This window comes from Pyrus communis, chromosome 1 (assembly GCF_041283825.1).
Source record: "Pyrus communis isolate YQ-2024b chromosome 1, ASM4128382v1, whole genome shotgun sequence".
In the NCBI taxonomy this organism is placed as follows: Eukaryota; Viridiplantae; Streptophyta; class Magnoliopsida; order Rosales; family Rosaceae; genus Pyrus; species Pyrus communis.
The window spans coordinates 24,139,566-24,211,009 of record NC_142565.1 but is presented as its reverse complement, the minus strand read 5'-3'; the positions used below and the strand labels follow the sequence as shown (position 1 = coordinate 24,211,009).

The 71,444-nt window shown below is 41.3% G+C and overlaps 3 protein-coding genes and 1 pseudogene across 9 annotated transcripts in view; 2 read left to right on the top strand and 2 right to left on the bottom strand.

Annotated features, from left to right (window-relative positions):
* Positions 1 to 11,704: 11,704 nt before the first annotated feature.
* Positions 11,705 to 13,069, bottom strand: LOC148699409 (protein DJ-1 homolog C-like). Its single transcript, XM_088699539.1, has one exon. The coding sequence runs from the start codon at positions 13,004 to 13,006 to the stop codon at positions 11,705 to 11,707; it is 1,302 nt and encodes a 433-aa protein (XP_088555665.1). The 5' UTR covers positions 13,007 to 13,069.
* A 7,612-nt stretch (positions 13,070 to 20,681) lies between these two features.
* LOC148699408 (uncharacterized) lies at positions 20,682 to 39,122 on the top strand (annotated as a pseudogene).
* Positions 39,123 to 48,256: 9,134 nt separating this feature from the next.
* LOC148699407 (protein TONSOKU-like) lies at positions 48,257 to 55,162 on the top strand. Of its 4 annotated transcripts, none has more exons than XM_088685448.1 (18): positions 48,257 to 48,546; positions 48,903 to 49,700; positions 50,253 to 50,429; positions 50,565 to 50,656; positions 50,768 to 50,866; positions 51,003 to 51,192; positions 51,405 to 51,459; positions 51,650 to 51,769; positions 52,641 to 52,741; positions 52,894 to 53,017; positions 53,119 to 53,225; positions 53,316 to 53,427; positions 53,563 to 53,667; positions 53,763 to 53,826; positions 53,937 to 54,057; positions 54,140 to 54,313; positions 54,390 to 54,507; positions 54,664 to 55,162. In XM_088685448.1, exons 1-18 carry the CDS (start codon positions 48,286 to 48,288, stop codon positions 54,972 to 54,974), a joined length of 3,129 nt encoding a protein of 1,042 aa, XP_088541574.1. In that variant the 5' UTR covers positions 48,257 to 48,285; the 3' UTR covers positions 54,975 to 55,162. The 4 variants fall into 4 exon arrangements, with proteins under 4 accessions (XP_088541574.1, XP_088541511.1, XP_088541480.1 ...); XM_088685385.1 differs by having other exon boundaries at positions 54,589 to 55,162; XM_088685354.1 differs by having other exon boundaries at positions 48,259 to 48,546; positions 51,312 to 51,459; positions 54,589 to 55,162.
* A 12,295-nt stretch (positions 55,163 to 67,457) lies between these two features.
* LOC148699406 (DNA glycosylase superfamily protein) overlaps positions 67,458 to 71,444 on the bottom strand; it is a 4,284-nt gene continuing 297 nt past the window's right edge. The window contains exons 1-4 of one of the 4 annotated variants that reach the window (XM_088699978.1): positions 70,998 to 71,444; positions 69,593 to 70,901; positions 68,250 to 68,446; positions 67,458 to 67,766 (exon numbers count right to left, since the gene is read on the bottom strand). The exon at positions 70,998 to 71,444 is cut by the window's right edge and continues 297 nt beyond it. In XM_088699978.1, coding sequence (XP_088556104.1) covers positions 67,646 to 67,766; positions 68,250 to 68,446; positions 69,593 to 70,901; positions 70,998 to 71,444 — 2,074 coding nt within the window. In that variant the 3' untranslated portion in view covers positions 67,458 to 67,645. Of the gene's footprint in view, positions 67,806 to 68,249; positions 68,447 to 69,592 lie in introns of all 4 variants that reach the window. The other 3 variants (XM_088699974.1, XM_088699971.1, XM_088699964.1) reach the window with 3 other exon arrangements.

Genomic DNA, 71,444 nt, shown 5'->3' with positions numbered 1-71,444 from the left:
AATTGACATGGGTATTTTGGTCATTCTTGATTTGGGATAGTAGGTGGGATTGAGGGAGTAGGTGAGGGATGTGTCAGTGTTGCAGGGAGTGAGGGAGGAAATTGAGGGAGGTTGTCACTGACCTGATTGAGTGAGGGATTTTGTGAGGATTCCACTAACTTGATTGACTGAGGGAGGGAGAGAGAGCGCAGAGAAGAGGACTGGATTTAAGGAGCATGGCAATGCCTATAGAGACTCAACCATAACTGTGGTCAACAAAAATCATTTCCAAATTGCAAGTGGTCATTTACGACAGTGGTAGAAAGGTGTTGAGTCATTGTATGATGACGTGGATTCAAACCTTGTCAGTGCCTAGTCTTACACTTAATTTAATAAAATTTATCGTTTGACAAAAAAAAAAAAATTCATTTCCAAATTGAAAGGTAATTTTACAGTGTCATTGGTTCATTACCGAGCAGCCACTGCAGAGATTATCACTTTCCTCCCTAACTTTTTACCGACCTCTGTGCACTCTGTGTAATTATTTGAATGCCTCTTTGCTTTTTCGTCCATCTTTGATTTTGAACACATTTCGTAATTGTGAAGCAGGTATTGGATTGATTTTAGCAGTCGGGATTTTTTTGTTAATGTTGATCAAACCTGGACCTTGTGTCGATCGAAGTCATTGCTCTTGGGTTAGCTGAGGTATGATTACTAGCTCTCTCTTGGAGCTTTAGTTTGTGCTGACCAATCTACCTAATTTCCTGTAACATTTTTTGTTTTGCTTTTTACCAAGGTGAATGCTGGATTTGAGCACTCAAAAAGTGAGAGAGGACTAAAACCAGTAGCTCGGTAAGTGTTCTTGTTATTCCTAGCTTTTTTTACTGAGTAGAGGCTTTCTTTTCCTGAGAAAAACCCTGAATTCGTTCAATTTCAAACCCTGAATATAAGAATTAGTCGTTCAAGTTTGTAGGGGTTGTAATGGGGCGATAGGATTATTTATCATGTTTCGCAATTAAAAGGAAAAAAAAGGCTGACTGAAATTAACTTCACAGCAATTTGTTTTGCCCTGATTGAAATTGAATTGGTTTAATTATGTGTAATTGGTTTGGCTGTATATTCGATTTATTAACGAAGCGTGTAGTTTATTCAAATTGCTTATTTGTAGAAGAATTTGACAAGTTCTGTGGAGTTGCGGGTTGTGTTATGCACCGTAATCCGTTAAAGGTGACTGAACATGATTAGAAGAATATTTTATGTAGTATTGTTTGAGAAAGGAATAATGGGTCATAGCTAGCTGAGAGTATTGTCGAATATAATTTTAGGTAAGTGCTCAAATTGTGAGAGAGATTAGTGTACATTGGTTTCTGTGGTTATGAAGTATTGAGGGGAGGGTTGATATTTTTGGAGCTTAGCATTCCTTAGTTAGCAAAGGAGACTTCTTTCTAGGAAATTTAAACCCCCGTGATCTCAGGTTTACATAAAATAGGACTTATGGAATAGACTTCATAGTTGTACATCAATGGTATCATGACACTATGAAATACGACTTTAAATTCACTGCTCTAAATTTGATGGTTGATCGGATTTTTACCATCTACACAGATAGGGTCAAAATCACGTAAAATATTTGCAAGAGTTCAAGGTTATTGTAGTATAGATGCTCGTGCAAGGTCGTTCTCCTTAAGGACTATTTTAATGTTTTATGTAAAAACCAATTCCTAGTTAACTACGTAGAATTAAAAATTGAGAAAAGGGATTTTGAAATTGGGTAATATTAAAAACGAATTTAAATTTAAAACAAATAATAAATATTCCCAAAACTAATATGATGAATAAAAAGAGTTTTAAATGCCAATTATAAAGCACCAGAGTTCCACCATCACCTAGCAATCCTATGAATTTCTACAAATTACTCATGATCTACACATGCCACTTTGAAGGTTAGATTTTCCTAATTTATATTCTACTTGGAACCTCCAACAAAGAATGCATATCTAATATGCAATTCGTCCGGATGTTCGGACTTTGGTGGACATGTTGAGAGTGTCTGTTCTCCAGTGGAAGGGTAGTTGGAATAGCTACTTGCCATTGGTCAAGTTTGCCTACAACAATAGCTAGCACTCCAGTATCGGCATGGCACTATTCTAGTCACTGTATAGGAAGGCGTGTCGAACACCGTTGTGTTGGATTGAGGTTGGTGAATGGGTGTTAGTGGGACTAAAAATTGCTGACACCATTAAGACTAACATCCAGTTGATAAAAAGGAATTTGAAGGTGGCGCAAGATCAACAGAAAAGCATTGCGGATCGACATTCCAGGGATCGTGAGTATGAGATTAGTGAATTTGTCTTCCTGAAGTTGTTGCCCTGGAAGGGTGTGGTTCAATTTGGTTTGGTAAGCGAGGGAAGTTGAGCCCTCGATATGTTGGTCCTTACCGGATCTCGAAGAGAATTGGTGCAGTTGCTTATAGGTTGGAGCTACCACTAGACTTGTCGCAAATTCACGACATATTTCATGTTTCCATGCTTCAGAAGTATGTATCGGATCCCTCTCACATTATTCAACCAGAACCATTAGAGGTGAGTTAAGACGCGAGTTATGCTGAAGAACTAGTGGCGATCATCGACCGACAGGATAAAACTCTGAGGAACAAAGTCATTCTGTTAGTAAAGGTGTTATGGAGGAACCATGCAGTCGAGGAAGCGTCGTTGGAAATAGAGGAACTGATGAAGAGTTAGTATCCATACTTATTTATTTGAGATCGTAATTTCGGGATGAAATTCTTTTAAAGGAGGTAGATTGTGAAACCCCGTCCCAAATTTAGTGTATTTTCATATTAACGGACTTATGAAATTACCATTTTACCCTTGAGTTGACCTTGTTTGACCTTCTCGTCTAAACACGTAGTTTTAATTTTATTAAATGATTCTTAACGTACTTATCACCACGAATGCATAGGCGCGAACAGATTCGAATTCGAATTTATAACGAAGATTCTACGTTCGAATGTCGAACGTTTTCAGATATTTTCTTGTTCTGTCTTTAGTGATGTTGTTTTGTGAGCCACTAGGGCCCACATGTCCCCTACTTTCTTTCCCATCTATGGCCCCCTCCCCTTCTTTTTATTTTTCTAATTTTTGCAAGGACTCTCTCTCTTTCTTCCTCACTTTCTCTGGGATCTCACTCTTCTCTCTCTGAACTCATTCTCACCACAACAACGATCCCAAGACTTGGACATTGAAGCTCGAAACCCAGGCCAAAAGCATGGCAGCTCAACCGTGACAGTCACGGTGCACCATCCCCTGACGAACTCAGGTGATTTTTGTGAATTTTTCGACGAAGGTAAGCTTCTATAAACTCTTGGCATGTGTTTTAAGAGTAGATCGAAGCTTTTTTTAAGTCGTACATACGTGTTAAATGCAGAAAATAGCTCGAAGTAGCTTTTCCTAGTTTTTCCACAAGCACCGCCACTTTCGAGGTGTTTTTTGGCCAAACCACGATGAGTTAGCCATTGTGCAAGGTACCATTCTCTTCATCTCATTAAGTACTACAACTTTGGTTTTTGAATCACTCAATTTGGTTGAATATCGAAGAAGTTATAGGCATTTGAAATGGTGCCTAGGAACCAGCCAAACCTTGACCTAAAAACGAGTTAAACCTAACCCACAACCTTAACCGACCCAAAGATTTGGGCCATGGAACCCAGCCCAATTGTCAAGCCTAAACCTAAAACCTTTGGCCTAGCCTTAAGCCCAAAACTCAAAGCCCAAGCCCAAGACCCTTTCTGAACCCATGAAACCTGAGACCCAAACCAGGCCTTTGAGCTGTGCAACTCGGGCCTTCGGCCTAATGAACCCCAGGCCCAAGCCCAAACCCAATCAGAGCCCAGGACCTAAGCCGCGCATGAAGGGTGCACGGGCCTATGCGTGGGCACGCATGAAGGGCCGCCTGTGCCAGCCCGTGGAGCACACGTGCCTCCACTGAAGGCACCGTGCTCCGCTCTCCACGGAAGCGCCGGAGACTTTTCCGATCAACTTTCCAGCTACCCATCTGGGTGCGTGGCCGTTGGGGCCGCCACCTTGCAGTGGCGCATGAGGGCGCGTGTGAGGTACTCAAGGTACCCCTTTATGTTTTTCGACGTCCTAAATCCGTTTATGATATTTGTTTTTTGAAATTCAATTGTTATGATAGAATTTTATTAATTGGACCCTTTATGTGCTTAGGTGCGATTTTTAGCAATGTTTCCGTCCCTCCTATTTCGCATGGCTCTTCAACAACAGAGTATATGTGGGTGGACCCCTTCTAAAATGCATATTTTAGTATTAGAAATGCATACATGAAAAGTATGATTTACTGGTTACATTTTATGAAACGTTTATGAGTAAATTAGATTTACACTTTATGAGAATATTTTGGAATACCGTACTTTATCGATTTTTACGTTCTTTGTAGTATATATGATAGATGACTATATACTATGAAGATGTTTTGAGATATGATATTTGAGCTACTGAGCTCCATTGAGATATATGTACTTATGTTTGGAAATATTATGTTCAATGATTTTTGTGCTTGTCTAGTTGTCACTATTCTGTCTACGGGTGAAGATACTTATATTGGCTTCAGCAGGGCGTTGGTAGATGGCTACGGCTGGAAAATATTTATATTGGCTTTGGCGAGGCGTTGGTAGATGGCTTCGGCTGGAAGATACTTACATATGACACCACTATTAAGCACACTATATGATATATGTTTTATGAAGGTTTTATGGCATGCTAGGGTTTTCGGAAAACCTATTACATATTATACTAAACTTTGCGGGTTAATATGTTGATGAATAACTGTTTCGATATTACTTATATATCAACTTGGTCCGCTCATATTTTGTTTTGCGCCCCCTCAGCACATAGGAACAAGGCTTACGATCTGGGCTACAAGGCATTCCCCTACTAGTGATATCGTGTCATCCTCTCTGCTTTTGACATCACTTGCAATAGCACTTTCTGTACACCTTCCACTTGTATTCTGAATTAGATGTATGCTCCGAATATGTCATGCATTATCACTATCATTTTACTGACGGTTGAATATTATTATATTATTTTGATAAGGTTGTACTGGAATATTTCTTTGCGTAGCTAAAGCAAAATTTATATGCATGTTTCACATGTTCTCAGCATATGCATTCATTAAATGGCTTGCATCACTCTTGGGGCGTGTCATTTTCACTATCTTTGTGAATTAAGACATTTCTCTAAGAAGCATCTCTTTCTCTGTGAAAGTCAATTCCAGAGGAAGAAATGTTCTGATGTTGACGACTTCAATTAACAAGCCTGTGCTGTTGAGATTTTCCTATGTCAAATATAGAAGTCATCAAAGGTTTCTCAGGATCAATGCCACTTGGTACGTGAGTTACAATTTATATTTCCATTGATATTGGGTTAGTTCATTTGCTTTCAGTTGTTTTCTTAAATTCTTATTGTACTGAATGCAGGAAGGTTTTTCTTTTTTTGTGTGCTGATGTCCTACATTGAAATTCTTTAGTTTTTTTATTTTTTATTTTTATCTCGCCAGTGTTAGTTTTGTTTCTTATGCAATACTCTTATTCAAGTAAAGGCCTCTCCTTATATTTAGTTGAAATTTAGTATATTAGCAGCGCTGCATATCTTTCATTATCTTATTTCATTACCAAATGAACAGGAAAAAGACTCGAAGTCCTCTCATCCAAGGAAGATGGAAGAACTGTCAGTAGAGCTCCAACACAGACTATTCCTCACTGTGAACTATCAAAGCATCCTGATCTGCAATTTCACCGGCTGCAACCATCAGATGAAGATTTAGATCGAGACAAAAAGTTGAAATTTGGACAATTTGTTGCACGAAGGGCCACACTGGATGAAGAATACGGGTAAGTATTGAGTAATCACTCTCTAGATGACCACATCTTTGTCTATGGATGACAAAACGTTATGGAGTCTTTTTATGTAAACTTTAAGAAGTGAAACTTTTGTGTGTAAACTTATGTGTTGTCCATTTAATTTGATTGAGTGTGAATTTATCTAGCTTTGTAGCTAATTTTATAGCAATATTGATTCACACGTTTAATTTCCTATGAGCTTATATGCGTTTTCCTTTTTATTATTAATTTACTGATCCTGTGAATAATTTTGGCTTTTAGATTTGTTTGAACATTTTTCTGATTCAACTTGCAGGTTTAGTATCATCTTACAGCTTTCTACAACTCTTTGTTCTGTCTTTCTCTCTTCCTTTATGTATTTTTTGTCAAATTGAACTGCTCTTTTTAACTAAAGATTTAACCAAAGTGTTTAGAACTTAATTAAGTGGAAATTTACTTTGGTTTAATGACATCTTTTAGATGTTTTAAACATAATAGGTCATAACAATTTAAATCCTGCAGCCACACGCGGGTTGCGATTTCTAGTTACTGCTAATTTGTGGATTCTCTTCTCCATGAACACAGCCAGCTGCTGAGCATTGTAATCTTGGCTTTCTTTGGTGGTAAACATTAATTTCTCTTTACCTGTGATATTGATTAATCAGATTTTTTTTTTTTTTTTTTTTTTTTTTTTTTTTTTTTTTTTTTTTTGAAAAACATTCGGTCTCTAGTTTTTTTCCCATCTTTTCTTTATGGTTCACTATATATGTGTTGATCCTAAAAACTACCAAGCCTACGTGGTGCGCAGGCTAAGTAACTAATGAGCTAACTACGTCATTCGGTTATGTGCGGGGCATGCCAACTCGTCGACCAAGTTCAGCTTGGGAGTAAAATATGTTGATGTGATGTTGGGCGAACTGTTGACTTCTTGATCTTGCGATTGCGGCTGAGAAAGGAACGCGTCTCGGCCTCCGGGTTCTAGAGCCTGAAGACAAGGCTGCTAGTTCTACAAAGTTCAATTTCAAATTCGGCTTTCGATGTGTTAAATGTAGTAACTTGGCAACAACTCACTTCGCTGAGAAGGCTGATGAGATGACCTCTGTCAACAAGGATTCGGAAATCCTTCTCGATCGAGACTTGGATAAATAACCAATCGGCCTCAAAGTAGTGCTATCTATCCAAACTGAAGGTGCTCATGGGTCAACTGATTCTACGGCTCCAGTGTTGTCTATCCAAACTGAAGGTGTTGCTGGTTGCCTTCACAGTGTTGTCTGTCCAAACTGAAGATGTGTCGGCAGGAAGAAAGGGGAAAAGGATAAAATCTCAAGGTTGTTGACAAGCTTTGCGCAGGGCAATTTGTGTGTTGAGTTGGAGGGGTCTTTTTCCGATTCACGAAGTCTTGTATTTATAGCAACAAACCCCCTCATGACCGAGCTAGAACCGTACTTGGATTAGAACTCCTCAACCCAACCTAATTAGGTCTCGGCCAATCCTAATTCCACTAAGACTCTGAACCAACCTCCTCTAACAAACCAAATTCATCTCCTGAGTCTCAGGATCCTTAGCCTATTAAGACTCCTTATTGCACTAGGTCTCGACTACTCCATCTTCACCTAAACCAATATGTCTTGCAATAGGACTCGGCCAACCCTAGCTAGATGGCCCACGATAACTGCACAGCCCATGATAAAAGATTACTAAGGCAAGAACAACTCCAATCCTGGCCCAAAATAATATTTTGGGCCTAAACATTGCTTTTGAGGTCCTTGGCCTACAATCCTTGGCCGAGTTTTGACCTTGAAGAAAAAAAATCAAACCCTTAGTATATCTTTGAAAGACAACAAAAAATCTCGAATATACCATCAACTCAGGTGCATTTATAAGGCACATGTAAACACGAAAAATTCCTGCAACAAGAAACAAGAATACGTGTACAAAATATATTTTTTGTGTTTAATGATTTTGGGGTTACAATCTCTTTGTAATTTGATCCTCTGATTCTATCTTCGTAGGGTGTAGGTTTGTGGATGAGCTGTTGATCCAAATGGCCGTCGGGGCTTGATCTAGGGATGAACAGTTGATGAATGGATCTTCAAGGGGCGTTGGGCTTGATCTTGAAGAATGGGTGTATAGGTTTGTTGAGATTGTTGATCCAAAGGGCCGTCGGGGCTTGATCTAGGGATGAACAGTTGATGAATGGATCTTCAAGGGGCGTTGGGCTTGATTTTGAAGAATAGTTGTGCGGATTTCTTCAAGGGCTTTTGGGCTTAATCTTGAAGGTTGATGGATGAGCGGATCTTCAAGGGCTTTTGGGCTTGATCTTGAAGAACGATTAGATGTGTGGATTTGTTGATGTGTTATTGATCCAAAGGGGCCGTTGGGGCTTGATCTTGGGATGAACGGATGATGAACGATGAACACTTTCTTCAAGGGGCCGTCGGGGCTTGATCTTGAGTTGGTGGAAGTTCTTCAAGGGCTGTTGGGGCTTGACCTTGAAGGAGGATTTGACGAAGAACGAAAAGTGTTTTCTTGATCCTTCGGGATTTTCTTGAGAGCTTTAGAGTTTCAAGGCTTCAAGGTTTTGGTGTGATGTAAATTCCCTTCTTTCTTTTCTTTCCCCAAAATGAATGCCTTGGCTTCCTATTTATAGAATTCCAAAACTTGATTTTTGGATTTAAATAATCAGATGAAATAAATCATTTCTGCCAGGTACTGACACGTGTCCTATTTGATGACTTTTCCAATTTATTTCGATTTTTCGTTGAGTCACACGCTACATGTAAAATTTATGTGACACGTGAGCGTTGAAATTTTAATTATTGGTCAACATTCATTTCACCGAAATTTTGATGTCTACAAATGCCCCCACTTCAAGGCGCGTCGTAGACATGTGCTTGTCACGTGTAGAAGATGCGTTTTGAAGTCCCTTAATGTAGATGTCAACCCAAGGGCCGTCGAGGCTTGATCTTGAGTTCGACTGGAAGATTTTCTGGTTTCCTCCAATCGCTGATTTTCCACAGGCTACTCTTGAACTGGGCTGGAGGATTCTTTTGGTTTCCTCCAATCGTTGATTTTCCTTTATGCTACTCTTGAACTGGGCAGCAGGATTCTTTTGGTCTTCCCTGAAGGTCTGAGCTTACTCCTTTTATCTGTTTCTTTGTTCAATCTCTCCAATTCGTATTGAAGAGGGTTAGAGGATAGCTCAGCATATGCAGTTGTTGCTTGTCTCCACATGCTTCAATGTATCATTTTCACTTGCCTTACTTGCTCCCCTTTGCAGAAGTGGTCCCTTCTCTGGAAGTGTATCAACCGTTGAAGATGACTACTCGAGAGCAACGCTAGGTAAGCAACCAGGGAATGGATTCCAGGCAGTCGGTTCCAGATCGGAAGACTGACTCCAAGTGCCGGCTGATTGCTTTCGTTTACTTTGCCATGCGAGTAATAACAAGGGCAAAGGAAAAGATAGGGAAAGAGCATGATATGAGATACTTTTGCTTTAGACCTTGATAATATGAGATACCTTTGCTTTTGAAGAGACGGCGAATGAATCAGCACATGTATTTGTTGTGGTTGTCTCCACATGCTTCGATCTACCGTTTCCTCCTGGGTCATCTGTACTCCAGGTATCTGGTATCTTCTTTGGGGGAGAAAAAAAAATTGAGTATTTCAAGAGGCTTTGCTGGGAGTGCGCCCTCAGAGGTGAGGAAGAGTTGGGCATTTTCTTCAGGTCTGCCTTGCCATAAAAGATGAAGGTCGACATATATAGGGATTTCCCAATAGCAAGTGGTGGTACTGTTCTTTTACCCTTGTCGACAAACGTCTCTTCGATTTTTGAACAAGCGTCTCTTCGATTTCTGAGCGAGCGCCTCTTCGAAAAAGTAGTCACGGGTGCGGCTCTGTCACCACGCTTGTTGGCAAAGGCGCGTAGTTGGGATGATAACCTTCACGTGTTTTCAACTTTGTCAGAGATCTTTTGACAAAGTTGAACGCGTTATCTGAAAAGCCGCGAAAGCGTCGCCGAACTTCACGCAGGAAAATCCGGTTTTTTGAATCGGTGGTCGTGTCGCCTTGGCTTTTTATAGAGGTATCGATCACCTCCAACATGCACACTTTGAAGATCGCCCGTTTGTGAAAATCGTCTTCAGCCCTTTCTGATTTTACTCCATCCACCTTTCTCTTTTAACCCTTTGACAATGGCTAACCCGTCTAACATTTGCTTAGATTTGAGTCTCAGCAGTGATCCGAGTGCGCCGCGTCAGGTAAATGTATGGTGCCCTTCTTTCTTATCTTCTAATGGCCCTTTGACAGGTGAAGATTCTGTGATGAAGGACGCAACAACAGCTACGATAGTAGCTAGGAACGTCCTCACTCCTAAGGATAGTAGGCTGCTTTCAGGACGGTCCGATGAGTTGGCCGTTCAAGAGTCCCTCGCTCTCAGTGTTCAGTGTGCAGGCTCTGTGTCCAACATGGGCCAACGCCTACTTGCTCGATCCCGTCAAGTGGAATCATTGATGGCGGAGGTGGAAACTCTTAAGAAAGAGATCAAACAGCTTAAGCACGAGAATAGAAGTTTGCATGTGCTTGCAAATAACTATTCGACGGGCATGAAGAGGAAGCTTGATGAGCTGCAAGAATCTGAAGGTCGAATCCAACGTGACCGTCAAAGGCTTTCGGCTTTCTTCCAGAGGCACATTTTTCCTGGGTCCTCTAGCGTTCCACCAAGTATTGAGGCCTCGAATGATCTATCTTCGATGCCTCCCGCTCCTGGAGTTTTGCCAAGTAGTGGGGCTTCACGTGAACAACCTTTGTGAAAGCTCCATCTTTTTTTTTTTTTTTTTTTTTTTTTTTTTGGACGCACTTGTAATTTCTCGGAGATCAATGGACATGTTTTATTTTATTCAGTGTATTGTGCTAAATACAGATAAAACATATATATCACCAAGATGTGTTATTTCCCTTTTTTTTTTTTTTTTTTTTTTTAAAACACACTTTTACAAGTGATGCCGTGCACCACCTTCTCCTTATTTTCTTCTTTGCAATAATTATGTCGCCCTCCTTTTTCCTTCTTGACTTGCTAACAGTAGCTTGCCATTGTGAGTGGTTTCAGCTTTTGGCATTGTGAGAGCCGAATGCCCTCCAATCTGCTAATTTAAATAGTTGGCAGCTGGTGCTGCCTTTTACAGTGCTTCCCAACATCATCATTACTTCCCAACATCATCATTACTGCCTTTTTATTTTTTTATTTTTTACCTTCATCATTGCTTCCCAACATCATCATTGCTTCCTCTTTTCCTTTTTCTTTTGACTTGCTAATAGTAGCATGCATCATCTTTTTTTTTCTTTCTGTATAATTGCTCTCGGTGCCAGGCCCTGGCACCATCAATACTTTTCTTCTTTATTATTATTTTGTTTATTTATTTATTTTATTTTATTATTTATTTATTTATTTATTTTATTTTATTTTTTATTTTTTATTTTTATTTTATTTTTATATTTTTTTATATATATATATATATATATGGTGCTCTGCAAGGCTAGATTTGTGGGTGAAAACCCAGGCCGAGTTCGAGAGAAGACGGAGGAGGAAGGGGTGTCCGTGCTGCTGAAGCTGATCTGTAGAAGGAGAGGGCTCGCAGAGGAGGACGAAGACGGACAGAGAGCTAGAGTCGAGCTTAGAGGTAGTGCAAAGCGTCGAGCTTCACGATCGGCTAGTCATTTGACAGCGGTCGTTGAAGTTCTTCTCCAATTCAAATGCAGCAGCAGAGGCAAGAAGATGGATGAGGTCTTTGGGTGTGAGTTGACAAACTTTGGTTTTGTTGATCACATTCAAAGGCAGCAGCCATGGCGGAGGTCGATGATCGAAGGGAGAAGGCCGCGCTGCTCAACCTTAGAGAGAGACAAACTGCCCATACAGCAGCATGAAGATCTTACTGGGGTAGATGGGCAGAATGGAGAGCATGGACGGACGAGCTTAGCCGAAGCACTATTCTCGTGATTTGCTTGTCGTAGAGCTAGATTTTCCGTAGGATTCTCAACGGGAACTGGCAAGACAGCTGGACCTACAGTCATTGGAAAATTTGGCACCATTGGAAATCCACTGGCGTTGCAAGGGTCGGATAGTGGCAGAGGAGGCAATGGATGCGACTGAGATGCGATATCTTGAAGATGTACTTGCTCTTCATCCATTGGAGTTGGAGAGACCGTATCGGTGGTGATGTCAAAGAGGCTAGATTTGCGGCGCCGGCGGTTGTGGTTGTTCCGGCGCAGAAAGTACTTCTGTGCGTGGCTGGCAACCTGAGTCGGGGTGCGAGTCTTCATGAAGTTTCTTGAGATCCCTCTCCAATCTCCTTTCCCTACTTTCTGCAATCCAAGCAAGAAAAGCTTGTGCTCTTCCTCCGTCAACGGCTGGGCGGTGAAATCACAGGGAGTGGAGAGGACTACCTCTTTATCAAACACCTTCTGTGCAACAGCTTTGGGTACAAGAATCTTAGGGGAATCACTGGCAGTCCACTCAACTGGGTTTAGCTCAGTTATGACATACTCATCCCCATGGTTGGACCGCATCACCAGTGGCCCAGAAACTTCATCAGCTTTTTCTTTCCCATACAATTGCTCGACCAGTGCAACAGCAAACTCCATGGTAGTACCAGGTCCACGACTTGTCACAACTTTGCCATCCACCTGCACTCTTGATTCAACAGTTATTGCACCAGATGCTAATTGCTCCATAAAAGGTGGATAACCAGTTGCTTTCAGTCCCTTCAACACGCCCCATGACGCAAGTGCCACTGCAGGTGAAGCACAGATTGCAGCGTAGGGCTTCCCATCTGCAGCCTGCTTCTTCACCAAGCTTTCCAGAACCTCACTATTCTTAAGATTAGTGGCACCAGGGATGCCTACGGGTAGAGCGATGAGATCGAAAACAGTTTGGCTACAATCCGAAATCAAAGCATCAGCGACGATCTTAACGCCGTGGTAACCATCAACCCGAAGCTGCTTCTCCACAGAAGCCACAGTAACATCGGCCCAAGCTCGCCGCAGAACATCGACGATGATCACCGCCTCAATCGCCTCCGTGCCGTTCGCAATCGGAATCAAAACCTTCTTAGCAGGAGAATCGGAAGCCATAGCTGTAGAGACGGAGGAAGAGGAGAAGAAGCACTTTCAGAGAAGAGGGACTGAGGGTTTGAGTTTTGGGCTGCTCCTTTTTGTGGACTTCAACTTCTGTTTCTTTGAGTTGGCATGGGTCTTAAGTGTGGGCAAACCCAGTTTAACATGTATAATTTTTTTTAATTTTTTTTTTTAATTTTTTTTTTTAAATTTTTTTTTAAATTCTTTTTTTTTTTTTTTTTGTAATAAAATTGACTTTCTTTAGTAAAACATTTATTTATTTATTTTGATGTGACTGTACTTGAAGTTTTGAAGTTTCAAGTTGCCTACGTACTCTTCCAAAGAAGGGATCAAGTCATAACGTAGTTCAAATGAGTGATGGTTTTTTATTTTATTTTTTTATTTTTTTTTTTTATGATTTTGCCGTACACAGTTTATGCTCTTGCGGGCCAGGAGCGTGGTGTGTTTGCTTTAGGGGTAGTAGCGCTTCAAAAATCTGCCGTTGATGGGGCCGATCTCCAACCCGTCTTCTGCCATGATTAAGTAGGCGCCATTGGTGTAGATCTCTTGTATTACGTAGGGTCCATCCCACTTTGATGTGAACTTGCTTTTTATCTTATGAGTTGTAATGATAGGCCTACGCAATGCCAGCACGAGATCTCCGGCTTGGAAAGACCTTGGGCGGACTTAATGCCTTGGATAACCGTGCTTGGTAGCATTCCAGGTGTTGTTGAGCTTCGAGCCTTCTCTCATCCAGAGCTTCCAACTCCTGAAGGCGCAACTTTGCATTTTCTTCATCAGTCAAGCCTTCTTGTATAGCCATCCTTATCGAGGGGATTTGACTTTCGAGCGGTAGAACAGCTTCTACGCCATAAACGAGAGAATAAGGTGTAGCTTGGGTAGGAGTCCTATGTGTAGTCCTATATGCCCAAAGTGCTTCACTTATTCTTTCATGCCAGTCTCTCTTTGTTCGGCCGATTACCTTTTTCAGGATGTTGCACAGCGTCTTGTTGAATGCTTCCGCGAGGCCGTTGGCCGGAGCATGATACATGGAAGACTTGTGCTGCTTGAACTTGTATTTGTCGCAAAGCTCGTCCACGAGTCGGTTGGAGAACTGCTTTCCGTTGTCAGTGATAATGTAGCGAGGCGCCCCATATCGGTGGATGATATGCTCCTTGATGAAACGAACAACAGTTTCCTTTTTTACTTCCCTTAAAGGTATGGCTTCAGCCCACTTGGAGAAGTAATCTGTTGCAGCTAGGATGTAAGCTTCCCCTGCAGATGACTTTGGCGTAATTGGTCCTACAATGTCCAATCCCCATGCGTCGAACGGCCATGAAGCAACTGTAGGGTGTAATGGTTCAGGCGGTTGATGTATGAAGTTGGCATGGAATTGGCAGGCTTGACACCTTTTGGCGTGTTCCAGGCAGTCCTTCACCATGCTCGGCCAGTAGTAACCCATTCTTTTAAGCTGGAAATGTAGCTTTGGTCCAGACTGATGTGCCCCACACACACCTGAATGTGCTTCTTCCATGGCTTGATTAACTTCTTCCTCACCTAGGCATCTCAGGAGCAGTCCTTCAAAAGAGCGTTGGTAGAGTGTTCCTTTGTAGTAAAGGAAGCGAGGTGCTCGTCGACGTATTTCAGAACGGTGTCTAAGATCATCTGGAAGCTTTCCGTGTTCTAAGTAGTCGATCAGCAGCTGTCTCCACTCTTCAGCATCGACTGGAAGTACTGAGATGACATTTGTATCATCTAGTGACATTTCATTAACGAGCGGAATCACCCATCTTTGGCAAACTGGCACGTTTGCAACTTCATCTTTTCCTAGTGTCATACTCGAGGCTAGATTGGCGTGAGCGTCTGCCATTTGATTTTCCTTTCTTGGCACATGTTCTAGTGTCACACCTTCGAACTTTTGTAGCAGTTGGGTCGCTAGCCGGAAGTATGGGACGAGATCATCTTTCCTCACCTCATATTCAGTTAAGAGTTGATTGATTATGAGCTTGGAATCGCCATATACCTCAAGAGCTGTGATTTCCATGTTGATCGCCATTTGGAGCCCGATGATCAATGCTTGGTACTCAACAATATTGTTGGAGCATAGCTCATTCAGTTGGAAGGAGTAAGGTAGTATTTGCCTTTGTGGTGACATGAATACTACTCCTGCCCCCGCTCCGTCTGCTCGTGCGGATCCGTCGAAGAACATCGCCCATGTCGGGAAGATGTCGATGTAGAACACCTCCTCGTCAGGCAAGTCGTCTGAGATTTTCCAATCAGCCGGGATTGGATGATCGGCAAGGAAGTCTGCTAGCGTTTGTCCCTTGACGGCTTTAGCTGGGACATAGATGATCTCATATTGATTAAGAAGCAAAGCCCATTTAACGAGTCGCCCTGTCAAGACTGGCTTAGTCATAACGTATTTGACAGGGTCAGCTTTAGCAACCAAGTGGATGGTGTAAGCATGCATGTAATGTCTGAGTTTCTGAATGGCAAACACCAAAGCGAGGCACATCTTTTCTATTGGGGAATAGTTCAACTCAGCGCCGGTGAGAGTTCGACTGAGGTAGTAAAGTGCTCCTTCTTTTTGGGATTCATTCTCTTGCGCCAAGAGTGCTCCGATTGAACTTTCCTGAGCAGCAATATACAATATGAGTGGTTTCCCGGGCACAGGTGCCCCCAGGACAGGTGGACTTGACAAATATTTCTTTATGCTTTCAAAAGCATTATGGCATGCTTTGTCCCATACGAATGGAACATCTTTCTTCATAAGGCGACTAAATGGTTGACAACGCCCTGCGAGGTTGGAGATGAAGCGTCTGATGAGGCTAGCCGTCCTTGTAGACTTTTCAGCTCGTGCAGGTTTCTTGGCTCGGGCATGCTTTGAATGGCCTTGATCTTTGATTGGTCTAGTTCAATACCACGGTGCTTGACGATGAAACCGAGGAATTTTCCAGAGGTGACGCCAAACGCACACTTTAACGGGTTCATCTTGAGGTTGTATTTTCGCAGCCTTTCGAACACTATTCGCAGATCCTTCAAGTGGTCTGATCTTTTCTTCGTCTTAACCACCACATCATCTACATAACATTCTACGTTTTTGTGTAGCATGTCATTGAAGATTTTCTGCATTGCGCGTTGATACGTAGCTCCAGCGTTCTTTAGACCAAAGGGCATCACCTTGTAGCAGTAGATACCTTTTGGAGTACGAAAGGCTGTTAGTTCCTCGTCTTTGAGGGCCATGCGAATTTGATTGTACCCAGAAGAGCCATCCATGAATGATAATGCCTCATGGCCAGTGGTTGCATCCACCATGATTTCAATGATTGGCAAGGGGAAGTCATCCTTTGGGCAAGCATCGTTGAGGTCCCGGAAGTCTACGCAAACACGTATTTGTCCTGATTTCTTAAGGACAATGACGATATTGGAGATCCACTTGGGGTATTGCACTTCTCGAATAAAGCCTGCTTCGATTAGCTTGTCGATCTCGACCTCGATTTGTGGGATAAGCTCAGATCGATAGCGTTTTTGAGTTTGCTTTATCGGTCGTGTTCCAGGCCTGACCGCAAGATGATGATGTAAACACGGAAAATTCCTGAAACAAGAAACAAGAATACGTGTACAAAATATATTTTTTGTGTTAATGATTTTGGGATTACAATCTCTTTGTAATTTGATCCTCTGATTCTATCTTCGTAGGGTGTAGGTTTGTGGATGAGCTGTTGATCCAAAGGGCCATCGGGGCTTGATCTAGGGATGAACAGTTGATGAACGGATCTCCAAGGGGTTTTGGGCTTGATCTTGAAGACTGGGTGTATGGATTTCTTCAAGGGGCTTTTGGGCTTGATCTTGAAGGTTGATGGATGAGCGGATCTTCAAGGGCTTTTGGGCTTAATCTTGAAGAACGATTGGATGTGTGGATTTGTTGAGGTTGTTGATCCAAATGGCCGTTGGGGCTTGATCTTAGGATGAACGGATGATGAATGATGAACACTTCTCTTCAAGGGCCGTCGGGGCTTGATTTTGAAGGAAGATTTGACGAAGAACGAAGATAGCTTTCTTGGTCCTTCGAGATTTGCTTGAGAGCTTTAGAGTTTCAAGGCTTCAAGGTTTTGGTGTGATGTGAATTCCCTTCTTTCTTTCTCTTCTTCTTTCTTCCTCCTCAAATGAATGCCTTGGCTTCCTATTTATAGAATTCCAAAACTTGATTTTTGGATTTAAATAATCAGATGAAATAAATCATTTCTGCCAGGTATTGACACGTGTCCTATTTGATGACTTTTCCAATTTATTTCGATTTTTCGTTGAGTCACACGCTACATGTAAAATTTATGTGACACGTGAGTGTTGAAATTTTAATTATTGGTCAACATTCATTTCACCGAAATTTTGATGTCTACAAATGCCCCCACTTCAAGGCGCGTCGTAGACATGTGCTTGTCACGTGTAGAAGATGCGTTTTGAAGTCCCTTAATGTAGATGTCAACCCAATGGCCGTCGAGGCTTGATCTTGAATTGAGCTGGAAATTTCTTCAAGGGCCATCGAGGCTTGATCTTGAGTTCGACTGGAAGATTTTCTGGTTTCCTTCAATCGTTGATTTTCCACAAGCTTAATCTTGAACTGGGCTGGAAGATTCTTTTGGTCTCCTCCGAAGGTCTGAACTTACTCCTTTTATCTGGAGTTGAATTTGATTCAAGGGTGGTGAACACTTGATTTTGAACCGGACTTGTGATTTCTTCAAGGGCCATTGAGGCTTGATCTTGAGTTCGACTGGAAGATTTTCTGGTTTCCTCCAATCGTTGATTTTCCTTTGTGCTACTCTTGAACTGGACTGGAGGATTCTTTTGGTTTCCTCCAATCGTTGATTTTCCTTTGTGCTACTCTTGAACTGGGCAGCAGGATTCTTTTGGTCTCCCCCGAAGGTCTGAGCTTACTCCTTTTATCTGTTTCTTTGTTCAATCTCTCCAATTCGTATTGAAGAGGGTTAGAGGATAGCTCAGCATATGCAGTTGTTGTTTGTCTCCACATGCTTCAATGTATCATTTTCACTTACTTGCTCCCCTTTGCAGAAGTGGTCCCTTCTCTGGAAGTGTATCAACCGTTGAAGATGACTACTCGAGAGCAACGCTAGGTAATCAACCAGGGAATAGATTCCAGGCAGTCGGTTCCAGATCGGAAGACTGACTCCAAGTGACGGCTGATTGCTTTCGTTTACTTTGCCATGCGAGTAATAACAAGGGCAAAGGAAAAGATAGGGAAAAAGCATGATATGAGATACTTTTGCTTTTGACCTTGATGATATGAGATACCTTTGCTTTTGAAGAAGCGGTGAATGAATCAGCACATGCTTCAATCTATCGTTTCCTCCTGGGTCATCTGTACTCCAGGCATCTGGTATCATCTTTGGGGAAGAAGAAAAAATTGAGTATTTCGAAAGGCTTTGCTGGGAGTGCACCCTCAGAGGTGAGGAAGAGTTGGGCATTTTCTTCAGGTCTGCCTTGCCATAAGAGATGAAGGTCGACACATATAGGGATTTCTTAATAGCAAGTGGTGGTCTTGTTCTTTTACCCTTGTCGACAAACGTCTCTTCGATATCTGAACGACGCCTCTTCGATTTCTGAACGAGCGCCACTTTTGACAAAGTTGCACGCGTTTTCTGAAAAGCAGAGAAAGCGTTGCCGAACTTTGCGCTTGTCGGCTAAAGACGTGTAGTTGCGATGATGGCCTCCACGTGTTTTCGACTTTGTCAGATATCTTTTGACAAAGTTGAACGCGTTTTCTGAGCGTCGCCGAACTTCACGCAGGAAAATCCGGATTTTTGAATCGATGGTCGTGTCGCTTGGCTCTTTGTAGAAGTATCGATCACTCCAACATACACACTCTGAAAATTGCCCATTCTTGAAAATCGTCTTTGGCCTTTTGAGAATTAACTCCATCCACCCCTTCTCTCTGAACACCTTTGAAAAATGACTAACTCATCGAACCTTTGCTTAGATTTGAGTCTCAACAGCGATCCGGTTGCACCCCGTCAAGGTAATGTATGGCGCCCTTCTTTTTTTTCTTCTAACGGTCCTCTTTCAGGTGAAGACTCCATGATGACGGATGCAACAACAGCTACGATAGTAGCTAGAAACCTCCTCACTCCTAAGGATAGTAGACTGCTTTCAGGACGGTCCGATGAGTTGGCCGTTCAAGAGTCCCTCGCTCTCAGCGTTCAGTGTGCAGGCTCTGTGTCCAACATGGGCCAACGCCTACTTGCTCGCTCCCGTCAGGTTGAATCGTTAATGGCAGAGGTGGAAAGTCTCAAGCAAGAGATCGAGCAGCTGAAGTATGAGAATAGAAGTTTGCACGTGCTTGCAAACAACTATTCGACGGGCATGAAGAGGAAGCTTGATGAGCTGCAAAAGTCTGAAGGTCGGATTCAAAGTGACCGTCAAAGGTTTTCGTCTTTCCTCCAGAGGCACCTTTTTCCTGGGTCATCTAGCGTTCCACCCAGTATTGAGGCCTGGAATGCTCTAGCTTCAATGCCTCCCGCTCCGATGCCTTCTGCTCCGATGCCTTCCGCTTCTAGAGTTTTGCCAAGTAATGGGGCTTCACGTGAACATCCTTTGTGAAAGCTCCATCTTTTTTTTTTTTTTTTTTTTTTTTTTTTTTTTTGTACACGCTTGTAATTTCTTGGAGATTAATGGACATGCTTTATTTTATTCAGTGTATTGTGCTAAATACAGATAAAACATATACATCACCGTCCATCATCATTCCTTTTTATTTTATTTTATTATTTTTTATTATTATTATTATTTTTTTTTTTTTTGCTTTTCTTTGCTTTCGGTGGCACTGATCCACCATTCATTTATATATATATATATATATATATATATATATATATATATATATTTCAGATGGTGCCAGAAGCACCATCATTGTTTTTTTTTTTCTTTCTTTTTATTTTATATATATATATATATATATATATATATTTTTTTTTTTCTTTTTGCACATGGTTCCAGAAGCACCATCATTGTTTTTATTATATATATATATATATATATATATATATATTTTGGATGGTGCTGTACCACCAAAGATTTTTTTTTTTTTTTTTTTTTTTTTTTTTTTTTTTTTTTTTTACTTTCATCATTACTTCCCAACATAATCATTTCCTTTTACTTTATTTTATTATTTTTTATTATTTTATTTTATTTTATTTTTGCTTTCGGTGGCGCTGATCCACCAAAATGTTTTTTTTTTATTTTTATTTTTTATTTTTTATTTTTTTATTTTTTTATTCTTTACTTTCATCATTACTTCCCAACATAATCATTTCCTTTTACTTTATTTTATTATTTTTTATTCTACATCGTCAGTTTTTTTTTCTTTATAAGAAGGTTGAGGCTGAAGGTTGAGGCTGCAAGGTTGAGGCTGCCAAACCGACGAAGAATCCAGAAACGCATCGAAAGTCTGCTTTGCTTGACTCAGTCTCCACAGGCCTCAAATTGTTACAAAAATTCCATTGATGGCACATGCGGAATTTTCCTCGGTGGTGACGTTGTTGTGCCTCTTGCTGCTGCTTGCTGCACCGTCATCGCTGCACTGTTCGCTGCACACTATTGCACTGTCTGTTGTCCTGCTGTTCAAGTTTTGTGACTTTTTTTTTTTTTTATTTTATTTTTTTTTTTTTTATTTGTGGTCATGGTATTTTTCAAATGTTTTAAGAGCAACACCATCACCATTCTCGCGAAGGAAGGTGATTCGCAAGATAGGGGAACAACGCTGAAGATTTACGCCCCACTGACTGGCCTTAAGGCGCTTGCTCTTCCTACAAAAGACAACTCCATGCATATTAAGTCGTGGTCTTCTGAAGTATCTTGGAAGGTGGCAGACTTCGTTCGATCAAATACGGAGAAGAAGGCGTGCACACTGGGGATTCTTATCTTGAACCCTTCGCACCATGCTCGTGACAATCATCCGGCTCCGTTTAAGCTTCTTGGAGATCACATCCGCAGCGGAGCTATGGCTTGGAATGATGTCTTGTCGACTACCGGAGAAGCTGTTTTTGCTGAGTCTTATTGGGAGTGGCTTGAAGATGTCTTGGGCCGATCTAAACATGTGCTTACTAGCATGGGCCTTTACCATGCCGTGTACGCATCCTTGTTTAGTTATGATCTCCATCATTCTGTCCTTCAGGCGTTCTTCGAGCATTGGTGTTCAGCGACTAACACGCTTCATACAGCTCAAGGAAAGATGTCAATTTCACTTTGGGATCTCCACAAGATAGGGGGATTGCCAATCCAAGGTAAGTTTTATGACGAGGTCGTTCCTAGTGCGAAGGAACTTTCTCTCTGCAATAACCAAGGATTGCCTGCGAGTTGTCGCTGCTTATTTTGGGCATATCACAAGCTTTCCCAAGATGCTCGAGGTAAATCAGGCGTGAAGATTTCTTCCTGGATCCGCTTCTGGTATTGGGAGGACACAAGGTACAAGAAGTCCTCGAAGAGAAGAAGTTGCAACAAAACCACTAAACCAAAGGGAGACCCATATCCGTCTGGTGCCATTGGTTCAGCTAGGCGTCGTTCCCCTGCCGAGTTGAGAGCGTTTGAGGACCTTGGCATAGCATCAGAGCATGTGGAAGAATCTTACCTAGCTGCTTTCTTAGCTTGTTGGCTTTGTAAGTTTGTTTTTCCAATCGGCGACGTCAACCTTGTTCGTCCTGGGGTTTTCAAAGTTGCTAGCAAGATGGCTGCAGGTGAATCTTTCAATCTTGCTATCCCGGTTTTGGCCAATATTTATAACGGCTTGAGTGTTGTTTCGAACTCGGCAAACACTGAAGATCGTGCTGCGGTTCTTCCCTACCACTATGTGTATGGTTGGTTGGGTGAGTACTTTGGCACTCATTTTTTTTCTTCAACTCTAAACAAGTCAGGGCCTTTGATGACGAAGTATTCTGGCGTGCTTTCTTCGAAGAGCTTCGATGATTCCCAGGCGCAAGCACTGTTTAGAAGCTGCGAAGGCTTGAAGATGGACTATCTGGCGCGAGTTGGCTCGGTGCGGCGAGGCATCATGGACGATTCGCATCTTCGCTTCTCAGACTTATCTTACCTTATAAGTCTTCGCTCAGGGTATGTTTCTTTGCGGCAAGAAGATCGATGCATTGTTCAGCCGTATAGTCCCCACCGTTTCAGCAGGCAATTTGGTTTTGTCCAACATATGCCAGGCAAGCTGAAGGAAAAAAAACCAATTAGACTCCTTGCAAGCCGTGTATATGCATTGGGAGTCTTGTACCCGTGCATGTACAAATGCTTCTATCACCCTGCTGGCAAAAGATGAGTTCAAGAGTAGTCCAGTAACCCGTGCTTACGTAAGTTGGTGGTCAAAGGTATATTATGAGAATTCGGGGATGGCAAGTGGTACCAATTCTTCTCATTCACACCTTAACGTATTGAAGGAGGGGTGTTCTGTGGTTCCTACACAACTGATATCTTTTGATTGCGCGAGTGCTACTACTTTGCAAGATAGACCAGTGGTTTTAGTCCCTCAATGCCCACGCTTGTCTTCTCAACATCTGGATGTATCTGAAGAGGCTGGTGATGAAGTTGATTCGCACGAAGATGGACTTGTTTTGCGGCAGGGTCAACAAGTTTTAAACAAGCGACGTCTTGAAGGCGCTCAGGCTGATAGCGATGTCAATTTTCGTCATAAGAAGAAAGAAGTGTTTAGGCTCCCTCAACTCGATGGTAGTGTGTCGTTTGAGAAAGACGTATGCATCTTCTTCTCTCTTATGACTTCTTCTGCTTTCATTGTTCTAGCTTTTGTTTCTAACAGCTTTCTTTGTTTTCTTTAGGTTGGGCCTTCTTGTTCTTTTGACTTGGCGACCACAGGTATTTATTCTTATACGGAGATGCTATTTGGAGGCGACCTACCCACAGGCGAGGAGATTGGGGATCCACCTGGTACAGAGCTTATCCCAAGTTCGTCAAGTTTCCCAAGTTTGCCGTGTGTAGGTGGAGGCATGCAAGATCCCGTCATGCCTTCTACACCTTTGCCAGCTAGCTCTGAGATCTCTCTGAGAGGGCCAAACCTTAGTGGTACTGAGCAGCTTATTCATCGCATCAATCTTCGTGCGGCAATGGATATCAAGAGCCATATTGAGGGGAGGATTTTGAAATGCCCGTCGGAGGACCTTGCGTTGCTTAAAGAGGACTTGTCGAAACTTATTTCTGCAATTGACAATCTTAACATTGATTCTTCATCCTTGAAGATCAAGATTGCCGAAATTATGGCCGCCTCAACTGAGTATTCTTCCTTGCGTGTTATTTCCTCGAAGAAGTTGAGTCCAGATGTTAGAGCTCACCAACTTGCTGCAATAGACTTGTCACTAACCCAAGCCCGGTCTTCTCAGCAAGCTGCTTCGGGAAATTATCAATCTACAGAGACTTCTTTAGCTTCCGTCCGGGTACGTCTAGATACGTTGATGCGAGAACAAGAACAGCTTGGCAACGAGGCATCAAAACTTGAAAGTGTTCTCGGGGAGCAGGGAGCTACACTTTCTCAATGCCAAGAGGAGATTTCACGCCTAGAACAAGAGAAAGACATGGCTATGGAGTTGCCCATCCTGTCTCTCACTGAGGTAGAGACTTTGAAGGCTTTGGAAGGCTTGCTTGAAGACCGCCTCCTTAGTTTTAGGGACATAGTTTTCGAGTAGTGTCTTCTGCCCTTTTTCTTTTGTAATCAGACTTTTTCCTTCAAAGAAATAAAATGTTTGCATTCTTGAATTTGCTCTTTATTCTTCAAAGCGTTTTTTTCTTTTCTTTTTTTTTTTTTTTTTTTTTTTTTTTTTTTTGAGATGTGACTGTACTTGAAGTTTTGAAGTTTCAAGTTGCCTACGTACCCTTGGTTGAGGAGGGATCAAGTCATGACGTAGTTCAAATGAGTGATGGTTTTTTTTTTTTTTTTTTTAATGATGATTTTGCCGTACACAGTTTATGCTCTTGCGGGCCAGGAGCGTGGTGCGTTTGCTTTAGGGGTAGTAGCGCTTCAAAAATCTGCCGTTGATGGGGCCGATCTTCAACCCGTCTTCTGCCATGATTAAGTAGGCGCCATTGGTGTAGATCTCTTGTATTACGTAGGGTCCATCCCACGCTTCGAGCCTTCTCTCATCCAGCGCTTCCAACTCCTGAAGGCGCAACTTTGCATTTTCTTCATCAGTCAAGCCTTCTTGTATAGCCATCCTTAGTGAGGGAATTTGACTTTCAAGCGGTAGAACAGCTTCTACGCCATATACGAGAGAATAAGGTGTAGCTTGGGTAGGAGTCCTATGTGTAGTCCTATATGCCCAAAGTGCTTCACTTATTCTTTCATGCCAGTCTCTCTTTGTTCGGCCGATTACCTTTTTCAGGAGGTTGCACAATGTCTTGTTGAATGCTTCCACGAGGCCGTTGGCCGGAGCATGATACATGGAAGACTTGTGCTGCTTAAACTTGTATTTGTCGCAAAGCTCGTCCACGAGTCGGTTGGAGAACTGCTTTCCGTTGTCAGTGATAATGTAACGAGGCACCCCATATCGGTGGATGATATGCTCCTTGATGAAACGAACAACAGTTTCCTTTTTTACTTCCCTTAAAGGTATGGCTTCAGCCCACTTGGAGAAGTAATCTGTTGCAGCTTGGATGTAAGCTTCCCCTGCAGATGACTTTGGCGTAATTGGTCCTACAACGTCCAATCCCCATGCGTCGAACGGCCATGAAGCAACTGTAGGGTGTAATGGTTCAGGCAGTTGATGTATGAAGTTGGCGTGGAATTGGCAGGCTTGGCACCTTTTGGCGTGTTCCAGGCAGTCCTTCACCATGCTCGGCCAGTAGTAACCCATCCTTTTAAGCTGGAAATGTAGCTTTGGTCCAGATTGATGTGCCCCACACACAGCTGAATGTGCTTCTTCCATGGCTTGATTAACTTCTTCCTCACCTAGGCATCTCAAGAGCAGTCCTTCAAAAGAGCGTCGGTAGAGTGTTCCTTTGTAGTACTGAGATGACATTTGTATCATCTAGTGACATTTCATTAACGAGCGGAATCACCCATCTTTGGCAAACTGGCACGTCTGCAACTTCATCTTTTCCTAGTGTCATACTCGAGGCTAGATTGGCGAGAGCGTCTGCCATTTGATTTTCCTTTCTTGGCACATGTTCTAGTGTCACAGCTTCGAACTTTTGTAGCAGTTGGGTCGCTAGCCGGAAGTATGGGACGAGATCATCTTTCCTCACCTCATACTCAGTTAAGAGTTGATTGATTATGAGTTTGGAATCGCCATATACCTCAAGAGCTGTGATTTCCATGTTGATCGCCATTTGGAGCCCGATGATCAATGCTTGGTACTCAGCAACATTGTTGGAGCATAGCTCATTCAGTTGGAAGGAGTAAGGTAGTATGTGCCTTTGTGGTGACATGAATACTACTCCTGCCCCCGCTCCGTCTGCTCGTGCGGATCCGTCGAAGAACATCGTCCATGTCGAGAAGATGTCGATGTAGAACACCTCCTCGTCAGGCAAGTCGTCTGAGATTTTCCAATCAGCCGGGATTGGATGATCGGCAGGGAAGTCTGCTAGCGCTTGTCCTTTGACGGCTTTCGCTGGGACGTAGATGATCTCATATTGATTAAGAAGCAAAGCCCATTTAGCGAGTCGCCCTGTCAAGACTGGCTTAGTCATAACGTATTTGACAGGGTCAGCTTTAGCAACCAAGTGGATGGTGTAAGCATGCATGTAATGTCTGAGTTTCTGAATGGCAAACACCAAAGCGAGGCACATCTTTTCTATTGGGGAGTAGTTCAACTCAGCGCCGGTGAGAGTTCGACTGAGGTAGTAAAGTGCTCCTTCTCTTTGGGATTCATTCTCTTGCACCAAGAGTGCTCCGATTGAACTTTCCTGAGCAGCAATATACAATATGAGTGGTTTCCCAGGCACAGGTGCCCCCAGGACAGGTGGACTTGACAAATATTTCTTTATGCTTTCAAAAGCATTATGGCATGCTTTGTCCCATACGAATGGAACATCTTTCTTCATAAGGCGACTAAACGGTTGACAACGCCCTGCGAGGTTGGAGATGAAGCGTCTGATGAAGGCTAGCCGTCCTTGTAGACTTTTCAGCTCGTGCAGGTTTCTTGGCTCGGGCATGCTTTGAATGGCCTTGATCTTTGATTGGTCTACTTCAATGCCACGGTGCTTGACGATGAAGCCGAGGAATTTTCCAGAGGTGACGCCAAACGCACACTTTAACGGGTTAATCTTGAGGTTGTATTTTCGCAGCCTTTCGAACACTATTCGCAGATCCTTCAAGTGGTCTGATCTTTTCTTCATCTTAACCACCACATCATCTACGTAACATTCTACGTTTTTGTGTAGCATGTCGTTGAAGATTTTCTGCATTGCGCGTTGATACGTAGCTCCAGCGTTCTTTAGACCAAAGGGCATCACCTTGTAGCAGTAGATACCTTTTGGAGTACGAAAGGCTGTTAGTTCCTCGTCCTCGAGGGCCATGCGAATTTGATTGTACCCAGAAGAGCCATCCATGAATGATAATGCCTCATGGCCAGTGGTTGCATCCACCATGATTTCAATGATTGGCAAGGGTAAGTCATCCTTTGGGCAAGCATCGTTGAGGTCCCGGAAGTCTACGCAAACACGTATTTGTCCTGATTTCTTAAGGACAATGACGATGTTGGAGATCCACTTGGGGTATTGCACTTCTCGAATAAAGCCTACTTCGATTAGCTTGTCGATCTCGACCTCGATTTGTGGGATAAGCTCAGATCGATAGCGTCTTTGAGTTTGCTTTATCGGTCGTGTTCCAAGCCTGACCGCAAGATGATGAACAGCGATGATAGGGTCTAGGCCGGGCATTTCTTTGTAGGTCCAGGCAAAGACGTCTTTGTACTCTAACAACAGCTGATAATACTCCTTTATCTCATCTGTACTTAATAATGCACTTACAAAGATAGGCTTTGGTTCCTTGCTTGTACCTAAGTTGAGTTCCTTGAGATCATCGACCGTGGCTTGCCCCCCATCTTCGAGCTGTGGCGGTGCAGCAGTGACATCTTCCTCGGGGATTTCGTCTTCTTTACCTTCTTGAACCATGATGTGGAAAACATCTTGGATCTCCTCTTCAGTGCTATCTTCTCGAGCTTGTCGGCATAAGGATTGTCTGGTGTTCTGGGAGAGGCGTTCCTCGTAATCTTCATAGGCAGGAGCCTTGACCGAGTAATTGAAGAAGTCTTCTGGGAAGAGGTCGCACATTGTGATGGGGATGGACGATCTTTGTGTCGAAATTTCATTATCTCCAACACTTTCACATTGTTCTGGAGGTTGACAGGAGCTGTTTTCCCTCCTTTCTGATTGATAAACTTGTGGACAAGATGGTTGCTGCTTGTCCAATTTCTTCGAAGCGATCTTCGAAATGCATTCCTCACAATCTTCATAGCAAGGAGCCTTGATCAAGTAATTGAAGACGTCTTCGAGGAAGAAAAGATCCCGCATGAACGATCTTTGTGTTGTAATTTCATCATCCTCAACATTTTCATGTAGCTTTGAAGGTTGACGGTAACTGCTTTGCCCCCTTTCCGATTGGTGAACTTGTGGACAAGACATATGTTTCTCGTGCAGTTTCTTCGGAGTGACATGAATCCATCCTTCATCTTCACTTGACTTGACTGACATGGTTTTGGAGCATGCCCCCAGCGGTTGAGGTGAAGACTTTGAGTCGAAAGAGCCAGAAGTGACATCTTTTTTAGGGATTTCATCTTCAGTGCCGTTCTCTTGGGTTTGTTGGCATGAAGATTTGCCAGTGTGGACGATGATGCGCCTTCTTACCTTCAGTGGTCCTTTTGTGTCAACCTCTAGGATTGCTTGGCGCTTCATCCTTGAAGGAATCAGGCTTCGAACGTCGTCCTTTTCTCCTAACCCATCGAGCTTTTCTCCCTTTGGGGTTGTCTTCCTCTTTCCAAAAGGCTTCTCATTATCTTCAAATCTTTCTGAAGCTGATCGTTGCAGAGGAGAGATAACTGTGTTGCTTTGTTTCTTAAGCTTTAACAACCTTTCAAAAATAGAGCTTTGGGATGTCGGCGCGTTAAGCCTCTTGAAGACAGAGGTTCGATCTTGACCACCAATGCGATTAAGCACTGAAGTTCTGGAGCTTGAATGGCTCATCCTATCGAAGACCGACGTCCGAGGGGAGGGTTTAGGCTCTTCTTGATCTTGTTCAATGCTCATGCTGACATATTGAGTGCTAGTGTTTTTCACTTGGTTTGAAATCATCACAGGTGCATTTGGTGTGAAACCAAGTCCGGCTTTGTTGTTGTTAACTCCGTAACCATGCTCCTTCAACTTCTTTTGAGTTTTGGTGAGGTTACGTTCTTCGTCATTGACAGTGTTTGAAACCTTCTTTCCAGCCACCGCAAAAGAAGCGAAGTCGTACCCGGCCTTTGACATGAGTTTGTAGGCGTTTGGGTCGAAACCTTCCTCGGTCCTCTTGGTTGGAAGAAAGCTTGATTCCACCTTCTTTGGTAGAGCTTTTATGAAGCCTTGTGGTAGTCTTGCGGCCTTAGCACCCCCTAGCTGTGTCAGAGGCAAAACTGCATTCGTCTTGAGCAACTTCACGTTATCCGTGTGCCACTGTGTGTCGGCTTTTCTAGTTTCGAATGGAGATTGACCATTCTTTCTTCTTGACATCGGGATATACCGGAATATGGGTGCGTTCGGTCCTTCTGACGGTATCCTACTCCCTTTGGTTGTTGCAGGTTTAGCAAACTCGTCATCATCTTTGCTTGAAGATGGCACGGCCTGCTCTTTTTGCTTTTTAGGCATGGCTTGCCACTCCTGCTTTTTAGGTGCTGCTTTGCCCGTGGATCTGATATCTTCCGGAAGGGCTTCGGGTACCATGTCTTCATCCATGTAGAACTTGGCGTCTGCAAAGTGTGATTCGGCTTCGGTGAATGGCTTGGTATCACCTTGGATCACCTTCACTCCTCGGTAAAATTTTAGGCATTGGTGAAGGGTGGACGGCACTACCCCATTTGCATGGATCCAAGGTCTTCCTAAGAGCAAGTTGTAGGAAGTTCTTGCATCAATCACGTGGAATATCGTGCTTGATTTGAGCTCACCCATGGTCATCTCTACTCGGATCATGCCCATCGCCCTTTGTCCTCCTTGGTTAAAACCCTGGATCAGCAGACGGCTCAGGGATAGTTCATTCACCTTGATGCCGATTATGGTCATTTTTGATTTTGGAATGATGTTTATGGCCGACCCACCATCCACAAGCATGCGGTTGACTTTGTATTCCCTTATGTACCCGGAGACGAAGAGAGGACGGTTGTGAGGCTTTGATCCCAACAGTAGGTCTTCGTCAGTGAAGTTAATTACGTCATGGGTGGCACAACATGTGGCACATTCATGTGGCTGAAGCTTCGAGCCTTCGTCGTTACTTTCTTGCACTTCGTGGTCGTCGGGACCTGCCAAGACTGCTGCTAGTGCTCTTCGCATCTTTTTTGGCAATGGTAGCGCTTCCTCGATGCTAAAGTGTGTTGGCAGACCTTCTCCAGGTGTAAGGGCCTTTTCTACCTCAGTGGCGATAGCTTTGCCTTTTGAGGGCTTTTCTATTTCTACTTCAACCATGTGACAGGCCACAGTAGTGCACTGTTGGAAAAAGTCATTCGGGAAGTATTCATGCAAGGAAACGGGAATGCGTGGCTCCTGCTCCATAGGTTTCCTAGCATATGTTGTTTTATTATGCTTTATGTTTCTTTTAGGCTTCGTATTGTTGCGGCCGTGGTGATTTCTTCTTTGTTCCACATTTGGCTGTATGACTCGTGGTCTTGGTTTCCTTGTCTTTTTGTAGGTTACCAATATCCATCTTTCTTCATCATTAGCATGTGCATCTTGGTCGCTTCTCTCCAGTGATGGTTGTGTAGGAGGTGCCGTGCAACTTGAGCATTCACGGGAATGGTCAGGTGTTGTTTGGAGAGGCACAGGATTAAACGATCCAAACGCAATTGTAGTGGTATGCGTTGCGGCCGTGTCCTCAAGATCGAGCTCAATTTTCCCTTGTTGTGCTAGCTTCATGATGAGTTCTTTAAGAACGAAGCACTTGCCAACAGGATGGCTCACAATACGATGGTACTTGCAGTACCTAGGATCGTTTGTGCGATTCATTTCTTCAGGACGCTTGCATTCGGGTAGCTCAATCACCTTTTTTTCCAGCAAGTCATCTAACATGGCAGCCATGTCAGAGTCAGGAAAAGGGTACGTTTTCTGTTCCAACTCTCTCAAGGTGCTCTTGTATCTGTCTTGGGTGCGAGAAGGCTCACTTGTCTTTATCTCTTTCGCTTTCTTCTTGGAGGAGATCTTGATGGGCGCTGAGGAGGTCTTGATGGGCGTTGAGGAGGTCTTGATGGGGGTAGTGTTGACGGTGAAAGCTTCCTTAACGGGCTTCTTCCCGGTCTTGTCTACATTTGGGGCGAATACTTTATCCTTATTGAAGTTAGTAATCGGCTCCTTTTTCCCGTGATTAGCGATACTCAGCTCCATGTCGTGGGAACGAGTTGCTAGCTCTTCGAATGTTCTTGGTTTTATGCCTTGGAGGATGTAATGTAACCCCCAGTGCATGCCTTGAACGCACATCTCAATGGCAGAGGTTTCAGAAAGCCGATCTTTGCAATCCAGACTTAAGGAGCGCCATCTATTTATGTAGTTGACGACAGGTTCATCTCTCCACTGTTTCGTACTGGTCAGCTCTAGCATGCTTACAGTACGACGAGTGCTGTAGAAACGGTTGAGGAATTCCCTTTCTAGCTGGTCCCAACTGTTGATAGACTCAGGTTCGAGGTCAGTGTACCAGTCAAAAGCGTTACTTTTCAGCGAACGCACGAACTGTTTGACGAGGTAGTCTCCCTCTATCCCAGCATTGTTGCAAGTTTCAATGAAATGGGCGACATGTTGCTTCGGGTTGCCTTTTCCATCGAACTGCATGAATTTTGGGGGCTGATAACCGTTTGGCATCTTCAAAGCATCAATCTTCTTGGAGTAAGGCTTTGAGTACAGTACGGAGTCATGGAGCTTCCTTCGTACTGTGTCTTGACAGTGCTTGCGATCATCTCCTGTAGCTGTTGGATAGAGAGAGATCCCATGAATGCCGTTGCTTGGTCTAGCTTCGGCTTCTCTTCAACTTTCTCCACTGGTGGCTCCTCTTCTTCGTCGTCTTCTTTCTTTAATAGGCCAATATTTGGGTCGACTTTCACGTCGGGCAGCGCATCTAGTTGGTTAACAAGTGCGGCAATCTGCAAGTCCTTCTCTTCCACAGTCCGTGTGAGCTTTGCAATTGCTTCATTCATCTGAGCTAGCTACTCCTCGATTGAAGTTGCTCCAGTGGTCATGACTTGCATGGTTGTACTGCCGCTCGAATCAGCGTCGGAGAGTAGGGACTCTGAGTATTTCCTCGGGCTTTCCCCCTTTGATATCCTTAGCGAGGCTAGGGTGATCACAGGCTCGTACCTCAGGTGCTCTTGTTCCTTTGACAGAGTCAATGCAGGGGCGGAAGCCGCGGCAAAAAGAGCTATTGCCTTACTTCGGGTTATGATGCCCGAAATATCACCACTTGCGGCGATGATGTTCTTGTTCTTTGCTTTGATTGCAGGAACAGCTTGATCCTTTCTTGATGCCATTTGCGTTTTTCGATGATTGGAGGATAGAGATGAGAGGTAGAGATAATCCCACCGGGCGTGCCAAGTTTGTAAACACGGAAAATTCCTGAAATAAGAAACAAGAATACGTGTACAAAATATATTTTTTGTGTTAATGATTTTGGGGTTACAATCTCTTTGTAATTTGATCCTCTGATTCTATCTTCGTAGGGTGTAGGTTTGTGGATGAGCTGTTGATCCAAAGGGCCGTCGGGGCTTGATCTAGGGATGAACAGTTGATGAACGGATCTCCAAGGGGTTTTGGGCTTGATCTTGAAGACTGGGTGTATGGATTTCTTCAAGGGGCTTTTGGGCTTGATCTTGAAGGTTGATGGATGAGCGGATCTTCAAGGGCTTTTGGGCTTAATCTTGAAGAACGATTGGATGTGTGGATTTGTTGAGGTTGTTGATCCAAATGGCCGTTGGGGCTTGATCTTAGGATGAACGGATGATGAATGATGAACACTTCTCTTCAAGGGCCGTCGGGGCTTGATTTTGAAGGAAGATTTGACGAAGAACGAAGATAGCTTTCTTGGTCCTTCGAGATTTGCTTGAGAGCTTTAGAGTTTCAAGGCTTCAAGGTTTTGGTGTGATGTGAATTCCCTTCTTTCTTTCTCTTCTTCCTTCTTCCTCCTCAAATGAATGCCTTGGCTTCCTATTTATAGAATTCCAAAACTTGATTTTTGGATTTAAATAATCAGATGAAATAAATCATTTCTGCCAGGTATTGACACGTGTCCTATTTGATGACTTTTCCAATTTATTTCGATTTTTCGTTGAGTCACACGCTACATGTAAAATTTATGTGACACGTGAGTGTTGAAATTTTAATTATTGGTCAACATTCATTTCACCGAAATTTTGATGTCTACAGATGAACAGCGATGATAGGGTCCAGGCCGGGCATTTCTTTGTAGGTCCAGGCAAAGACGTCTTTGTACTCTAACAACAGCTGATAATACTCATCTATCTCATTTGTACTTAATAATGCACTTACGAAGATAGGCTTTGGTTCCTTGCTTGTACCTTAGTTGAGTTCCTTGAGATCATCATTGTGGCTTGCCCCCCATCTTCGAGCTGTGGTGGTGCAGCAGTGACATCTTCCTCGGTGATTTCGTCTTCTTTACCTTCTTGAACCGTGATGTGGAAAACATCTTGGATCTCTTCTTCAGTGCCGTCTTCTTGAGCTTGTTGGCATAAGGATTGTCTGGTGTTCTGGGAGAGGCGTTCCTCGCAATCTGCATAGGAAGGAGCCTTGACCGAGTAATTGAAGAAGTCTTCTGGGAAGAGGTCGCACATTGTGATGGGGATGGACGATCTTTGTGTCGAAATTTCATTATCTCCAACACTTTCACATTGTTCTGGAGGTTGGCGAAAGCTGCTTTCCCTCTTTTCTGATTGGTGCACTTGTGGAGAAGACATATGTTTCTCGTGCAGTTTCTTCGGAATGACCTGAGTCCATCCTTCAATTTCACTTGACTTGGAGCATGCCCCCAACAGTCGAGGTGAAGACTTTGAGTTGAAAGAGCCAGAAGTGACATCTTTCTTAGGGATTTCATCTTCAGTGTCGTTCTCTTGGGTTTGTTGGCATGAAGATTTGCCAGTGTGGACGATGATGCGCCTCCTTACCTTCAGTGGTCCTTTTGTGTCGACCTTTAGGATTGCTTGGCGCTTCATCCTTGAAGGAATCAAGCTTCGAACGTCGTCTTTTTCTCCTAACCCATCGAGCTTTTCTTCCTTTGGTGTTGTCTTCCTCTTTCCAAAAGGCTTCTCATTATCTTCAAATCTTTCTGAAGCTGATCGTCGCAGAGGAGAGATAACTGTGTTGCTTTGTTTTTTAAGCTTTAACAACCTTTCAAAAAACAGAGCTTTGGGATGTCGGCGCGTTAAGCCTCTTGAAGACAGAGGTTCGGTCTTGACCACCAATGCGATTAAGCACTGAAGTTCTGGAGCTTGAATGGCTCATCCTATCGAAGACCGACGTCCGAGGGGAGGGTTTAGGCTCTTCTTGGTCTTGTTCAATACTCACGCTGACGTATTGAGTGCTAGTGTTTTTCGCTTTGTTTGAAATCATCACAGGTGCATTTGGTGTGAAACCAAGTCCGGCTTTGTTGTTGTCAACTCCGTAACCATGCTCCTTCAACTTCTTTTGAGTTTTGGTGAGGTTACGTTCTTCGTCATTGACAGTGTTTGAAACCTTTTTTCCAGCCACCGCAGAAGAAGCGAAGTCGTACCCGGCCTTTGACATGAGTTTGTAGGCGTTAGGGTCGAAACCTTCCTCGGTCCTCTTGGTTGGAAGAAAGCTTGATTCCACCTTCTTTGGTAGAGCTTTTATGAAGCCTTGTGGTAGTCTTGCGACCTTAGCACCCCCTAGCTGTGTCAGAGGCAAAACTGCATTTGTCTTGAGCAACTTCACATTATCCGTGTGCCACTGTGTGTCGGCTTTTCTAGTTTCGAATGGAGATTGACCATTCTTTCTTCTTGACATCGGGATATACCGGAATATGGGTGCATTTGGTCCTTCTGACGGCATCCTACTCCCTTTGGTTGTTGCAGTTTTAGCAAACTCGTCATCATCTTTGCTTGAAGATGGCACGGCCTGCTCTTTTTGCTTTTTAGGCATGGCTTGCCACTCCTGCTTTTTAGGTGCTGCTCTGCCCGTGGATTTGATATCTTCCGGAAGGGCTTCGGGTACCGTCTCTTCATCCATGTAGAACTTGGCATCTGCAAAGTGTGATTCGGTTTCGGTGAATGGCTTGGTTTCACCTTGAATCACCTTCACTCCTTCTCGGTAAAACTTTAGGCATTGGTGAAGGGTGGACGGCACTACCCCATTTGTGTGGATCCAAGGTCTTCCTAAGAGCAAGCTGTAGGAAGTTCTTGCATCAATCACGTGGAATATCGTGCTTGATTTGAGCTCACCCATGGTCATCTCTACTCAAATCATGCCCATCGCCATTTGTCCTCCTTGGTTAAAACCCTGGATCAGCAGACGGCTCAGGGATAGTTCATTCACCTTGATGCCGATTATGGTCATTGTTGATTTTGGCATGATGTTTATGGCCGACCCACCATCCACAAGCATGCGGTTGACTTTGTATTCCCTTATGTACCCGAAGACGAAGAGAAGACGGTTGTGAGGCTTTGATCCCAACAGTAGGTCTTCGTCAGTGAAGTTAATTACGTCATGGGTGGCACAACATGTGGCACATTCATGTGGCTGAAGCTTCGAGCCTTCGTCGTTACTTTCTTGCACTTCGTGGTCGTCGGGACCTGCCAAGACTGCTGCTAGTGCTCTTCGCATCTTTTTTGGCAATGGTAGCGCTTCCTTGATGCTAAAGTGTGTTGACAGACCTTCTCCAGGTGTAAGGGTCTTTTCTACCTCAGTGGCAATAGCTTTGCCTTTTGAGGGCTCTTCTATTTCTACTTCAGCCATGTGACAGGCCGCGGTAGTGCACTGTTGGAAAAAGTCATTCGGGAAGTACTCACGCAAGGAAACAGGAATGCGTGGCTCATGCTCCATAAGTTCCCTAGCATATGTTATTTTATTATGCTTTATGTTTCTTTTAGGCTTCGCATTGTTGCGGCCGCGGTGATTTCTTCTTTGTTCCACATTTGGCTGTATGACTTGTGGTCTTGGTTTCCTTGTCTTTTTGTAGGTTACCAATATCCATCATTCTTCATCATCAGCATGTGCATTTTGGTCGCTTCTCTCCAGTGATGGTTGTGTAGGAGGTGCCGTGCAACTTGAGCATTCACGGGAACGGTCAGGTGTCGTTTGGAGAGGCACAGGATTAAACGATCCAAACGCAATTGTAGTGGTATGCGTTGCGGCCGTGTCATCAAGGTCGAGCTCAATTTGCCCTTGTTGTGCTAGCTTCATGATGAGTTCTTTAAGAACGAAGCACTTGCCAACAGGATGGCTCACAATATGATGGTACTTGCAGTACCTAGGATCGTTTGTGCGATTCATTTCTTCAGGACGCTTGCATTCGGGTAGCTCAATCACCTTTTTTTCCAGCAAGTCATCTAACATGGCAGCCATGTCAGAGTCAGGAAAAGGGTACGTTTTCTGTTCCAACTCTCTCAAGGTGCTTTTGAGTCAAGTCAAGTCCTATTTTCGTCCAAAACACTTATTGAGTCTAAAATTGAGTCTTTTTGATTATTGGTTACTGTTTTAAGTGTCTAAAGTTAGTTTTGAGTCTATAGAGTCTAGTTTAGTGTTTTTGAGTCTTATTTGTGTAGATTAGCATCCCTATTAATCTCCGGTCTAGAACGATCCCTACTTACATATCTACTACAATTGTCACAAATAGGGTTTAATTTGTGTGTAAAGTTAATTTTTGCATGAAATTTTGGCTATGTAAGTAGGGATCGTTCTAGACCGGAGATTAATAGGGATGCTAATCTTCACAAATAAGACTCAAAAACACTAAACTAGACTCTATAGACTCAAAACTAACTTTAGACACTTAAAACAGTAACCAATAATCAAAAAGACTCAATTTTAGACTCAATAAGTGTTTTGGACGAAAATAGGACTTGACTTGACTCAAAAGACTCAAGGAAAACAAGTTTTGACTCAAATATGAAGACTAAGTGAAAGGGGGATTGTTTTTGACGAATTTTGAACTTAAAACAAAAACTTTATAGAAAACACTTGGGAAAAACGAATTTAAGTGAAATAAATGGGTGAAAGGCTGGTTAGAGGGTCCTTCTCCACACATGATATATGCATATGAACCAATTTCCAGTTATTATTCCTTTAGACTATGAATGACAACGCCCCAAATTAGTTGCATCGCACAACTAACCCTCAGATTTTCCTTTTTTCATTAAATTGAATGAAAACGCATTACAACCAAATTATCTTTTTCAAGTTCTTTATATGAAACGCATAACAAAGATACATATCAAGAGTCATTAAGTTTTGTGAAAACCATAAGCATTGACAAGGCATTCATCACTATGAAACGCATGAGACTCATAACAAGGATTTACTTAACGCGATTATGACTAGCAACCTCCACTATTTGTGAATATAAGTGAATAACTATTACGTGAAACCCCCTTATATTCTAGCATCAAATTCATGCATGCAAATTAAGTGTCAAACCCCAACCCATGTACATAAACCAGTTTTAATAACTTAGATAAGCAAATCAAATTCATGCCTTAAGAAATAATAACCGGATGTAATGAATTCATATAAAACATATAATCATGGCTTCGAATTCACCTCTAACTAAAAAGAAATTAGTTCCATATGTTCGCAAAACAAAGATAACTAAACTTAAACATTAAAAACAAAGATAGAATACACCTAGAAACACTCCAGGTGGCTCCTCCTTCGTTTCTTGCTGCCAACAATGGGGATTTGTGTGAATTTAGGCTCTTGAGGTATGGTGGATGGTGTGGTGTGAATTTGTGGTAGAGGGTGGTATTTATAGGCTAATTATGCACAATTAGTGAAGGAAAAGGATTGCACAATCCCATAGAAAAAGGGTTTAGTCTAAACAGAAACCAAATGGGAATAGGATAGGTAATGCATGGCTAGGTTTAAGGGTCTTCTAGAAGGGTAGGTGCGGCACATTTGTAGGGATAATATAATGTTTCTAGAAAGAATGTTTTAGAACAAATTTTTGGTCCTAAAGGGATAAGGACATATGATATAGGTGTAGAGGAAGGATTGCAACTCTTAAACCTACATGGAATGGTGTTTATGCGGCATACAAAGGAATGAGGTTCTAGAATCTGTTCTAAGTGTTTAAATATACATCTAATCCCTTCTAATTAGCTAGATTTAGGGCACAACCTGATTTGGATAGGATAAGATAGGATAATGTTAGAGTTAGGAAATGATAAGGTTGGTTAGGATAGGATAAGATAAGGTTGGATAAGGTTCCATATTTCTTGCTATTTCCTTATCTTCTTTGCATTTGGACTTCTTTCTCCAGATTTGTAGCCTTTCCTAGCCTCTCTTGACTTCAATTTTGTCCATCCACTTTGCTCCATGGTTAAGCTATCCAATCCATGGCCAAAACTGCTCCTTTTAGCTTCAAAATGCCCTTTCTTGCTACTTTTGCCATTAGGACCTAAAAACAAACGAAAATAGCTTAAAAGACTAAAATAAATAGTAATTAACTCACTAAATGTAAGGAAACAACATAACTAAGTAGCAAAATATGCTCCTATCAGGTATATATACTAGCAGGAGAATTATAGCTATACCAATGTTGGTCACGTGGCTCGGGTGGCTTGAAAGTTCTCTTGGTTGCAGATGAACTCGAGTTGCTAGAGTTGTGCATATAATAATCCTCATTATAAAACGACGCGTCAAAATCGAGTCACCGTCAGGTTGAAGGCGGCCTGTCATTCCGTGTTTGAAGGCTGAGCCTATTGAAAACTTTCTAGCGCTGGCCTATGTGGAGCATCTTTTAAGGTGTTGTTAGGACCGAGGATGGTTGTTGTGGTGTTGTAGCCCAAAGTGGCTTTTCCTTCGGCTCAGTTAAGATAATGTTTACTTTGCACCGACTACATAAAATCATCGGTCCGTCAACTTCCTGGGCACTGGAGTCTGAATGGACTCAACAATAACCAGTCCTGAAAAGTCTTTGGGCAGCTCATTTAAAAATAAATCAATCTTCAGCCGTGGCCGAGAGTTTTACTTTGGGATGAATTGCATCGGAACGAATTCGACCTTCTCTTTTCCTCTGTTTCTAGGCAGATGAGCATCTACCATGCTTATCGTCGCAGAAAGGAAAGCATCAACGTCAACTACCATTTGTTTTTCAAGGAATTTTAGCTTGCCATTATCAATCCAGCTTTGAATGGCATCACGAAATATGACACAGTTGTTTGTCGTATGTTTGTTTAAGTTATGATATTTGCAATAAGTTTTCCCTTTTAAGTTTTCAGCCTTGGGAATTATGCCCTGGCTGAAGCTTGATGATTTTGGCGAGTAGTAACTAGTCAAAGATGGCATCGACCTTGGTAATGTCAAAGGTGTAGGCCTTTGTTTTAACAACAGTTTCTACAAGGGCCGAGAGGGTTTTTACATCCTTAGAGCTAGCATGAGCCAACGCTTTGCATACATATAGTTTATCAATCACTATCTCAGCTACATCTGTGTTGGGGAATTGGGATTCTTCTCCGTCGGCCGATGCATAACTGACCGTAGGGTTCTTGTAGATCGTTCCTCGGGATGGGGATTTTGAGATCTTCTCTTCTCAGAGCAAATGATCATATTGCTCGACATGTTGAGCCAATTCGTACATATCTCAGAAGTTTGCCCCTAAGAATTTCTTTTTGTACTCTATATCCAGGTCGTTCAGAGCAAGTCTAACGAACTCAATTTCAGGGAGAGGTACGCGGCACCAGTTTCTAGCCAACTTAAACAAACCTCATAAGGTATTCCATTGATGACTCATCAAAGGCTTGACCTATCCTAGCTAAAAAGGTACATACACGTCTATCCCCGATCGATAGAATTGTTCATGAAACTTCTCGATTAATTCCTCCCAACTTTGGATGGAGTTAGGTAGGAGGTTGATATACCATGTGAATGCTGAGCCCGTTAACAAAAAGTTGAACAATCGCAGCTTTGGAAATCACTGTTAACGTCCCCGCATTGAGCAGTGAAACGAGCCATATGTTCTAATGATGATAGGGATGACTCTCCAGCAAAAAGGCTGAAGTCTGGGATCTTGAATCCATGGGTGTACTCAAACATTTCTACGAAGGCTAGATAGGGTGAATGAATTTTGGAAATTTCGGCCCCTTTTTTAGGGCCTAATCAATCATTCTCTGAACCTCAACCATATCAACATATGTTTCTTCTCTTTGATCGAATTCGTCTAATGTGCTGGTTAATCCTCTTTTTTCTCTAAGTCAATCGTCTTGAGCTGAGCAGATCCTGTCTCAACCTGTATTACTGGAAATGGATTATTCTTAGCTGGGGGTTGTCGGGAATGGCTGACGGGTCAACCTTCATGGGCTTTATTAACCAGTAGTTCGAACAACCTGGCAATAAGACCATTATCGCGTGTCTCTTCTAGTATGCTTTTTATCTCTCGGCTAAACATTTGTTCGAATTGCTGAGATTGCTCCTCAAATCATCGTCGAAAAAATGACTTGGTTGGTGGATCAGAGGCCTCATAGCCATCCTCGTCACAATCCTCGACTATTCATTCAACAAAAATTCCTTTTGTGGTTTTGGTGGGGATTTCTGCTTAAGGTTGACCGCCGAGACTAATTTCCTTTTCTCGGTGTGTTGCACTTGTGCGGGCGTGCCCACTCGTCGGTCAAGTTCAGCCGGAGAGTAAAATATGTTGATATGGCGTTGAGCGAGTTGTTGACTTCTTGATCTTGCAACTGCGGCTGAGAAAGGAACGCGTCTCGACCTCCGGGTTCTAGAGCCTGAAGACAAGGCTACTAGTTCTGCGAAGTTCAATATCAAATTCGGCTTTCGATGTGCCGAATGTAGTAACCTAGTAACGCCTCACTTCTCCGAGAAGGCTGATGAGATGACCTCTGTCAACAAGGATTCAGAAATCCTTCTTGACCGAGACTTGGATAAATAACCAATCAGCCTCAAAGCGGTGCTGTCTATCCAAACTAAAGGAGCTCATTGGTTTGCTGATTCTATGGTTCTAGTGCTGTCTATCCAAACTAAAGGTGTCGCCAGTTGCCTTCACAGTGCTGTCTATCCAAACTTAAGATGTGTCGGCGGGGAGAAAGGGGAAAAGGATAAAATTTCATGTTTGTTGAGAAGTTTTGCGTAGGGCAATTTGTATGTTGAGTTAGAGGGGACTTTTTCGATGCACAAAGTCTCGTATTTATAGCAACAAACCCCCTCATGACCGAGCTAGAACTATACTCGGATTAGAACTCCTCAACCCAACCTAATTAGGTCTCAGCCAATCTTAATTCCATTAGGACTCTGAACCAACCTCCTTTAACAAACCAAATTCATCTCCCGAGTCTCAGGATCCTTAGCCTATTAAGACTCCTTATTGCACTAGGTCTCGACTACTCCATCTTCACCTAAACCAATCCGTCTTGCAATAGGACTCGGCCGACCCTGGCTAGACAACCCACAATAATTGCACGGTCCATGATAAAAGATTACTAAGCCGAGAACAACTCCAATGTCGACCCAAACAATATGTAATCTTGTTAATGAGCTTGTTTAACTTTTGACAGGTTGAGCCTCAAAAGAAGGTCCAAATATTGCATGAGGATATAATGAAGCATGTAAGTATTCAATTATAGGTAAATTTATGTGTGTCACGGTGTCACCAAATGAATCTTAAACGCCCAACTCATTGTCTGAGTTGGACTTACTTTGCCCAATGAATGAATTTGTGTATGTAACCCCATGAATTATAGTTCATGTGCCACTTTGGCCCACGAATGAATTTGGACTCACTTTGCTCTTCAAATTTCACCCATGTTTTAAATTCCCTCTGTCGTAATATGTTGAAGTTTGCGACAGTTGTCATAAATACCCTAAATAAACGACAAATAATAAATACCCCAAAAAAACGATTAACAATAAATGAAACTCTCCTCTCCCTTGTCCTTCCCTCCTCTCTCTTATTTGGTCTCTCCTTTTCTGAACGACAAAAGGTATTTGGGGTCCAACCTCCGCTAGTAACACTTTTGGGCAACCGTTTGGAGGAAGAAAGCCTCTCATTCAATGCACAACTCTCGAAAAGTTTCCATTTTACACCTTGCAGCACCCTTTATTAGAAATGAACAAATGTGGACATCTGATTGTAAAATAAATGAAAACCCGGTTTTCATTTTTTTTTGGATGAGGTCCTAGGTTCAAATCTTATGGATGACAATTGTTAATAAATAAATAAAAAATGAAAGTTGTGAAACTTAAACACTGTTTAGATCGTTGGACAAAATTCGTGGGTGCTGACAATGTCTCTTGTTTTAGCCAAATGAAGGAATCCCTTAATAGAAGGATCCTATATAAGAATATATGTGTATACTATATTCACACACTAGGTTCTAGCATTAGGGCAGTAGGGGCAGTCACCGCCCATTGAAAAAAAATTTATCCCGACAGTTTCCCTTAATCACGAAATTGTAACATTTAACTATGTTATACCTAATATTTGTAATACTTTAAAAGACATAAACTTAGATGGATCGGTTCTCTTGGTGGACTGCTGACACTATGGTAATGTAAGATTCGTTGATAAGGTTGAGTTTTGTTTGAACATGTGACCTAAGCTCGCAACGTATGTGTGGGTCGCACTGTCAGAGCCATCTGAAGTCCAAATGTTCCAGACTGTCTAATGTTTATATCTTTATTTAAGAATTATCCTTGTAAAAGTTAGCATATTGGAGATTGTTTGATCATCTGATTGTCAACATAAACATTTGGAAAGATTGTGTTCGTCTATCTATTTGTTGATAATTAAATGATTTTGTATTATTTGGATCTTTGAACAGACATTTAACAAATGGATGGTTCATTTCATTGGACCGTTGTAACATCTTTTCAGATTTCTATGATCCTTCTTAAAAAGTGGATCTATATGAATATATAGCAGGTTGCTGGATATGAACGACCCAGGCTGCTTAACAGAAATTGTGCCAATTGACTGAATTTTGAATTGAAAATTATAGTGCTTTTTTCCATTCTTTCTTATTTTGCGTTTTGTTCAATTGTCCTATGCTAGACTTGTGAGATGACTATAATATTTGACACATTTGCACCATGTTAAGGAAATAGCAACTCAGATGAAAAATTTGACAGATTTGAAGTTTGTCTAATGGTGTGATCCAGTATTCTAAATTAAGTAATTTGGTTGTTATTTAGTTTGTAGAAACTGATTTTCCTTGATTATAACACCATCAATATACAGCATACATTTATACAAGTGAGTAAGTAATACTCTATGGTTACATCTTAAAGACCATAAATATAGATATAAATATGGAGTTACAACATAACGGACAATTGGCCAATATTCTATAATTAGTGTCATTAACTATTGTAACTCCCTAACATCCCCCCACAAACTTGAAACTGGTGAAGAGACAAGTTTGGAAATAAGACGCCCAAAACGATCAGCAAACAATCCCTTGGTAAAAACATTTCCTAGTTGATGAGTAGAAGGGATGAAGCGAACTTGGTGACTACCTGAAGTGACACATTGTCGGACCAAATGATAATCAATAGCAATGTGTTTGGTGCGAGCATGAAAAACGAGGTTGGCAGCGAGATACGTGGCAGCTAAATTGTCACAATTAAGAATAATTGGATGTGTGAGAGAAAGTCGAAGTTCATGGAGAAGACCTTGAATCCATATAGTATCTACACATGCATATGCTAAGGCTCGGTACTCAGCTTCGGCACTCGAACGTGAAACAGTACGTTGCTTCTTTGCACTCCAGGAAATTAAATTAGGTTCGAAAAAGACACAATACCCAGTAGTGGACCGGCGGGTATTAGGACAACCTGCCCAATCTGCATCCGAATAGGCAACAACAAATGAGGAATCCGTAAAACAGCGAATAGGGAAGCCATGTCCAAGTGTACCTTTGAGATAACGTAGGATGCGTTTGACTGCTTCATAGTGAACATCAGTAGGAGATCCAATGAACTGAGAAACATGTTGTACAACATACGAAATGTTGGGACGAGTCATGGTGAGAAATTGGAGAGCACCGACAATCTGTTGATATGGGGTGGGGTATGACAGGGGAGTACAATGAGTGCGGGAGAGATTGCCCTTAGACGACACGGGTGTAGAAACCGGTTTACATGCCAACATGTTACTGCGTTGAAGGACATCAAGAGCATATTTAGCCTGATTAAGATGAACAGAACCTTTCTCATATGTAACCTCAATACCAAGAAAGTAATGAAGTCGGCCAAGGTCCTTGATGTCAAATTCAGTGCCCAAGGTATTGATAAAAGCTTGTAAATAGGACTGACTGCTACCTCTGAGCACAATGTCGTCAACATAGAGAAGCAAAATCATCTTATGAAACTGATCCTGATATACAAACATGGAATCATCAGAGTGGCTTTGAGTAAAACCAACACAAATCTAGAATGAACTAAAACATTGAAACCAAGCACAAGGTGCTTGTTTAAGACCATATATAGCCTTGTGAAGTTTGCATACATGATTTGGTCTACTGGGATCAACAAACCCAGGAGGCTGTTTCATATAAACTTCCTCAGATAAGGCGCTATGGAGAAAAGCATTCTTGACATCGAGTTGTTGAATAGACCATCCAGAACTAACTGCAAGACTAAGCACGATTCAAATCATAGTTGGTTTAACAATTGGGCTGAATGTATCAAAATAATCAATCCTGTATTATTGGTGAAATCCCTTGGCCACAAGACGTGCTTTGTGATGCTCAACAGTGCCATTGGATCACTGTTTGACTTTGAAAACCCATTTACAGCCAATTAGGTTATGTGTGGAGAATGGAGGAACCAAGGACCAGGTACCTTGTTTGAGAAGAGCATTGAATTCATCATGCACGGCATGCTTCCATGCTAGAGATCGAGCAGCTTAAGTGTAGCATGTGGGTTCAACATCAAAGGTGAGTAGTGTGGTCAGGGCGTGAGAGAGAGGGTAACGGGTGGAGAAATTGGCATATTTAGGATTTGGTTTGAAGATTCCTAATTTAGAACGAGTTTGAATAGAAGATGGACGACTAAAGATTGGTGGGACCGGTGATGTATCAAGAATAGGGGTGCTAAAAGGCGGTAGATGCAAGATGGGTTCTGAAGAAGTTGCAGAGGGGAGAGATTGGGTGCTAGGCACGAGTTGAGGAGTCTGGTTAATGGGGTTGGGAGTTTGGTCTAATTGATGAATTGGAGTCGAGACAAAAATGGGACTTGAGTCTTGTGTTGTAGTGGTGGGCCTTGGAAAAGAATTTTTGTCGAAGCAAAACTCAAAAGGTAGAAAGACAAAGTCAGTGCTCACGACAGGTGTGGAACGGTCAGTAGCACCAAAATAAAATTTGGCTTCATGAAAATTCACATGACGAGAAGTGTGAAGTCGACTCGTAGGAGGATGTAGACAACGGCAGCCTTTATAACAATCGCTGTAACCTACAAAGACACACTCAAGAGAGCGGGGTTGTAATTTGTTAGAAACATAATCACCAAGAAATGGGTAACATACACACCCAAATGTTCGAAGGAATGAGTAATCTGGATTGTGAGAGAACAATTTTTTATATGGAGAAGCTCATTCAAGTACCGGAGTCGGAAGTCAATTGATCAAGTAAACGGTTGTACAAAGGGTTTCAGGCCACAAATGATGAGGCATTTGAGCAGTAAGAAGAAGAGTACAACTCATGTCAGCAATATAACGATGCTTTTGTTCAGCCAAACCATTTTGTTGAGGTGTGTGTGGACAAGAAAAACGATGCACAATTCCAGTAGTGGCACAAAATTGCTTAAATTGGAAGTTATCATATTCCTTACCCCCATCACTTTGGATTTGTTTAATGGACAAAGAGAATTGATTTTTGACATACATGACAAAGTTGGAAAAATGACCAAAGGCTTCAGATTTTAGACGCATTGGAAAAATCCAAGAGAAGTGAGTATAATCATCCATAAATAAAACATAATAACAGAACCCAAAAGTAGAAATAGCTGGAGACATCCAAACATCCGAATGTATTAATTCAAAAGGAGCAACAGAACTATGTTCATTAGAAGAAAAAAGAAGCCTAACAGATTTGGCCAAGGCACAATGGCTACAAAATTGACTTGCCAAACATTTAGAATCTAAAAAGGACTGAGAAACAAATGTTCAAAGCACTTTATTGGACAGATGGCCAAGACGATGATGCCAAACGGAAGACGACACGACTACAGAAGCAAGTGCAACCGATGAGGTAGACGAGAGCATTGGAAGAACAGGATAAAGACCATCTTTACATTGGCCCTAAAAAAGAAGAACTCTAGTGGTTAAATCATGAATTGTATAGCCCCATGGAAAGAATGTAATGCTAACATGAGAATCCTTAGTATATTAAGCACATATAACAAATTTTTATGTAAGGAAGGAACACGAAGAACATCGGAAAAACGAAAGACATAAGTACCAAAAGTGAAAGAGACATTACCAGAATGAGTGATGGGGAGGGAAGTGTCGTTACCAATAACAACTTGGTTAGAAGAAGACTGTGGAATTAAGGTAAAAGCCGAGCGTGCATCATGAGTCATATGATTGGTAGCTCCAGAATCAAAGTACCAATTAGGGTCGGTTGAAGAGGCAATATGCATACCAGCAAAAGCATGAGGATGAGGACACCAAGCAACAAGATAACCATACTGTCGGCAATTCCAGCATTGCCGAAGAGGAGGCAAAGGGCCTAAGAGGCCTTGAAAGGAGCTAGGTTAAGTGGCGGGCAGACAGGACCATATCTCTATGCCAATGCAACAGCAGGAAGCAAGTGGGTTAAACACGGGTGCGAGGGGTGCGGGGTCCGTGCGGATTACGAGCAGAGAGAAAAGCACTTGGTTGAACATTGGGAATTATCTGCACGGCCAACTCTTGTTGAGCCTCAAAGGATAAAAGACGCGCACAAAGATCAGAAAAACTAGGCAGTGGCGGGAAATGGAGAATAGCCGTAACAAGCATGCCATATTCGGGACCCTAACCACGAAGAACAAAAGTGACCAAATCAGAATTGGATACAAGGTCATTGATGGCAGTCAATTCCGCAAGATTCTTAGCATGAGCAAGGTAGTCGGAGATCGACTTGGTACCTTTTGTGATGGAGAAAAGATGAAGTTTCAGTTGAGCCCCATGAGCAAGAGATTGCTGCGAAAATTTCTATTGAAGACAATCCCAAATATCCTTGGAGGTAGAGAGACCAACCACTTTAGGAAGAATAGTTTCAGACAACGTGGCACGGAGAATGCTGATCAGACTTTGATAAGTTTGAAACCAAGAAAAGTAATCAGGATTAGGTTGGGAATCTTGGGATGCAGCTGGAGGGTCAGAGGACTTGTCAGAAGAGGAAGTGGGAGCAAGAGTGGCAGGTGGACATGGGAAAGAACCATCAACAAAACGCCAAAGATGCTTTCCCATATTAGATAATTGGTGTCAGTGAATTTCACAGAAACAAGATGAGAAATGTTGGGAATGGAGAGAGGAGGAAGCCATGAGAGAGAGAACACAAAGAATGAGGATTGAACGAGGCTTGTAATTAGAAACTTGATACCATGTAGAAACTGATTTTCCTTGATTATAACACCATCAATATACAGTATATATATATATACAGGTGAGTAGCTAATACTCTACGGTTACATCTTAAAGACCATAAATATAGACATAAATATGAAGTTACAACATAACGGACAACTGACTAATATTCTATAATTAGTGTCATTAACTATTGTAACTCCCTAACAGTTTCGGACTGTGATGAGACTTGTATTCCATATAATATATCCTTTGATCTAAGGGATATATCCGAGAATGTTTCTTAATTTGGATAAGATGTGTTCTGTATAAATTACTCAAAAACTTTTTTTCAGTTCTGCTCATTCTTTTTTTCAGTGACTAATTCGAAGAACACTTCGCAGTACTTAATTAACTTTGTGCCTCCATTGTTGGGCTACAAACTACTCACCTTGGACTTTCTTCCGATGCCTTTGATGTTAAGTGGAAGTTGATTGTGTGAAACTTTCTTCATCTTCTGGTGGATTTGTTTCAGTGGCTTGTGAGAGGACTTGCATTGCTACAAAACTGATACCTTTTATGCACTAGGAACTTGTTGAAATTTCAGATTTCAGATAATTTTATTTGTGCCCTCGTAAGCTTTTGATTATGCAATGCCAAGTCCTACTATGGAGTTTGACCACAGTACAAATACTGCATTTTATTTGCATAGTTTTTTTTTTTTTTTTTTTTTTTCCAGATTAATTTCGCAATTTTGGTTGCTAATTATTGTCGAGAAAGAAATAATTAAGCGTATATACTAACCGTAGTTATTTTGGTTAACACGTTGCGTGATTCTAAGAGGGGGTAATGGGTTGAGCAAAAACAAACTCTAATTGAAAAGGAACAAATTCCTAAAAGATGTGAAACAAAAAAAGAACAGGATTTGAAGAACGCTGGAGAGTACAAGAACAATAACTCACACACTTATGTAACGTTTGCTAATCCATAATTGGAATGGAAATAACGAGGAGACATAATCAAATTTACGTTCAAGTTGTTTAATGCATGCCATTTATATCATTGGAAGAGGAAGAGGAAGAGGCTTACTAATCCAATGTTAATTAGCCACTTGAGCGCATCCATCCACCAACAAAAATGCATGAACCATCTTCATTCCCCAACGCCCACAATTCTTAATGATGGAATTTTACACCAACTTATAATTTGAACTCTTCAGATGACAACAATAATAAACGGTTCATTAAAATTCTATTTATTGAATTTATTGGTGGTGGGAGTTGTTGATCCCTCAATCGTCACCCCATTTTATTATAAAGCGCCAAAATCCTTACCCTTCCCTCAGACACAGGAAGGAAGCAGAGACAAGAGAAGAGAAATGGCGACTCTGAGCTCTGCCAAGAAGTCGTACGAGGACGCCAAGGCAGAAGGGACCCGTCTTCAGGAGGCTCAGTGGGCTAACGTGATCGGAAACATGTTGAAGAAGAGTGGGAAGTACGCAGAGGCGCTCAAGTGGCTAAGCATCGACTACAATCTTTCCGTCAAGTACTTGTCCCAAAACCACTGCCTCCCCGCCTGTCAGTCACTCGGCGAGCTCTATCTTTGCCTTGAAGTTTTCCAACACGCTCTTCTTTTTCAGGTATACAATTTTGGCTTTTGGCTTTTCCATTTCATTCAATCTTCTTTATATATTTTCAGTTATAGAGTTGGGATTTTCCTAGTTGCTTGCGTGCTAAGAAATATGGGGAAAGAGAAATTAGAAAACCAGGAAAAGATAACTTGAGTGGATGGGTGTTAAAGATATGACGGGTCTATAAGTGCTTCTGATCATTTTGGCAATCGAGATTTAATTTTTTTCATCATTTTAGCCAATTGCCCTAATTTCTTTTCACAGTTTCTACAGAGCTTTATCAAGAAATTATTTAGCGCGGATGCTTGAATCGTGCTTTTTAGAAGAAAAGGTTGAGTTTTTTACTATTGTTATCTTTGTTCCAGAAAAAACATTTACAGCTTGCTGAGGATGCCAATGATCTTGTTGAGCAGCAAAGAGCAAATACCCAACTAGGCCGAACCTACCATGAAATGTTTTTAAGATCCGAGGATGACCACTTCTCTGTTCAGAATGCCAGAAAGTATTTCAAGGCTGCAATGAAGCTTGCACACATTATTAAGGAAAGCCCACCTACTAATAATTGTTCTTTCCTAAAAGAATACATTGACGCTCATAACAATATAGGAATGCTTGAGTTTGATCTTGATAATCTGGAAGAGGCTCGGAAAATATTGACTAAAGGATTGGAGATTTGCAATGAACGAGAGGTAGTGGAGGATGATGATGGGCGCAGCAGGCTCCATCACAATCTTGGAAATGTTTACATGAAGCTGAGGATGTGGGATAGTGCTAGAGAACACATTGATATGGACATTTTGATATGTCAAAGAATTCAACATTGTCAAGGGGAAGCAAAGGGGTACATCAATCTTGGTGAATTGCATTATCGTGTTCAGAACTATCAGGAGGCACTACGATGCTACCAAAAAGCTCTTGACCTGACAAATCTAATGGAAGGTGACGATGCTCTACTCAAGCAAATTCATCAAAATATTGAAACTGTTAAAAAAGCCACTGAAGTAATGAACGAGTTGCAAAAAGAAGAGCAGAATCTCAAAATGCTAACAGGAGACAAAGAAGATGCAAGAGGCAGACCATGTGAGAGGCATTGTCTGCTGCAGATAATTGCCTCTCTTGACTGTCTCATTGAGAAATCAAGGACGACCCTTGCCTGGGCGAAGGTACATATTTTGCAAATATTTTCTCCGCCTTCCTACAATTTTGAAATGCTTCATTGCTCTTATATGAAACAGTCCTGCATGGTGTTTGTACTTCTGATTTTCTATGCATAAAAGTTGCTAGAAAAGAGAAGACTATCAAAATTAGTTTGTGAAACATAGATTAGAGTGTCTTCTTTATTCCTAACCTTGTTTCCATTAGAGTAACTATGTTAGGACACAAGGTTCAAGAGTGTGATTCATCATGGTAAAATGTTACTTGAGTGATTTAAAAAAACAGAAGCGAGACAATTCAATGGGTAAACCTCGATGATCTGAGGGCTCTATTCATCTCTATTATATATGAGTACATTGCTTGATTTACAAGGATATGGAAGATGCACGAATATTACATTTAAGGCAAATAGAATCCCGAAGATATTCCTACAATTAATTAAATAGAAAAATCAAGTGATAACCAATTAGCTACAAACTTGGTTGGCCGATTTATTCTTCACAGTTATTCTTCACATAATTAAACTTTGTTCCTGCCTTTATTGTGAGTTCATTTTTCAGCTCTGTGAGTTTGCAAGCATGAAGAAGATAATAGCAAGTGAACTTGACAACAAGCAAATGCTCATTGATTCATTTTTGGTTATTGGAGAATCATACGAGAACTTAAGAGAATTCGACAAAGCCCTGGACTGGTATACGAGGAGTTGGAAAGAGTACCAATTCATTGGTGACTTTGAGGTGAGTTACATTTTCCTTAGGATCATACAACGTGCTTTGTGTTTTGTTGTATTAACAAAGAATAAGCATACATAGAATTAATAAAAATGCTTTTATAATTTCTTAGTGTGAATTAACATAATTGCTAATTCTCAGGGGCAAGCATTAGCGAATATTAATATAGGTAATGTTCTAGACCACACTGACAACTGGCAAGGAGCGTTAGACGCATTCAAAGAAAGCTACAAGTATGGTTTTTCTAGTCGACATTTTCACGAATATTGTAACTATTTAATTTGATAATTTTTGTTACTTGAAATAAGAGGGCCTTTTTTAACTCATTTTGTATTGAATTGCAGGCTTGCTGTAAGGGCTAACCTTCCTTTTGTACAGCTTACTGCTCTAGAGAATATTCACTACAGCTACATGATCAGATTTGACAAAGCTGAAGAGGCCAGGTAATCTGATTGATGCATGCCTTTTAACATATATACTAAAGTGGAATTCCATAGAAAACTAAATGCAAAATGGTTAATACTCATTTTCTATAATGTGTTAGTATGTATTACTATTAACGAAAGTACCTCTATGTAGGAGAGTGAAGCTTCTAGCTGAGGAATTGAAACAGCAAAGAAATAAAGAGCTTCATACAGAAAATGTGCCAGAAGATTTGTGTTCCAGTTCTAACAGTCCTTCTAAATGTGCTATCCTTGTCTCTGAAAATATAGTGCATAGGAATGCTGCTTCCCGTCCTATTTTTCTTTCTTCTGCTGATAAACACAATGTGAGTGCTACTCAATTTAGTTGAAAGCAAATGGTTCTATTTGATTATGCTTCCTTCGTCTTCTTGTCACTATTATAGTCGTATCATTTACTTGTGGTTTTTTTTTTTTGTGCTAATAGAGACTGTGTCAAGTTGTTTCATTTAAGATTGACAAAGATGTAATACATTACCCAATGAAGGCTACTGCTAAGTTAAGCATTGAATCTATGAAGGTTGAACTAGCATGCTTATATTACTTGGGACTTCCTGTGGAAAGAAGATCAGACGGTACGACATTTGTTGAATTTGGCATGTTCTAGTTTCTAGTAGTTATAGCCTAGATGTTGGTCTCTTTTTCACAGCCAGACATTACTATTCTAACTCAAGTAATATTTTTCTCCATTGCAATGTGAAAAACAGTAGATCCTTCAAAACAAGTGCTTAATCATACTGATACTTCTCTTGTGCATATTCTCAGGAATTCTTCCAATAATTAAGGACATAAAGCTTGGTGGACGAGTTATCGAATCCCTGGAAACACTTGAAGCAACGGTTTCAGAGCACATGGGACAAGTCTTGTTTGATGCTTGCATTGGGGGTATGCATTGGAATAGTTTCAAGTTTATTTCATTATATTGTGATACAATCATAGATTTGGTTCATGATTTTCCTTCATACATGCCATGCCGCCGTAAGACCTACCCAGTTTGCATTACCCAGGTAGTATATCCTGGCAGGTTTAAATGAACATGCAATCAGGTTAAATTCTAGACATCGAAGCGATTAGTTGAAATAAATTGTAGCTATGTTTTTCTGTAGACCACCAAGACACAGTCAGCATTACAAATTGGCCTAATAAGTAGGATTTAACTGAGCTAACCAATGAACAATATAGCTAAGCAACGAAGCCAATTATTCAATCAAATTCAATCCAACCTATTTATTAATTATATTGGATCCATTTCAAAAAAAGTACAATCTAGACCAAATGTCGTTTATAGGCCTCTTTGGGACGACGCGGTCACTGTCACTTTATGTTTTAGCTTCAGTCTTGTGCCTAAGGTCCCGTTCGACAACTATATCCTTTTTAAATTTTAGTATTCACTTTTTGTTTTTCAAGTATGGGGAAAGTATATGAAGGGAGGGGTGAAGAAGGGTGGTGAGAAGAATGGGAAGAAATAAAGATGAATGAATCAAATCAAAATCTAGAATGTGTAAACAACTTAACATAGCTTTGTTTTGGTTTTTAGTTTTCATGTATTTTTACCTTCCCTCATACATTTCTTCTACCCCTTTGTCACATCCCTCGCTCTTCTATGTCTCTCATTGTCTCATTTATTTCCCTTTTATTTTTAACAAAAAAAACTAAAAACAAAGGTTATTGGGTCCTAAGATTCTCAATAATATGAAAATCATCCAATTCTTTTTTTCTTTTGGTTATGTTCATGGTTTACATGTTACCATCACAGGATGGAATCAGAAGCGCTTGATAAAACTATACACCGATTGCTGCAACACGTTATGTGAGACGCCTAATATGAAAGTGCTTATGAAACTATATGATTGGGAGGTAAGTCCAGAGGCAAGTGTATTAAGGAAAAAAATTGACATCCTTGTTATGTCTTTCACAACCTACGATGTGATGCTTAGCAGATACATCGTATGGTAAGACGCTTGAAGGCGTTATTTATACTTGGCGGTTTTTTTTTTGTTGTCTACTAGATGACAGATGGTGACGTTGCTGCTTCTGGATGTGGTTTGCAAGATTTTTCAATAACTCCATTGTTGAATGCCTTAGATGCCTATAAAGAAATTGCAACGCTGGACCTTTCTCACAATTTGTTAGGTATTAGAAAATGAAAGCTCTTCTCTTTACTTCTTCATGCATTCATTACAACGTCGAATATTTGTTGAGTATTTGCAGCTTATTTGCTATTATCCCTTTAGGAAATAGTACGATGGAGAAGCTTCAGAAAGTAGTATCAGGCTATACAGCTTGTGGGTTAGGGTTGGATGTACACTGCAACCTATTTGGTCCAACTGCTTTGCTCAAGGTTTGCAAGCAACTTTGGATCAAATTTCATATTAAATTTGAAGAATTCAAACCACATGTTTCTCCTAATTATTGATACCACTTTATTCAGATTTGTGAATGCCCTGTGCTCGTTGCTCGATTGGAAGTGCTAAATATATCCGAGAACCCTCTCACTGATGCATGCGCATCTTATCTTTTAGATGTCTTGGAAAAGTGCAAGGGTGAAGTGCTTTTCTTGTAGCTCAGTTGATTTCAACTTTGGTTTCTGTTCCTTATCAATTGTTCTTAGTATTATGTTTTCATTTTGGAAATTTTCTTTTCATATTGCTACTGTTCCGGTGGTCTCTTCTTTGCAGTCCTTTACAGCTTGAGTATGGAGCGCTGCTGTATCACATCTAGAACAATTCTTATGGTTGCTGATGCATTGGACGCTGGATCTCCACTTGACCGACTTTGTATAGGTATATCGTTTGACTCATATGATATTTGTAAATCTAGATTATTCTTTGGACTCTTTATTTCATATTAGGTTGTCTCACTTCCTCTTCTTTCACAGGGTACAATGACATTGATGAAAATGCCCTTGCTAGCTTACTTGTCAAGCTTGGCTCTCTGAAAAGGTTTAGATTGACTCGAAACCATTTTATGTCCTTGTTTCTGCATGAATAGGTTACAGAAACATACTCAAATTGATGTAACTATATTATTTGCCTTTGCTATCTTATCGTAGATTTTCAAGTTTGAATCTGAACGGTTTGAAGCTAAACAAGCGTGCAGTTGATAGCCTTTGCGACCTTGCTTCGACCTTGCCCTTGTTCGGACTAATGCTTCGGGAAACTGGTATTGGAATGGTGAGTGGAACATTTGGAATTTGAAAGCCACGAGGCATATCTCCCCCGTTGCTATCCTCTCAGTTTCGTTTATTTATTGCAGGATGGAGCGTCATTAGTAACCAATTCATTGTTCATCAGGACTAACGAGATTTTCAAACTTGACTTATCGTATTGTGGACTGACGTCTAATTTTGCTCTGAAACTTAGCACTAATTCTTGTATGATTTGTGGCATTTACGAGCTGAACCTTTCAGGAAATCCTATTAAGGAAGAGGTATGTTGTATTCTGTTGCTAACATCCTACCTAGAACAATGATCAATTGTCGACTCAACTATGAACATGAACACAGGGTAGCAATGCGTTATCGTCGATGCTTTTGAATTCTAAATGTTGTCTGCGAGTTTTGGTCCTTGAGAAGTGCGAGCTTGGAGTTGCCGGGTTTCTTCAAATAATCCAGGCAGTGTCAGGTTCCCACACTAATCCTCTTCACTTTCAGTTGTCAATACCATTACTAGTCCAATGAAAATCAAGTTACGAATTGTTGTTAGGTTCCCTCACTAATTCTTATTTAGAGGAGCTCAATCTCGCTGATAATGTCAAATCTCTTCATGTTGCTGATCAAGTTGGGCTTGACGATGGCTGCAAAACCACATGCCAAGGAGAATTCTCGTTCATTCAAAAGGTTTCAACTGCCATTTGCAGGGCAACGGATTTGCGATTTCTGGACCTTAGCAAAAATGGTTTTTCCAAACAAAGTGCAGAGGTATTTTATTCCGCGTGGTCGAGATCAAGACCGAGTGACAGTTCCTTGTATGGTTCACGTGGTTGGCATATGGAGGAGGAGACCATCCATTTGTTTTTGGAGGGTATCAAGTGCTGTGTGAAACCTTGCTGCAAAACGAACAGCTTTTCTTGCTCTGCTTATCGCCAGTGAGGGAAAACATAAGCATTTTTGCTGAAGCAGGACTCGTTTTCTTTCACAGTTATATTCTGTTTTGTTGGTCTTTTGATTTTGGAGGAGAGGGAATCGAACTTGGAAACAACATTATACCCAGTATACCTTCTTGGTTATATATAAACAATTTAAGCACTTCAATCACCAAATTTATACGTATTTTGACAGAGTACTACTGTTTATGCTATGTTATGAGAATTAACCGCTCAATGTCCGAGTGTTTGATAAACTTTTGTATAAAATTGGTGTGACTATTTTCCATATGATTAAAAACACAAGTATTATTCAAGACAAATATGTGAGGGCCAAGTGCAAAGCTTTTGGGTAAGTGCCAAAAACAAAAGGAAAAGCAAATATTTTTAATTTCTACGGAATCAAAGAATTTACTGTATCATTAAAGACACAAGTATTTTTTAAGATAGACTTGTGAGGATTGCTATCTAAAGGTAGCCTTCAAGTTTTTTTCTCTCCTCCGTGAGAGTTGTCCTCTCCGTCTTTGTGAGAGCATTTACTTCCCATCCTACCTTATCTAACCACCACCTCTGATTTGGCTTTATTTCCTAGGAACATTCCCACAAAAGCCCCCGACTTGCGCAAAGCATCAAACAAAATTTTTTAGAGTTATTAGCCTATCTAGCTCAACAACCCTAATTAAATTCCATATTTACTCTAGTATAGTTCGAACTGGGTAGCTGTGGGCGGAGAACTTATGGAGATTACTCAATCTCAACCCCTTTGGCATTTATTATCTGGGATGGGACAACCAACCACCCAAATCCTAGAAGTTATGACAAGATCTGGAGCCAGAGGTATTACGGTACAAGAAAGCAACAATCACAAATTCCTATTGCTTTCCTGTGTATTATGATTTGGGCTTTTTGCAGGAGGAGTTTATCGGAGGAACAAGAATGAAATCCGGAACACGGATCTACTTTCGAAGTTAACACCCAAAGAGTGCTTCCAACCAGGAGATTATTCAGACCATGGCCCAGAAGGAGTATCATGGCTCAACAAAATGTGAATGAATCGGCGGTCCAACTAGAAAGGGCGATGGAACTCACAAGTATGGAGCATGGAATCAAAATGATCGGGACAGTGCTGATAGACCAACCACTCAATAAGTGAAGGGTTATCCTAAGGAGTGCTTGGAAGGATTTGGGAGAAATATAGGTCAACTGGGTAAAGGACAACACTTATATTATCATTGTCAAAGATGAAGAGGCTGCATCACAGATTCTAAGTCAGGTTCCTTGGGCAGTGATGAAGAAAAACCTCTCGGTAAAACCGTGGCCTTCAAACAGTTTCTTCGGCAACGGTTTTTTCCAAGCAAGATGCAAGAGGGGACGAGCGTGTCTCAGCACTTAGACAAGATGGAGAAGATTTAAAAAGAATTTGTAGTAGTGAAAGTCAAAATGACTGATCGTGATCAGTGATCGGGAAGTCTGCTGAAGTCATTTGAGTTTTTGACAACCACTCTCTCCTGCGAAACTCCTCCTTTAACTATGATTGATCTGACCATTTTCTTTAGGCAGAAGCTAAAAAGAGATTTGAACAGCAGTCTTAAAAGACTAATGCTGCACAAAAGAATATGTTTAAAAAGAAGAGAAAGCACAGAGTGCAGAAAGACCTAAAAAAAATTGTCTCTGCAGGAGGTCCAAACTCAACTAGTCCCATTCTGGGTGCAGATGAAAGGCATTCTGTTAAACCTGAGTACCGTAAACAATGTGAAAAAACTTGCAGCTGCAGCAGACGACTTTCTAGATCTGGAGGACATAGCTCTAGCCAGAGGTTTTCTTTTAGTACGAATTTTGGTCAACACCATCAAACCCTTAGCGACAGGATGTTGGCTTGCTAGGGTTGGTGACCGTGACTTGTGGGAGAATTGGTCATGGAGTCAATGAATGCACCTTTGAGCAAAGCCAGGGTGAAGCAGTAGGATATGGGGAATGGACAAGAACAAAATGGTGTGCGATGTGCCGGAACCCAACATTATGCCACCAATAAACCTGGCAGGACGATGGCAAGAGGGGATGTGCCGTGTCAAATGTCCGATAAGTACAGGAGGGTGTGAGCCCCACATGCGAGGAGGCGAGCATGGGGATGGGCCATATGGGGGTAGGGAACATCAAAGTGAATTGCTAAGTACGAGGAAGGTGTCAGAAGGATGCTTTAAGGGCATCAGTCATTATGAGGACAGACAGTCCCCACCAAGGAAAGATAGCTACTCAACACTGCCTGGTCAACATCAACTAATCATAGGGAATAGTTTATTTGGAGGACACGCTTGGCAATTTGTTGGGCTTTCAAATGGAACCCAGCATGGGCCCACGAATGGAACCCACAATCGAGGGATTCGGATTGAAGAGATAGCAGACAATGGGCCTCTGTGTAGGAAGGTTGGGATGGCTTTGAGAGTGAGCCCAAACTCTCAAAATCCTGGCACTATATGTAACTTTTTGCCTCCTTCGGCCCATGGCCAAACTAGTTTGGGAATTGAGCAACCACGTGAAGACCATAACATCACTGGACTCTTTGGGTCGATCGAGTTAAAAAGACTAGCTGAGATATCTAAATTAAGTGGAAGTTAACCAACCAGGAAATGTATAAGAAAGGGGAAGACTAGCATGTCCAGTGGAAGAGGAAGATGATGCAAAAATAGACCTGGGAACTTGGCCACTAGAGGACTCAATTTAGTTGGGGATACAAGACTCTTTACAAATGACAACTTACAAGATGTTCCAATAGTTCTGGAGAATAATTACTCCGCCCACTTGGATGATTTACATAACTCAGAAGGGGCATTATTCGGACGGAAAGGGAAGACTCAAAGCATGGCGGTGGCAGCTGGCTTGAAGCAGCCGCAGAGTCTTCATGATTTACCTAGTTTGGAACGGCCATTGGCTGGGGTCGGACACAGTGGTTCGAGCTCTTTATGGGCTCATAAGAAAGTACAGACCCTTTGTGATTTTTCTTTCTGAAACAAAAATGAAAGATCACATAATCAATGGTGTGAGAAGACGAATGGGATATGGAAGCGGTTTTAATGTCCCCCCGATTAGTGCTGGTGGCTTAAGCTTATGGTGGGATGATACGTGGGAAATTGGGATACTCCTTTCCTCCAAGAATTTCATTCATACGAAGATGCGGACAAATGGACTAAACGAGTGGTTTTTGGCGTTGTGGATTTATGGCCAAAAAAAGACTGGAGTAGCTGAGCGGAAAAGAAGAGTTTGAAAAAGTAGTGACTCTTTCAACACAAGAAGTTGTAAAGAGTATTAAATTTATTAGTCTTTGATTAACAAACTATGGAAAGGGAAAGTGACAGCATAGCCCTAACCTCTTGTTTAATAGCTTTTTTCAGTAGTGCTCAACACTAAAGGGTTTCTTTCGCTTCTTTTTTCAAAGTGCACTGAACTGGCAAAGAGAATAAATGTAGGCAGCGGGTGTACTCGAGCTCAGTAAGCCAATAAAGAAGGTAGGTGGGCTCAGAGCATAAGTCTATGTAACGCTAGGAGCATAACTCTAACCCGTATAGATCAGAAAATGATAGTTTATGGAGTTGGATAATGGGGACCCTCTAACCTTCGAACAGGCCGTGGTTTTGTGGTGGGACTCATAATGAATTCTTGTGAGACTTTGAAAAGGATGGAGGTAGTCAAGGATCTCAGCACCGCCCATGATACTTGCACGAGTTCATGGCATGAATGGAGCTGAATGATTTGGGCTTTTACGGCCATTGATTTACATGGCGGAGGACCTGCAATAATTGTCTTGTTCAGGAACGCCTCGATAGAGGCATGGTAAATGGTTCTTGGCAATCCAAATGACCTAATACATCTGTCACCCATGCCACCGTTAAAGCCTCTAATCATTGTCCATTCGTGATCAACACTGATATTGTGAGTGCTAAATGCAAAAGACCGTTCCATTTCAAGGCGTCTGGGTCAGAGAAGAAGGTTGTAGAGAGGTGGTGGAGAAAAGTTGGAATTCACAGTTTGTGGGGGATTGGGCAGTCAAATGGAGAAGAAAGCTGGATATGACAAGAAATAATTTAAAGCAATGGAGCAAGGAAAAGTTCCATGGGAGGAGGCCTTTGATCAATAATTTAACGGAGCAGCTCGAGTCTCTCCAAATGGATTGGAAGACTAACGTGGATCAAATCAAAGACATCATGACTCGGATTCATAGGCTTGAGGAACACGAGGAACTTTATTGGCATCAACGATCCTGTATCTGCTGGCTCCAGACTGGAGACTCAAATTAAGCATTTTTCCATCAGTCTACTATCCAACGGAGAAGAACTAACACCATTAGTAGAATCCGTAACAATCTTGGCACATGGGTAGAGGATCTTAGTGGTGTTCGTTGTACAATTAAGAGCCACTTCAAGGAACTTTTCACTACGGTGGGGAGTAGAGACTAGGGAAACCTGCTATAGTGCATTCAACCAGTGGTCATGGCTGAAATGAAGGAGGCTCTGCTTATGCCGATTCTTGATCATGAAATTAAAGCCGCTGTGTTTGAAATGGATGGATCAAAATCCCTAGGCCCGAACAACTTCCAAGGTACCTTCTACCAATCTTTTTGGGACATAACCTGTTCGGATGTAAATGAGCTAGCTAGGGAGTGTTTGAGCAGGGGAAGTTACCCCCGGAGCCTTAATTCGACAAACATCATCCTGATCCCAAAGATCCCAAACCCAGAAGTGGTAAACCAGTTCCGCCCCATAAACCTCTGTATTTATTCGTACAAGGTTTTGTCTAAGATTTTGGCCAACCGTGTTAAGCCGTTCCTTCCGTCTATCATTTCTCCAAGTCAGAATACATTTGTGGCAGGCCGCAAATTCAAGATAATATTGTTATCGCCCACGAAATCTTCCACTTCCTTAAATTTCGGAAGACGAAGATGAAATTCGAACTGGGCATTAAACTGGACATGAGCAATGCGTATGATTGTGTCGAATGGGACTTCCTAGAAGTGGATGCTAAAAATGGGCTTTGCCCGGGATTGGGTCACCCTTGTTATGCAATGTGTATCTACTGTCAATTTTTTGGTTCTTGTCAGTAGGAGCTCAGAAAAGAGCTTTCGCCCATCTAGGGGCCTTCGCCATGGGGATCCCTTTTCTCCCTATCTCTTTTTGTTTGTAAGTGAAGTTTTGTCTTGCCTCTTCTAGCGTGCGACTGACATGGGATTTTTGGAAGGAATTCAGATCGGTGCTAATGGTCCTCATCTCACTCATTTGCTCTTTATGAGAACACTGCCAACCTTCTTAAGGCCTTCTGTCATGCTTCAGGTCAAGAGATCAGTCTACAAAAGTTTGTGGTCTACTTCAGTGCCAACACACCAGCGGATCTTTGGGTGGAGTTATGCTCAGTCTTGGATATGCCTATGGTAGAGGACCCTGGAACCTATCTTGGCATTTCGGCTGTGTGGGGGAAGACGAAGAACGCGACTCTATCATATGTGAAGGAATGTGTCTTAGAAAGATCCAAGGATGGAAGCATAAGTTCTTGTCCTAAGCCGGCAGAGAAATTCTTATCAAGGCAGTCGCCAAAGCGGTTCCTACTTATCCATGTTTTCCGCCTTCTGAACCGGTTGTGCAAGGATATTAATGCGGTGGTTGCTAAATTTTGGTAGGCTAATTCGGATCAAGCTCGTGGGATGCATTGGATAAACTTGGATGATATGGGCCTTGCTAAGGACGACGGGGGAATGGGGTTTCGAAATATTAAAGATTTTAATCTCGCTCTCATTGCCAAGCAATGTTGGCGTTTGATTCATGAACCGGACTCCCTTTGGGCTTGAGTCCTCAAGGATAGGTATTTCCCCAACTCTTCTTTCCTCGAGGCCCAAAAGAATGGGTGTGCTTCTTGGATTTGGTCTAGCCTGCTGGGTGGTAGAGAGTTGATTAATAGTGGTGCCCACTGGCAGATTATTAATGGCTATCAGGTGAGACTTTGGCAGGATAAATAAGTCCCTGGCATTCCCAATGGGCATTTTTCAATTGAGTTTGGCGAGGGGACTAACCCAGACCAAACTATAAGTTCGATAATTGATCCTGATTTGAAGGAATGGAAGTTAGACTCCATCTCTAATCTTATCAAGGTGGACGTGGATGCTGCCATTTCCGTTGTCACCATCGGGGATCATATTAACCCTGACAAATTAATTTGGCCTGTGGACAAGAAAGGCAAGTACTCTATCAAATCCAGCTATAGGTGGGTTCATTCCGAAGCGAATAGGCATCGGCCACTGAGGCCCTCCTCGTCTCGCATTATCCACTCGACTCACCTCCAAAGGTTCGAAACTTTATGTGGTGTGGGATTCGGGGAGCCCTAGCAACCAAAGAGAAACTATTCAAGCGCTGGTGTGCCACCTCCTCCTCTTTTGCCATTCGGTTGAGGTGTGGTTTGGGGGTCCACTTACTCTTAGAATCAACCGGGTTTCCATCTCCTCCCTGGACAATTGGATTCTTATGCTAAATCAGTCGGACTTTGGGAACACTCAAAACAAGGCGAGGGTTCTCTCTCTGGTCGTATTCACGTGCTGGCATATTTGGAAGTTTCAGTGTTCTGCTGTTTTTTATCATCGTCGCCCTACCCTGGTGTCCACTATTATGGCAGTGAACTGTGCCTATGATTCCTTTGTCCTTGCAAGGGGTGCTGTCGACACGTAGGTCACCACCACCTCTCCCGTTGTCCCTAGGCCTATCCTTTGGTCACCTATGCCCCCCCTATTTGTTAAGGTTAATGTAGATGCCTCTTGGAAGCTTGGGAATCCTCGTGGGTATGCGGGTTTGGTGGTCAAAGACCAACACCACAGTTGCATGGATGTGGTCAGACTCTAGGTTGTCGCTTCTAGTGCTCTTATGGCTGAGGCTATTGCAATCTGAGAGGGGTGTGTCCTTGCGAAGAGGAGAAATTTCTCCCATATCATCGTGGAATCAAATTCTAAGCAGGTGATCTAGTCCCTAATTAACTGCTTGGAGTGTAGTAATTGGGAAATCCACCTATTTTATGCAAAGTCATAAATATAGGGCGGAGCTTCGAGGCTTGCACCTGGTCTTGGATTCCAAGATCAACAAACTCAGTGGTGGACTTTGTGGTGTTGCATAACTTGGCGGGGATGTGAAATTTTGTGTGGATCAAAAGACCTCCATCCTCGCTGGTGGGAATTCTGAACAAGGATGGCCTCCCTTGTACTCTGTAGCTCGGTTTTTTTAGTGCAAGTTTAGGCTTGACGTTCTAGCCTGTGGTGGTAGCATCTTTGTAATCTTTATGCCTTCCTTTCTTTACTATTGTTTCTTTCAATGTTTGCCTTTGGCGTTCGTGTTCTTTTTTGGCTTCTAGCCCTGGTAATGTATTTCCAGTTTCTCGAAAAAAAAAAAAATTATTACCAAAATTATTATCAAAAGACTAAAGCCTCTGCTGGATCTTTGTATCTTAAGTAACCAAGGTGCCTTTGCTTCGGGGTGTTCAATCCAAGATAACATCTTAATTACACATGAAATGTTTTTGAGCTTTAAAGGTAAGAAAAGTTCTGCTGGTGCTAATGAAATTAAATTGGATCTTGAAAAAGGCTATGATTTTCTTAATTGGGATTTTATTAGATTTGTTCTTTTGAAATTTGGCTTTGTAGAGAAATGGGTTAACTTGATTATGGAATGTATAACCTCTACGTCATTTTCAGTTCTAATAAATGATACTACGCATGGGTATTTTTATCCAAAACATGGAATTAGACAGGGCGATCCTCTATCCCTTACATTTTCATCCTTGCATAGAACCTTTACTTACACACTGTAACAATTTAACTTTAATCCCTAAGTTGCACATTGGCATCCTCTCTTCTCCTAGGGGTTTTTGTGTGGCTAACCTGGTTTTTGCAAATGATTGTCTTCTATTTGCTAGGGCTACTACTAGGGGCACCCATAAGGTCCTTGATTTGTTAACGCTGTTTGTATCGGCTTCAGGACAACAAGTAAATTTTCGCAAATCTTCTATAAGTAACATAAGTAATCAAACTATAAATGATATTGTTACCATTCTAAACATACAACACAAAACAACCATTGGTACATACCTAGGCATTAATAATATAGTGTTTTGGAAGGACCCTATAAATGAACTGGAATTAATTAAAAGAGTAAAACAGAAACTAGCAGGCTGGAAAGCAAATACTTTGTCAAAAGCGGGTAGGCTAACCCTAATCAAATCCAACAACTCTAGTATGCCTAATCATGTAATGTCTTACTTCAAATGCCTTGATAGACTACCAAAAAAAACTAAATAAGGAATGCATAAATTTCTTTTGGGGTGGTGAGAAAAATGTAAACCTAATTGGTTGGAGTAAGGTTTGCAAGGCCAAGGATCGGGGTGGTTTAGGGATTAGGAGGGTTGACCACGTCAACAATGCTTGCCTTCCTAAACTTGTGTGGAAAGTTCTAAAAGAGGAGGACAATATGGGTAAAAATTGTTAAAAATAAGTATCTTAGAAATGAAAGCTTCTTAATTGCAAGATTAAGCAAAACCATTCTCTTGCTTAGAAAGGTATTTTAAAAGTAGAGATATTATTCGCAATGGTATCAGATGGATTGTGGGCAATGGCGAGGATATCCTCTTTTGGACCCATCACTGGGTTTTCCTTATTCTTTTTTTTTCAGCTCATCCCGAAAACCAATCATGGAAACTTAAATTGGAATTTAAAAGTGAGTAAGTTTATTGAGAATAATTGCTGGAACAGAGACGTTCATCAACAAGTGGTAGACAATGACATCATTAGAAAGACATGTATGATTACTATTCCAGGTATAATAAGGAGGATTTTTTTTTTTTTTTGTTTTATTTTTTTTTTTTTTTTTTTTTTTTGTGTGTGTGTGGGAGCACACTTCAAATGGGGCTTTTTCTATTAAATCCGCCATGTGGATCCAAGATAATGATAACTAAGATATAAATAGAAGCACACTCCTAAAAAGGATGTGGAGGTTAAAGGTTCCTCCAAAAGTTAAAATCTTTGCTTGGCTATTTATTTTGGAGATATTGCATACTAGGATGAGATTAAGTAGACATATTCAAAGCATTAATACCAGTTGTCCTATTTGTAATGAGGCTGAGGAAAGCAAGAATCATCTGTTTCTTAATTGCCATCATGCTTCTCGAACGTGGAATGTATCCTAGTTAAGTCCTTGGAAGAATAACAATCATCATGTTAATAATGTTATCGACTGATTGGAGAACCTAAACTCTAATGATGAGAATGAGTTAAGTGAATTGAGTAAGGCAATCTTAATTTGTTGGCAATTATAGCAAGACCGAAATAACAAGGTTTTTAATAGTATTGATCCAAATGTTGTGGCATCAAAAGTTGATAATGCTTATTCCTTCGCAAATTACATTCCGGACAAGACGAGGGCTCCAAATCAGAATCATATTATTAAGTGGACCCCTCCTCCTCCGGATGTAATTAAGTTAAATTTTGATGGTTCTACTTCTGCAAGCAGGGGTGCCGCGACTTTTGTTTTGCGGAACCATGAGGGGCTTCCTATCGAGGCTGGAGCTTTGAGTCTTGGTGAAGCCACTATCACTGTGGCTGAAGCTACTGCTTTAAAGGAGGGGTTGTTGCTTGCCAAGAGAAAGGGTGTCCAAAGATTAATGGTTGAGGGGCTCTTTACTTGTCATTCAACTTGCGGGTGGAGAGTGGATGCCCTCTTGGCATATCCATCAGATCATTAGTGATATCTATGGGCTTGCGACAAAATTTGTTGAGATTTCTTGGCATCATATTTTTAGAGAGGCAAACTTTGTTGCTATACTCTTGCTCATGTTGGCCTTTCTCTTGTTAACCCTCATTTCATAGATTACTGTTTGCCCCCTAAGGCTGTGACTGCCCTTAGATTTGACGTTGGAACTAGTGCTTGTACTAGAGGTTTCAGTGTTTAATATATTATTTGTTTATCAAAAAAAAATTCCAATAAATCCTAGTGAAAAAAACACTTAATATAATGTTTAGCTTCGAGGATTAAGCTTAAGATTCAAGCTGAAAATCCTTCTTTAAGTTGCAAACTATTCATAAAATTACAAAATTAGTGTCTACAAGACAAACCCAAAACAGGATCTATACACATTAAAGCCTTCAACTGGTAACTATCTGCTCTCCAACCAAACTCTCTCTTACACCGTCCGTTGGTACAGTTTTGCTTAAATTTGGAAACTCTTCCAACATTATACCTAAAAGTATGTTACTGAAAGATTGTGTTTTGCTTAAACTTGCTCGACGAAATGAGCACTGTGCATGTATTGATTTGTATAGATTTACATCAGTGAGTTATACAAATATTGGACTCTCTACAAAACCTATAAACATATCTGAAAGATAAGATTATCAACAGAAAAACAAAGTCAAAGATTATCCTAAGACGTTGGAGAGGGACTGTACCCCTGAGAAATAGTTGCTGCTGTTACAGTTGATAGCTCCAATCTTTCTTGTTTGAGTTTCGAAATGGAATCAGAAGTAGATGCTTTATCATCCCCTCGCAAGTTGACTGCTGGCGGTGGACTTGCAGCTTGGAAACCAGAAGATTAAACCGAGCTGTAGACAGACCCTTCGTGAGCAATCTGCAAGTTGATCTGTAGTGGCAATGTACTTGACAAGCAGTTCTTTGTGAGTAACCTTTTCCCGGACGTAGTGGTAGTTAACATCGACATGACAGGTTCTAGATTGGAATACAGGATTGGAGGCCATGGAAATGGCTGAAGCATTGTCACACCATACTCTCGGGGAATGTAGAGAAAGATGAAGGTCTTTAAACAACATGCGAAACCATGAGATTGTTGCAGCAGTATTGGCTAATTGTCGATACTCGGCTTCAGTACTTGATCTCGAAACCCCACGTTGCTTCTTTGAGCACCAAGCGATGAGGTTTGGACCTAAATAAATACAATATCCCCTGTGGAAATACGGTCATCGGGATCCCCAGCATAATCTGCATCCGCATAGGCCATTAAATTTAAAGAACCCGGTTTATACACAAGGAGTGTGATATCCACACACCTTATTTTACTTCTCATACACCTTTTTAATTTTCGACCGTCAGATTGGATGAATTGAAGAAGATTAACGGACATGAATTATGAAAGGGTGTGTGAGAAGTAAAATGGGGTGTGTGGATAGCACACCCCTATACACAGTACCGTGAGTGGGAGTTGACTTTAAGTAACGTAATATTCTCTTGACAGCAACCCAGTGAGCAGTAGTGGGTTGATGAATGAATCGACAAACTTGGTTCATGGCAAAGGCAATGTCTGGCTGAGTAAATGTAAGGTATTGCAGCGCCCCTACCACACTTCGAAACTCACGAACATCACTGAGTGGTTCCCCTTCATAAAGACTTGGTCATTTTCCAGCAATTGATTGAGTGGAAACAGGCTTGCAATCAAGCATGTTTGTTCGAGTAAGAAGATCCAGAATATATTTGGATAGAGATAAATGCATACCAATAGTAGATCCATAAACTTCCATGCCAAGAAAATAGTGAAGAGATCCCAAGTCTTTCATGGAAAACATGCGGCTCATGTCTCCAGTTAATTGTGTAATACAATAGGGATTGTTTCCTGTGATCAAGATGTCGTCAACATATATGAGAAGATAAATTACAATGGAACCATGCTTGTAGACAAGGAGAGAGGAATCAGCCATGGAGGAAACAAATCCTAATGTCTCCAAGTGATGTGAAAAACAATGAAACCACGCTCTGGGTGCTTGTTTGAGTCCCTACAAGGACCTTTGTAACTTACATGTGTGGGGAAACGGGGATCAACAAAGCCAAAAGGCTGTTTCATATAAGCCTCATCCATGAGATGCCCATGTAAGAAGGCATTTTGCACATCAATTGACAAATAGGCCAGTTAAAATGCACTGCAAGAGATAAAATTAAACGAATGGTAGAATGTGTTACCACTGGGTTGAAAGTCTCACCATAGATGCTTAGTAGATGCTTTATCAATACCCAGTATAGCTTGGTTATATATAAACAATTTGAGCACTTCAGCCATCCAATTTATAAGAGTGTTGACAGATTACGAATCTTATTAGTATCGAACCTAACCTAAGACTTCTTAGTTATTAGTGGAGTGGAAAAGAATAGTACTAGACTCTAGTGTTAGTGCTAAAAGAAGCTTTTTTTTTTTGACACACAAACTAACATGGCCTAACACACGTATGTCCCACATACAATTAATTTTCTGTATTGCTTCATTTCTTTTTTAAACAAGGAAGATTTTAGACACATAAATTTACACCAATGTTAAGGGCTAGTTTGGCAGTGCCTTCCTTATTAAAGAAACTGTTTATAATGTGTTGTGAGAATAAACAGCTCATTGTCCTAGTGTGGTAAACTTCTATATGAAATTGTTGCGACTATTTTCCATATGATCAAAGGCACAAGTATTATTTAAGACAAACATGTGAGGATTAAGCCTAATAATTCCAATAAACCCAAGTGAAAAAACACTTAAAACAATGTTGTTTATCCTTGAGGATTAAGCTTAAGATTCAAGCTGAAAATCCTTCTTTAAGTTGCAAAATATTCATAAAATTACAAAATTAGTATCTACAAGACAAACCCAAAATAGGATCTATACACGTTAAGGTCTTCAACTAGCAATCATCTGCTCTCCAACCAAACTCTCTCTTACACCGTCCCTCGGTACGGTTTTGCGCAGAAATTCCCAGTAGAAATTTAGCATGTGGTCTGTAGGTTTTACTCGCTCCCACCTACCAGTGCAAAATATTGCATAAGCGTCGGCTGCATACCTGCTCCGAATAAACATGAAAATTCAGCTTCCATCAAGATACAAATTTGGTCCTCTCGAGTTAGGGAAAAATGCTGGTTTAGACTCGGCAAAATCTCAACCATACATGAGAAAATGAACATTTTACACTCTGCCACGTCATGCCATCAATTTGTTACTATTCTTACCGTCAAAAGGAGGCGGCAATATGATCCATGGAAACATAAACTTTATCATGAATGGTTGGATTGCTGCATCTTGGTCATTCACGAAAACAACAAAAATACTATCTTGACATGTCATGCATGTTATATCGAAACCCCTTTTATTTGGGCTAGGCAGTTCATGGTTTTACTTTATACATTGGTCCTACAGGAACCAGACATAGTATTCTTGTGCATTACCAATATACAGGGAGGATGAATATATATAAGAAAACAAAAGAATCATAGATTAGCCAACGTACTTGCCAACACCATGCAACTGAGTAACATGGGTCCAGCTTTCCTTCAAATACTCCTGAGACAAATGCTGTATCATCAACGCCCTCTTCTTATGTAAACCAAGAGTTTTTATAGTCTTTTCTATATCCTCTGTGGCAACCTCAGTGGCAGCTTTTGCATCGGGACACAATGTAAAGAGATCAGATATAACTCTTTTTGCCTGCATATAGTCCATTAAGTAACAAGGACATAAGAACAGTGTATTCAATCTACACATATTTCATCACCTTTTACAAACAGCTACCATCACAAATAACATTGAACAGTTAAAAATGCAACCATACACACTGAATAAATTCCAAAAGTCAACTTACTCGAAATTGGAGGACCAATAATTTTGTTTTCAGAGAAACAATATATATTATAAACCATAAAGCCTATTCCCTAGAATAATGAGTAAAAAGCAAAAAAATCAAAAATCAACTTAATCCCATCCAAGTTCTTCTGACGCTCTGGTACCATACTGACAAAAGGACAATACGTGACATAGAACCATATTTTAGGTTAAATGTAGATTCCTACCATCTTCTTGTCTATGTTGGCAAAATCAACAGAAAAAAGGTTGCTTTAAATGAATTATTGAGCTGAGCTAACCAGAGGGTCCATTGTTTATGCATCAAGGGTTGGAAAGTATTTGATATAGGATCTGCTTATTTTCAAGAAGCGCAAATTGGATTTCGGATTCCAATGATTGTGATTTTCAAGACTTGAAAAGTCTGAGATGGATTCTGAGATTTCGCTAGGAAACAAAGTTCACTCATGGAAACAAAATTATACAAAGCAGCAGACAAGATGTTCAATGGACAAGAGAACTAAGCACCCTGCTTTCAACAACAATCTACACCAGAAACATCATCCAATAAATGCCCCAACGTCCAAACTGTTATGTTGTACATGAGTTGGCACAGCCATAAGTTGAGATTAGATTCTTTCCAGGATCAGTAGCTAATATAAGTAACAGATCATGAATGTTTTGAACTCTTTCTAAGGCTAATGTTAATAGACTTATACAGGTGTATTTTAATTAGGAAATAAAAAGATTTAAAGCTAGACTTAACGATTAATGATTGCTACTTATTTTAATTACTTATAATGGTTACTTAGTACTTACTAGACCCCTACTCTCTCTATACATGCACTGTTATGATCATGCAAATTCCAGTAGTAACTATTACTTTTTATCATGCAAATTCCATAGTAATTATTACTTTTATGATCAAGCAATTATAGTAATCCAAATCTAATATAGAAATAATCATATGAGTGGTCAAGTACAAAGTGATAAGAATGTATAAAGATACAAGACCTGCAATCCCCTTGTGCGATTAAGGAGCATGCATATCACCAATACTCTCCAAGGATCATGATAATGATCCTCTTGGATGAGACCATGTTCAGAGCGAGGAGGAACCCATGTGTTATCTGGAGTTCGTCTTAGGTATGCTTCGTCTTTCTTCTGGGAAGCAGAAAGAGCAGTCTTGATTCCCGGAGATCTATTGCGCTTTTTTTTACTCCCTAACAAGTGTCCGACCACATTACCTTCTGCTTTGTGTTCTTTCTGAAAGTAGGGAGAGACCTTCACAAACTTGGAACAAGTTTTTGAACAGCGTTTAGGTGGCTTAGCTTTTGTTTCATCACCCCGGTTAACCATCGCTTCTTCCACTCTTGATTTTTGAAAGTAAGGGGAAACCTTTCGAACTTCAATGTGTGCTATTCTTTTGTGCTTCTCGTTATTCTTCCTTCTCTTGCGAGAAACCTGTCCATTTTCTGCACTATTTGGACTCACTTGCTCACCTCTGAAGGTTCTACAGGTGCTTGGCATAGTGGCATGCTCCTCAGTTGTGCTCCTCCCATTCTCGCTAACTAGAATGGAAGAATTGGTAATGTTATACAATGGGAAAGGAGGTTTTGTTTCACTTTCATTTTGATGCTTTTCCTCCTCCTTTTCTTCCACTACCTGTTTCTTTGCACTACTAATCTGAGAATAAGTTTGCACATTTTTGACCATCTTTTCATGTTCGTCAGTCCGTGTGTTGTTCATACTAGCACCACCGTTGTATGCCAACTGTGCAAGCACATCCTCAAGGCTCAAAATCACATCATTACTTTGACTAGCCTTTATTTGGTGATTGATCCCCGACTTCTCTTTAACATCCCTTTCTTTCTCCTTTACCACCTTCATGATAGTGCTTCTTTCATGGTTTTCCGTCTTCTTCTCCTTCTTCTTAATCTTCTTTTCAATGCAATTATCACCGAATATCTCTGCTTCAGTGACATCATCAGTTACTACACCTGCAGATTCTATTTTTTCATCTTTGTGAATGGCTTTTGGTGTAATCTCCTCGAGCTTGGGAGCATAGCAGTCACTACTTTTATCATTATCAAGTTGTGTTACCCCTGTCCTCTTGTTCTTGATACCAATACCATCGGAACCTGCATGTTCCTTTTTCTTGGTTTTATGTTCATGAGAAACCTTTTCAATTTCAGCTACTACATTAATGCCCGAATTGTCAAGAGAGGTTTCTAACATTTCACCCTTTTTGATATCTCCTCCTTGATGCAGAAAATACGGAGAAACCACTCGGTCTCCAACACTTACAGGCGTTTTCCATCTTCTTTTATGATCGGAATTGACATTGGAATTAACATCGAGTGAATCCACATTACAAATTCCCTGTTCCGAGTTCTTGGTTTGATTTCCATAAGATGACCTTTCAGTTTCAGCTACCACATTACTAAAAACCAACTCTGAACTTATGGCAGATGCTGGCAAGATGCTACCCTTTTCTCCTCCTAAATTCTGGAAATATGGAGAAACCACCCGATGGCCACCATCGGATTCAGAGAGTTTTCTTCTTCTTTTGTTGGTGGGCTTGGAATTGGCATTGGGATTCTCCTCGGCCTCATTACAACTAACTGGTTCCTTTTTCTTCTTGTGTTTGTGTTTCTTGAATTTTAGTTCATTTTCACATATTTGTATATTTACAATATTGCTGCTAAACGTCTTACCTTTTTCTCCGCCGCCTCTTGCTCCATGAAGATTCTGAAAATACGGAGAAACCACCCGGTCGCCGACGAGTATGGGGGCTTTTCTTCTTCTCTTGCGGTCGGCGTCATCGGCAACTGAATTGCCATTGTTCTTTCTCTTATTCTTACTC

Coding starts and splice junctions, on each gene's coding strand:
- LOC148699407 (XM_088685354.1), top strand. CDS start 48,286: ATGGCGACTCTGAGCTCTGCCAAGAAGTCGTACGAGGACGCCAAGGCA. Junction 53,018..53,118: donor CCTTTCTCACAATTTGTTAG/GTATTAGAAAAT, acceptor TTATCCCTTTAG/GAAATAGTACGATGGAGAAG. Junction 54,508..54,588: donor AATAATCCAGGCAGTGTCAG/GTTCCCACACTA, acceptor AATTGTTGTTAG/GTTCCCTCACTAATTCTTAT.
- LOC148699409 (XM_088699539.1), bottom strand. CDS start 13,006: ATGGCTTCCGATTCTCCTGCTAAGAAGGTTTTGATTCCGATTGCGAAC.